This window comes from Mytilus californianus, unplaced genomic scaffold, assembly GCF_021869535.1.
Source record: "Mytilus californianus isolate M0D057914Y unplaced genomic scaffold, xbMytCali1.0.p SCAF_6, whole genome shotgun sequence".
In the NCBI taxonomy this organism is placed as follows: domain Eukaryota; kingdom Metazoa; phylum Mollusca; class Bivalvia; order Mytilida; family Mytilidae; genus Mytilus; species Mytilus californianus.
In genome coordinates this window covers 30,721,327-30,793,415 of record NW_026262712.1, presented here as the reverse complement: position 1 = coordinate 30,793,415, position 72,089 = coordinate 30,721,327, and the positions used below count along the sequence as shown (strand labels likewise).

Below are 72,089 nucleotides of genomic sequence, written 5' to 3'. Positions count from 1 at the left end.
ATATATTGACCAACGTCAATGTACGATAATCATAACACAATGGAGAGATAACAGAACCGTTTATTTATACAACTATTAATAAACTAATCATTATTGCATTTTCTCGATGGCCTGAGACTATTATAATACTAATTTATATTTAGTATTATAGTTACAATTAGGGATAGATAGATTTGATTTCTAATGCATGATTATTGTAATCCTTTTCTCACCATAAACATTCATTTTCTATGGCGATTCTGCAAGCATATATACATTTGTTTGATTATCATGCCTTATAATGAACATTTAGCCTTAAGAAGATTTAGTTTAAACGGTCATAGGAAACAGTACACCCCTAGGTAGATTGGATTACTTATAAAGATGACCATCCTGTTGTGCAAGAAAATCACATATCAAATGTGCGTCCTTCAATTTTTAAGACCATAAACTCTAATTTTAAGTTTAAACACTATAATTTTCATAATTCATATACAAAAAAACGTATAGAGAGCTTAAAACTCAATTTGCGGTTTAACCTTCATTTCTATCTATTTGGCAGTTAGAGTATTTTTTTTAATGCAAAGCAAAATTATAATTATTTTTGTTCCAATAAAGTAGGAATTCAAGTGTTTACAGATTCAAATAAATAACAGGTTGTCCTCTGTAAGAAATCGTTTTCCAACCAGCCACCAAACTCCTTTTAATTGCATGAGTTCAATTATGATATGCGATTATGCATTTTTTTTTTCTTTGACAAAACCGGGTTCTGCCTTGTGAAATCTAGGACAAAACCGGGTTGTACACATTGACAAAACCGGGTGCTTCCATTTTGACATGACCCATTTCTTTCGTTCCATACGTAGAAATACAAATATTGAGGTGCTCAAAATGACTAGTTTTGCAATCTCCATGTCAATATCTTTCTTTCCGTACCATGTGAACAGTTTAAGGAGAAATTAAACAAATTCGAGGCAAGGTTCACTCAATTTGTCATTTTGACGTGCATTATTACTTATTTCTCTGTTAATCAATGTTTTAGGCGGTGGCATGAACTAGAAATGTACAATCCGCATTTTTTGTTTGGATTTATGGATTGCTAAAAAGATATTGTTTTTGTTTAAGAATATTATGCTTCTTTTTGTAATTTTATTGGGGCGTTGACCGAAGCACATTTTGTATGAAGCGTGCAATATAGTCACGTTGTCAGGGGAAGCACGTGCAGTCATGACTGCTGAGTTCTATTGAGAAATTTAAACCATTTTATTTTGGAATGCTTGCGATTGCATTCAGCCAATCAAAATCACGGATTCTCATGAAACATATGAAACATATACATGTGATTTGATGTAATTATCTCAATTTATATATACTACGATTTTGATAGAACTGTGCTTTCGATAAAGCAATTTAAATAAACTGAGCTTTTTGACAACAGCACTGTAGGCAAAAAGCCTTTAGCAAGCAATATTGGATGTCTTCACAGGGCCGGTAACTTCTGATTGTTTTACCTTTTTTACAGAGAATACGTCAGTAGTTGGTATAGTACCATACAGTTATCGTTTGAAAGAAGCATCTTTTGACGAATATTGTTTTATAGTAATTACAAGAACTCCATTTGTAATTTTTTTAGAATAATATGTTTGGGTACCGAATACTATACTTGGATCCTTGAAGTCCACTGACATGGCAAACCAAGAAAAAACAGGTAGAACTTGTAAATGTAGTACATGTACGTGAGGCTGTTTTTGAGAAATTTATGGGTATAAGGATCAGTGACTGTCATTTATGATCTTTACACCACCTGACCAAATAATTAAAAAAAAATTAATATATACACATATATTTGTATATATGTCTCTGGTTACATGTTATGTCCAATCATTACTATGTCACATCGTCATTCCCGGACTCTCGTAAATCATGGTAAAATGTGTTAATTTTCTTTTTCTTTCTTTTTTGACAAAATTTGAAATTTCCGGTATGAATTCGTGTCACTTAAAATGCACAAAGTTATACTTGAGAGTCCCCTTCTCTTCAATTTTTTATGAATGACTTTCCAGGATACCTTGATGAGAAATGTGATCCAGTAGATATAGGGAATACAACTTTAAATTGTTTAATGTATGCAGATGACATAATATTAATGTCTCAACAAAGAAGGGCTACAAAACTGTTTATCCTGATTGAAACTTTATTGTCAAAAATGGCAATTATCACTGAATATGGAAAAAACTTAAATAATAGTGTTTAATAAATCAGGTAAAATATTGAAAGACTGTAATTTTTATTTTGGTCAAAATCTCATCAAAAGTGTTCAAGAGTATAAATACTTAGGTATTGTAATGAGAGCATCAGGTTCTTTCAGTACTACAGTTGAAGATCTTAGTAAGAAAGCTCTTAAAGTAATTTTCATGATTATAAACGTAAATTTCATTGTACACATAATAATACACATTTGCTCTTAAAACTTTTTGACTTCTGTGTTAAACCTGTACTTCTATATGGAAGTGAATTGTGGGATCCGTACATTCTTAACCTGGACAAAAGATTAACACCAGGTTTAAATGATGATTTAGAAAAGACTTTTTTAAATTTTGCACCTGAAAAGGTTCACATTCGATATTGTAAATTTGTACTTAATTGGTGCCACTAAATATGCTTCTAATATTGCCAGTATGGCAGAACTTAGTCGTTACCCAATTTCTATATTTGTTACTTTGCAGTCTCTTAAATACTGGCTTTATTTGTAAAAAGACCCTCTTTTGAATTTTTCAAAATTAGCATATAAAATCATATAAGTCAATCGAAGATGTTGACTGTACCTTTCCATGTACCTTTAACAAACACATTTTTCAGTTTCTAAAATTCAATGGTTTTGACCATGTCTGGAATAATAACGGAACACTGTTTGAAGGAAAACTCATATCTGTAGTGAAAAAAAGATTACATGAAAGATATGAAAAATATTTTTCTCATGTTTATCAGGTGAAGACCAAAACAAATTACGTACATATTACAAGCTAAAAAGGAATATAAACCTGAGACTTATACAAAGTTGAATCTCTCGAAACAATATATTAGACAGTTCTGTAAATTAAGAATTTCTAACCATAATTTACACATCGAAAAAGGCAGATATAATAATACACTTTGGGTCAAATAATATGTAAACATTGTATTGATCGATAACCAAATTTAAGACGACTTTCAGTTTATATGTGAATGCGCAACCTCTATCAAGACGATAGGAAAAAGTTTTATGATGACCTAGTTAATATTATACCATGTTTTTGTGACTTAGATAATTTTGATAAATTTAGATATTTAATGAACTGTTCGGAGACTGATGGTCTCAACAGATTTCTTTTATATATAGACAAATGTATCATGATCAGAAATTCATCGAGGTAATAATTGCATAATATTGATGTGTGTGTTTTGTCTTTTGTTTGTTATACGTCACAAAATTGCTGTCTCTTTTTTGCTTTATTTTTCTGTGTTTTCTTGTATTTCAGCGATGATCCTTTTGTACTGGATTTTATACTGAATAAAATTAGTTAGTTAGTTAGTTAGTTAGTTGGTTAGTTAACGTTACTTTCGATTAAATCGTCATTCCCAGTGATTTTATGCTGCGACTACTATATATATACAACATAATAGTCTCAGTTTTATGTACAGAAAAAAAAAGAAGAGATAGGCCGAAACAGAAAGAAATTCACATATATCTCTTAATCCGGTTATTCAAATACAAATTCAAATTCAAAGTTCTATTCAAACTGTCAATATTCAATAAACTATTAGATTGTGGTGCACATTAATCGTCTATACTTTATATTTTTGTATATGTTGTTGTTTGCAATTTGATGGCAGTGATAGTATCAATAAAAACGTAAATAGCTGTTTGTTTCAACAACATTTATTTCCATGATGAACCAAAGTGAGCATATAAATAACTTTAAACATTAAGCCAGTATAAATTAGTGTTCATGGTTTTAGTAAGTATCATCCAACCAGGTAAGTTTTCGCTAAAATAGGCTATAGAAAATACAGGTGAACGGATTAATCCTGCGCTAAAATGGGCTCTAATATCTGCGCTAAAATGTCCCCTAGTAGTTTTAAATTTTTCGCTAAAATGTCCTGCGCCCATAAACACAAGCTCTAGTGACTTTTTTAAATCGACTGATTAGGGTAAAGAAAAAAACTTGTTTCTTGTTTTTAATTATACTGTATAGCTGTTGTGTGTCTTATACATATATATAGATTATAACATGGCATTTTTCATATCAGACCCCTTATCAGCCCTAGGTCATGATATAAGCCCGAGAGCCGACAGGCTAGAGGGATGATTTTGACCATGGGCTGATAAGGGGTCTGATATGAAAAATTACATGTTATGTTCTTTTTATCATATACTTCAGCAGAAGACATACAGACAAAAACTATTTTTTAAACTTTGAAAAAATGCATTTGTTGTAATATTTGTTTTGTATTTTCTAATAATATATTGTCTTGATTCCTAGTATTTTTTTTATCCAACTTTGTTCAGTGTTTTACACAAAAAAGTACCATTGATGTGTATTTTCCGGATTTAGCCGAATGACGTCGAAATGTCAGGCGATAGCAAATGGAAGCAGTTGATATAAAACGGAAGCAGTTGATATAAATCGGAAGCAGTTGATAACAAAAGTCATAGCACACTGCTAAAACCGGAAGCAGTTGATAACAAAAGTCATATCACACGGCTAAAGCAATTCTTGAAATATAATAAATAAAAATATGTACAAATAAGTTTTATCATGGGATACAATTATACCATTATTTTCTATAAGTATATGATAAATATCTATATCTATGTCCTTGGACTGGTATACTTATAATTAGTACATAGTCCCCGGCAGCTATGCCATATGACCATGGAGCTTGTGTGCTGGGCACCTCCTTGTTCCTCTGCTAAAACATTGTTTGGTAATTTTTCCACATGCCATGTTACTATTGTGTGTTGTGAGAGAATAACAATGCTGCCTTTACTTGAACGTATTTTTAGTTTCAATTTTACTGAAGCATTTAAGGGCCGAAAAGATTGGGACGAATTCACATTTAAGTTATCTCCCCTTAATTATGTTGCCACAAAAATGGCGATTGTCAGTAAAACAAAAACATTACAAATGAAAACTCTTGTCCTCCGACCATAGAAAGCACCAAAGGTTAAAACGAAATACTTAGCTCATTATTCAACCATTCGGAAAACATTTTATTGTTATAATGCATCACCTGAGGTAGATTTGAGACTGTATATCCCGTTTCCTGACACATTTACGTGCTGAAAGACAGTATAGCAGTATATAATAGGGCTTTAAAGACGCAAAGCCAAAGAAGCCCTCCAACATTTGGACTAAGTCCTACTACTCTACTTCCAGTGCAATGAAAACCACTAACGGTTCCTGCACGGTGTAATAATACATATACATTTTTTTCTCCTATGACTATGTGTCAGTTTACACACACCATCACAGGAGCCTTGGAATCTTCTATCCTTTTCGAGATTCTGTGTCTGGAGTAATTTTCTGATTTTGCTGCCAGCTGAATTTTTTATCATAGCCCAGGCCATTCATGAGGAGGTGGTACCTGGTACCCTTCTGTGTTACTGAATTTTTAATGATGTAAACCATCTTATTTTCGCGACTTGCGAGTAGAAAAATAACGCGAATATGTAAAACTTGGATCTTTCCTTATTAAATTTCATCAAGTAAATTAGAAAATTGTGAAATTTAATAGCCGTAAAGTCAGTCAGGGGTACTACTTGTACAAGTAATCTTTATTTACTTGAAGAAGTAAATAAAATATACTTATATAAGTTAATTATAATGTTTGAATAATCTCCCCTTAATTTTCTCAAAAATTTACTTGTATAAGTAAATTTTTTTTACAATCCACAAAAATTCTCAAGTTTTGAGATGTAAAATCATGTCTTTAACAATTTTTCTCAGGTTAGCTCATAATTTTTGATAAGAGTTCAATGTTTCATCTCATTAATTCAACAAAGAAACTGATTGAGCAAAGATCTTAAGTATTTGCACAAGGCCTTCAAAAATTGCTCCTTAGGGGCTTGTAAATGAGCAGTGTTCGGAAGATAACAGACAAATGAGATTTTCATTGTCCATGAAATTACACTTAAATGATTAGTAAAGACATCTGCAAAGGACAGACAATTGAAAATTGTGTTAGAGCAAAGAAGTTCTAAGAATTCAAGAAAAGAAGATAGGATGACTTTTTTACTTGTATAAGTAAAAAAATCTGAATGTCTAACAGTCAGGGGTACTACTTAAACAAGTGATTTCATTATCACCTATTTCAGTGATTTGATAAATTCAGTTATCACCTATTTAAGTGATTTTGGTGTTTTCTTTGATCTTCAAATGCTAATTTCATTGATTTTCCATATTTTGACAAACTTTTCTATAATTTTCCTACATAGAACTAATTATCCCTTTCTTTTGTATATCAATTTCACCAGTGCGCTTGGACAGTAAGTTAGTGCGCTAAAGCTTTTAAAAGTACCCTTGGGAATTTTTCTATAATCAAATATTCATTAACTACTCTTACTATCAGACAAAGGTCAACAATATTAGGTAACCTGATTGGTTTTCTTTAGAGTTATAATGACCTATTTCAAGGTTATGTCCTGATCTACAAATTATTCCAGTTTTTGCATTTTTAAATAAACTGTAAAAACTGACAGGCTTATCAAGCAAAAGACAATTTCTGCATGTACATAGTTGTTTTTTCAATGGAATTCTTGTCTTTTTACCAATAAAAAAGGCAAGCTTGTGGGAAAAATATCAAGAAAATGTTATAAACACTTGTTGAAGTGATTACATTTTAACTTCTCAAACTACTTGTTTCAGTGATTTTAAAAAGTCTGTGTCTATTTTTATGAAAATTTTTAATATTTCACAGCCAAAATCACTTGAAGAAGTGATTCTGAAATCACTTGTTTAAGTAGTACCCCTGACTGTCTAAGGGACATAATTAGGCCAAAAAATAATTTACCTATACAAGTAAATAAAATACACTTGTATAAGTATCCTACAAATTTACTTATATAAGTATATTAATATTTACTTCTTCAAGTAAATAAAAATTACTTGTACAAGTAGTACCCCTGACTGAAAGTGGACTAGCAGTCAGGGGTACTACATGTACAAGTAATTTTTATTTACTTGAAGAAGTAAATATGATCCTTTACGGAATTCCTGTAGTTGGTGATCGCAATACTGGTAAAAATTTTGTACCAGTATTGTATTCCAGTATTGTACCAGTATTGTGTTTTTTTTAAATAAACAATACATATTAGGTAATTAACCTTTTATCATGTTTATTAAAGGTGTCACATAATGAAATTAACAGATAACACATGACAATTTTATAAGGCATTTGAATGATTTCATTTTTCTTTATATTTTCTGTGTATATAGATTCTGTGGTCTTGTTGTGGAACATATGTATCTTGTAGTATATTTTGTAGTTGCTGTTGTGTCTGATAACTATGATGCTACTCTGTCTAAAACAGACATTTGCTTAGGAAAGTCTGGGAATAGAAGTGAAATTCCAGCCATATCATAGTTAATGAAGATAGGCATGGCATGAATATTAGGTTATTTTATATTGTACTCTGATCTGTTTTAAAACTTGAATTTTTATTGGTTGATAAGAATTCCTTTAAAAATACACCCAAGCTCTAATTAATTGGAAACTTAGGATTACAAAAAAAGAACCATTTCTATCTGCAACATCACAAACAACATAATAAAAAAGTTGCTGAAAAATACACTTAAAAACAACTTGGACATAGCATACACCTTAAAGTATAGTCGACAATCAATACAACTACAATACTGGTATATCAGTAATTTACCAGTATTGTTGTTTTTAAAAAAAAAATTACAATACTGGTACAAAACTTTTATACCAGTATTGTGCACAATACTGGTATACCAGTATTGCGATCACCAACTACAGGAGATCAAATATTAATACTTATATAAGTAAATTTGTAGGATACTTATACAAGTGTATTTTATTTACTTGTATAGGTAAATATTTTTTTGGCTTAGTTATGTCCCTTAGACTCAGATTTTTTTTACTTATACATGTAAAAAAGTCATCCTATCTTCTTTTCTTGAATTCTTAGGACTTCTTTGCTCTAATAGAATTTTTAACTGTCTGTCCTTTGCAGATGTCTTTACTAATCATTTAAGTGTAATTTCATGGACAATGAAAATCTCATTTGTCTGTTATCTTCAGAACATTGTTCATTTACAAGCCCCAAAGGGGCAATTTTTGAAGGCCTTGCGCAAATACTTAAGATCTTTGCGCAATCAGTTTCTTTGTTGAATTAATGAGATGAAACATTGAACTCTAATTAAAAGTTATGAGCTAACCTGAGAAAAATTGTTAAAGGCATGTTTTTACATCTCAAAACTTGAGAATTTTTGTGGTATTGTAAAAAAAAATTACTTATACAAGTAAATTTTTGAGAAAATTAAGGGGAGATTATGCAAACATTATAATTAACTTATATAAGTATATTATTATTTACTTCTTCAAGTAAATAAAGATTACTTGTACAAGTAGTACCCCTGACTGACTAGAATGGGGTTAAATGCGAAATAAAGTATCAGCATGATCAGCAAAATAAGTTTGTTTACAGTATTGAAAAGTACAAAAATGTATCATGCATGTTTTGTTTGTAATACGACGATGTACAAGATAAATAGAGCTTATGTTTTCTGTATACTAACATTATGGGGAAAAAAGATTTTGAGGACTCGTGAGTTGAGCTAGGGAAGTACTTCTTTAGCTCATTTGGTTATAGCAGTGACTTGTATCACAGAGTTCCCTAGTCCATGTAGTCCAAATAATTATGACGCATTGAAAGGCTATTTTATTCTTTTGCTGTGATGCCTTTCAAGATAGGTGCCCTATCTCTTTAAACAGTGTTAAGGCCATGCAAAAATGATTGTTTGTTCCCCTAAACCCTGCTGGGTTTGTTTTTACCCTCTTGGTCAATTTTTTATGACCCTGCCGTAGCAGTGGGGGCATTAAGTTTTACCCTTGTCCGTCTGTACGTACGTCTGTCCGTACGTCCCAGAATTGGTTTCCGTTCTCTAACTTAAGTTTGCCTCAACCAAATGTTATGAAACTTATACACAATGCTTATTACCACAAAACACAGATCAAGTTTTAATTTTGGTGGCGTCACTTTAACCATTCTAGAGTTATGCCCCTGTATAAATGGAAAAATTGCAAAATTTTTAGTTTCCGTTATCTAACTTAAGTTTGCCTCAACCAAATGTTATGAAACTTATACACAGTGCTTATTACCACAAAACACAGATCAAGTTTTAATTTTGGTGGCATCACTTTAACCGTTCTAGAGTTATGCCCCTGTATAAATGGAAAAATTGCAAAATTTTTAGTTTCTGTTATCTAACTCAAGTTTGCCTCAACCAAATGTTATGAAACTTATACACAATGCTTATTACCACAAAACACAGATCAAGTTTGAATTTTGGTGGCATCACTTAAACCGTTCTAGAGTTATGCCCCTGTATAAATGGAAAAATTGCAAAATTTTTATTTTCTTCTAAATATCAAGTAATTTTTAAGATTGGAGTAAATTCCTTTGTCCGTGATTATAATTGAATCAACTACAATCAATGCTTTATACAATGCAATGTTTAATTTTGACTTCCACTGATAAAACACAGATCAAGTTGAATTTGGGCAGTGTCACTTTAACAAGGGTCCGGAAACAGTCATATTTGCCAGTCATGACCTAAACTGGAAGCTATTTGTCCTAAATGACAGATTGGGATTTAGGACAAATTTTATTTTTTTACAGAAATAATTTCGGTCATTTCATTGAGATCGGGTTTACTAATCGCCATTTTACACTTGTTATACGCCCGTTTACGGGACGTATTATGGTTTTTGTTTGTAATCCCTTTCCTGTAATAAAACTGCCACTCCAGTATAGTATGATAATCCTGAGGGCCCTCCTAATAACTATATTAATGCCTGCAGGAAATATTGGCTTATGATCGCTAATCACTTTTTACCTGTGTTTTAAATTCACACCTGACATTGACCACAAGCTCACAACTAATTTAATCATAAAGAAATTAAAATTCCATGACAAATGCCTTCATTATTTAATTACTTTTCAGCAAAGACATTTGTCAATTCTGATTTCAATATTAACACTTAATTTAATTTATGTAGAAAAAAGTAATTCTTCATGAGTTACACATGTGCTTTATTTACTGTGTAATACGCATGCGTGCATATTGTCTTCAGTAGATGAGACACTTAATCGTAAAATGTTAAATGATTTCATGGTAAATTATATGAATGCAGCTATTATCCGTAATATTCAAACACTTTTAAAGGTAATAAAATTAAAAAAAAGTCGGTGATTTCCTGTCAATTTGATAAACAAAACGAATCCCGGAAATGAATCCGGAATTACTCGTACTTTAAGTATTCTCTCAAAACTTCCGGTTTTAATTTCGTCTTCAAAATCGAAAGAAACGTTAGAGATGTCTGAGAAATTTACCGTTTTGAGTCATTAAAATCATTTCAATTTTAAACTGGTGCACTACTATTTTTTTCATGGTCAAAATATAGGATTGTGCGGCATATTTTCAACATTTATACGCCTTGAACTTTTAAGAGTTTAAACTTATACTAAAATTCTTTACTACCCTTCCCTTCATTTTGGGTCTTCCTCAGAATTAAATTTAGCCGCTCTCCATGTGTATTTATACTGGTAACATTCGCAAGTTAGGTCTCTACGAGATGAAACATGGAGATCATATCTGTGAACCAGTAGGTAAACAAAACAAAATATCTATGAAAATTATATTTCTCTCCAATAGAGGTGTGGTTTGTGAAACAGATGTATTTACAAAGTGCAACCTTTATACATTGTACGTGTAGCTTACTAGAGAAGGATCATTATTATTCATGAGATACCAAATTTGATGGGTAAAGGTGTACCATGAATTTAAATGATCAATAAAGTACAAGTTTTATATTCATTGATATTGGTGTCACGTTGTATGCAGACTTTGACAAAACCACAATATCAAATATCCAAGAGATACAATGTTTTTATCCCTCAATCTACAAAAATTGGTACCAACATTGAACAAAAATAAATGAATATGCAGCATATGGTATGTTTTTTGCTCATTCTTGATGGCTGTATTGTTACTTATTACATTGTATTAATTTGCTTGTACATCCACATCATTTGGTCTCTGGTGGATAGCTGTCTCTTTGGTAGTCTTACCACAAATCTTTTTATTTTCTATATATGCTAAAAACTAAACTGTTGACAGACTAAAAACTTGACAGACTTTGACAAAACTACAAAATCATATATCCAAGAAATACAATGTTTTTTATCCCTCAATCTACAAAAATTGGCACCAACATTGAACAAAAATAAATGAATATGCAGCATATGGTGTGTTTTTTGCTCATTGTTGATGGCTGTATTGTTGCTTATTACTTTGCTTACATCCACACCATTTGGTCTCTGCTAGATAGCTGTCTCATTGGTAGTCATACCACAAATCTTTATTTTTTATATGCTAAAAAGGAAACTCTTTGTTTTCAGATGAAGCCGAGTTCATCAGAATATATAGGCCATTATGTCAGAGCAGTTTATGACTTTGAGACACAACACCCAAGGGAGATAAACCTAAAGAAAGGGGACATAATCAAAGTCACGAAAATCATCGACGGAAACTGGTTACATGGAATGAATAGAAATGTAGAGGGGAATTTTCCCAGTAGTTTTGTAGAGAAGATTACCATGCCTGTTGTAACTCCAGGACAAATGGTGTTTGGTGCTATTGAGAATTTCCCAGCTCAACAAGATGGCGATTTGGAATTCAGAAAAGGTAAATGTATATAAGTGTGACGTCCGTTTTCACTGAACTAGTACACATTTTTGTTTAGGAGCCAGTTGAAGCCCGCCTCATGGTGCGGGATTTTCTTGCTGTGTTGAAGACCCATTGGTGGTTTTCGGCTTTTTTCTGCTCTTTGGTCGGGTTGTTGTCTCTTTGACACATTCCCCATTTCCATTCTCAATTTTATAGTTCATGCTTTAACAAGGTTTCTCTAAGTTTTTTGGAGATTTATACTTTTCTCAAACAGTTGATTATTTTTTTATTTATGTAAATTAAAGATCACCTGATCTATGTGCTTCAATTGTCAAAATTTAATTATGATGTCAAATGTTCTTGCTTACCAGTCAGGGTATTATTTAAGTAGGGTTTTCTATACGATTTGGATTTTGAATGAAACAGCATAATCGACTGTGGAAAAAATAAATGTTACATTCTTTCACATGTAACATTATGATCAAATTTTTGATCTACCTGAAGAAAAAGGATATTTTTCAAGTTACATTGTAAATGTCATATGCTTTTACATGTAACGTTATGGTTTAATTTTTGATGTAAAATTGGTTTAGGTAAATAATTATCATTTAATACATTGTTTTCTCTAGGATTATGGAATAAAACGATTACTCTCTTAATGTTTTTTTGGTAAATATGGTTTAATTGACTTTTGAAAAACTGATATTCACTATTCAGTAAATATCAGTTTTTTAAAAGTCATTAATACCACATATTTACCTCATCAAAAGACAGTAATTGTATAATATCATGTTACAGTATAAAATCTATTATAAACAATGTCTAGCTTTTAAAGATGGATAATGGATCATCAAAACTAATCCAGATCTTTTGTTTTAGGAATGGTGATTGAGGGTACAGAAAGAATTGATGATAACTGGTGGAGAGGTAGAATTGGAACACAATCTGGCATTTTTCCAACAACCCATGTCATAGAACTTGAAGTTCCACAAGCTTTACGAGAAAGAGCTGCCAGTGTACACTCTTCAGAGCCTATGTTTGCCCAAGCTCTGTGTGACTCGGCAGCTCAGTTAGATGAAGAATTGGGCTTTCAAACAGGGGATATTGTCACGGTTACTGAAATTATTGATGATGACTGGTATTATGGCGAGCTTGGTGATAAGAAGGGCATTTTTTTATCATCATGTGTTGAACTTATGCAAGATACATTTGCATTGGCTGAACATGCTAAGCACAACCAATCAAAAGAAACTTTACAAAATACTATAGACAATTCAAAAGTATTAACAAGACAAACTGCTGTTGACCAGCCAGTTTCTTTAAGTTACCATGACAATGTAACAAAGGGAGTTAATTTTGCTGATGTAAATGCAAACATTAGTAACCAAACTGAAAGTTATTCTGACTTTTCTTCAGGACTTAGTGAATCTTCTGAATATAACACACAATTTTCTTATACAAATGAGAATACAAGGAGTCTGGAATCTTCTATCTCTCCATATGGAATGACACTTTTTTCGTTTGTCGGAGAGTCACCAAATGAATTATCCTTTAATGAAAATGAAATCGTTTATCTAATACAACATGTAGATGCGCAGTGGATCGAAGGACAAATTGATGATAAAATAGGAATATTTCCTGCAAATTTTGTATCAATTGTTGTGGATTGCCCATATGCATATGACATTGATCAGGATATTAATGAAGTAGAAGAAATTGAGAGTATTGCAATGGGTAATGTTGATGAAAGCTCTCCTCAAAATTCGGTTACAATTGGTGATGGTTTTGCCCAAAGACTTGAAACTGAAATGGAGTTGTCTTCCCTTGAACAATATGGTTTAGTTTTATATGACTTCACAGCAGAAGTTGATGGTGATTTATCAGTGTTTGCTGGAGAAACATTAGAAATTGTGAAAAATGTTGATAGTAATTGGGTTCAAGCTAAAAATGACCATGGGAAAATTGGCATGATCCCAAAACAATTTTTAGACATTGTTGACGAGCCTCAAAATCTACCACCATGTGATACAAAAATTATTTCTAGTAGTGATAGTGATTTTAGTTCAAAGAAATGTGATTCAAATATCTGTGATAAATCGGAACCAAAAAGTGTTGAAATTAACGCACAATTAAGTAAACCTAAAGACCTTGATTTAGGTCCAAAAAAAGAACCTTTACCCTCAGAGACTTATAAAATACCCACTTACACGCCATGCTCAAAAACTGGATCTTTTAAAAAGCCTTCTCTTCCCACGAAACCGAAACCAAGTCTTGCCCCAAAGCCTATTCTTAAGCCGAAACCATTGAGTCCAAAACCCGCAAGTGTTCTAAAAAATAAATCTGATCCAGTTAAAACAGTTAATAGTGCAATTACGATTACAACAACAGCAAAGGATGACCAGGGTCTAAATAAGTCTTCAGTAGAAAGATTCCTAACGGAAGATGAAGCTGCTAGTCAAATTCCAAAATCTAAGTCATCAACCGATATATCCACTTTAAAAAATGGGACAAAAAATGAGGAAAATCATATTCCTAAGGACTGTTCAGCAGCTTTCGGTGAAATTGATTCAATGGTGAAAACAGAAATGAAAAAAGAGATTAAAAAATCTGAATCTTCTGACGTTGATTTCTATGATTCGGGAGAGAATAGAATTGCAGAAATAAAAAATAAAAGAACTGTGTCCTTCAGCAAACCAAACCATATTGAAAATAAAAAGAGGCATTCTGTTAATTTTCCGTTATCTAATTTTCGTACCATGGATTGTGGTATGAATAAAAGAAGTAATAGACAATCATTGGCTATTCCAGTCAAGCCGCAAACTGAACAAAAAAGTACCAAAGTTGGCTATTCAACATTTTTCACAGATTTTTCTTCAGAAGGAATTGCACCAGTGAAAGCTGTTCCAATGAGAAAACCACCCCCACCTCCACAAAAAACAGAATCATTTGATTTCACTAGGAAACCTTCATTGCGTAAACCACCACCTCCACGACCTTCAGTCCCGAAAGATAGACCTTTGTCACCACCAAGACCAGAAGAAGGGCCTGTTACAACACACAAGTCCAAAAAGGCAGAGAAAACAAAGAAAAATCATCTAAAGAGACCAAGACCACATATAACACCAACAAGGCCAGCACCACAGCGACCTGTGCCTGGACAACCTGCCCGACGACCACCACCCAAACCACCTGTGCAGCAGTCTGATAATTTGATGTCGTTTAGTCCTACAAAAGAAGAACCTGGTGAGTTGCATTTGTTTTTTTTTGTTTTTTTTTTAATAAGACAGCAATTAAAACAATGACACAAAAGAAAACAACAAATAGAAAATGTAGGCATATTTTAATGTATATTTTGTGTACATGTATCATGTGTATACATGTAGAATAATTGTAAGGTATACATGTACATGTCTGCCTTAAAGAATTCATCTGGCCTTTGAACAAATCTCATTTATAACATTTTCATGGTTCATTAATATATACTAAGTTAAACAACTATCGGGTATATATACATTGCACATGAACAGTACACATAAGGAGATTAACTTCAGCATTTCTCAAGTGCTTTCAATATGCATGACATCCAGTCTTCTAATAGCATGAATAGGTAATGAAGTTTTGTGCTGGTCTGCTACATGTGTTTTAATTTTTGATCTGAGAGATATTTTTGATTTCACATATTAAACCATGAACTAGAATAAAAGGAGATGTTGAGCATATCCATCAATGAGACAGCAATATAAAATTAAATGGATGTGGTGTTATTTACCGGTATTGTGGAAAGATAGAAGGTTGAACTTCTATGGACATTATGCATCATGTACACTTATCATGCTTATCATCATCTGATCATGATCATATGCCCACAGAAGAATGTTATAAATGGTAAATTGTGAATTTTCATGGTTTTACAAAGAAGTTACTTCTGTAAGGACAGTTTTACTGAAGAATAAAGCTCAAAGGGAGATAATTTCTAAAAACTAATTACTTCTGAACATGCGGAAAGTAAAAACTCTTTTTGGTATATAAAAGTTAGGCCTACTGGCCATGCTGACTGTCTGCAGGGTTGGCAAAGTATTACCTGGGCGGGAAAACCCGTGTCCCCGGGCTGGGCAATACTCCCAGAAACGGGTAATACTGGGCAATACTGGGTAATATGATTTTTCAAGCTTATTTTTACACAAAATAGTAAAGACTTGTTGTAGTTTAATAGTATTATAGCTAAATATATACATTTATATAGGTAACCATTGAGAGGTATTCCTGGAGATTGAAAATTCTTCCTTTTCTCCACTAATTCTATGTAGGCATGCGCAGAATACAAGTTTTGCATATTTCAGGATACCTTCAACTAACCTTGTTAATTTCCTAGCTTTGTTTCAATAATCCAATTTGAACCTTTGAAAAAATACATTTTATTGCAGTGTTTAAGTGAATTGTAAATTTTAATTGTTATACATGTACAATCATATTGCTAAATAAACACCCTAAGGGGACAGGCCATGAACACTTATAGAAATCAAAAGGCTGATTAATGTTATATAAACAAATCTATGTTATAATCTGAATAATTACTTATTATTTAGTGATATACATTAACATATATGCTTAAACTTAAGTAAACATTTTTAGTAATGAATAAAAAATGTTTAAAAGTAATTTTCCTTACACATGTTACATATAATTGTTAATTCTTAATATAAGCTGAGACTTCTATAACACTTATAGTAGTCTCAGATATAAGTTATGATTATTAGAAAACCAAATTGAATTCTTCAACTTTAAGTCATCAACGCTTTGACCAATCTAGACAGAATTGCGATTAGATAGATTTTTAGGAGGATTATTAAGAAAAGCTTTTCATACTTGTCTAATGTGTCTTCATGTACACTTATTCTTAGAGTTACTGGACAATTAAAATTTCCTCAGATTTATAAGTCTCAAACAAGTGAACTTATAAATTAAAATACTATATATCTTATTTTTATAAAAATCTTTAATTTATTGCATTTGTCATTGTTTGTGATTAATCCTCTTTAAAATTCAGCCAGTATTTCATATTACCCAGTATTGCCCAGTATTACCCGGTAAAGCCCAGTAAAACCCAGGTTTTCCCAGTATTTCCCACTGGGCTGGGCAATACTCATAAAACCCAGGTTTTTGCCAACCCTGACTGAGTTGTTGTTTATGAGGACAGATACAATGTCCATCATGATGATCAATATGCACATTCAACATTGTTCTAAATGTCTCTCTAAAAGTTGCCAAATGTGACATATGGTATATATATATATCATGTATATTAACGGGGGACTAACTCTGGTTATTTTTTTTTAAATATATACTGTAACAGTAAACACTGATAAACATGTTAAAGTGATATACCTTTAACATGAAAGAATGAAATGTTTATGTTTCAAACTAAACTTTCTTATGCATTAATGATTAAATTATAATATAGGGGAACAAAAATGAAGTACAATTAAGATGTACACGTGTAAATGCATCTGTTAATTGAGACAATGTTGATTAATACACAAACATGACAAAGATGAAGTGAGCAATGTACATGAATCTATATTATATCCAAGCTGGTTTCTTTAGAGAGGTTTGATTCCCAATTTTTTTTAGTAAGATAGTATCAGATAGGATGGAATAGGGATACGGGGTAGATGTACATGTTAAAGAGACTAAAACTTCATGAAATAGTTCAAATACAAATAAAAAGTAAAATATCATTAACAAAAAAAAAAACTCAAAGGAATATTCAAAACAGAAAGTCCTTTATCAAATGGCAAAATCAAAAGCTCAAACACATCAAATGAATGGAAATCGGCATTTCTTTATGTGGAAAATGGTGGATTAAACCTGGTTTTACAGCTACATGTAGCTAAACCTCTCACTTGTATGACAGTCGCATACAATTCCATTATATTGACAACAATGTGTGAACAAAACAAACAGACATACAATGTAATAGGTAAAAATGTCAAAAATTGGGGTACAGCAGTCAACATCGTGTTATCATGGTTATGATCCTAATCACTATATCATGTATATCTACTGATATCAAATATGCAACTGTAGATACAGGCATACATTTGACATATAAATGTAGTAAAATCTGTCTTGACCTTAAATCATGTAATCATAGTTAATCTGAGGATCAACAACATCAGTCATGTTGACCTGTCAATTGTCACATTTTGTCATCATCATGATCATGGTCAATTTTTAATCTTGTGTCAGCAGCTTACCTTATCTAAAAAAGGGAACTGGGGAACCACAGTTTCTGACATATTTTTCATTGTTGAAATGTTGTTGATTTTATTCTCCTTTATTTATTTATTTTTTTGCCATGGAAGAGGGTGGGGTGGGGGGGGGGGCAAATTATTAATAATCAGGTGAACATTGGTGTCCAAATGTATACTTCTGATTGATTGATTGTGACCAGTTAGTTGTTTGATTGATGTCCAGTGGGAAATATTTCATGTGTATTCAGGACAGGGTTTTGCTTGTGTCCTTCAATATATATTTATTGTCCCTCAGTATATTTATTGAACTTTGTTGTATGTTTCTTCAAAGTAAAGACCTGATAAATCATAAATTCAGCCTGAGGTAACATTTAAAAGTTTGTATATTTAGCCCAAATATATATAAGTACATGTATAAAGTATTTATACCTTTAAACCAATTTACAATGTAGGTGTATTTTGCAATGACACATCTATGTTTGTAAATATATTTATACATGTTATAAGTAAAATCAAATTTTATTCTGTCGTTTATCAAAGGGATTTATTGATCAAGGTAAAAGAAAATAAAGATATTAAAATTACTATCAAATGTTTTATACAGATGAACTATTTGTATACATTGTACATTTAATCTATTTCTTTTTAATTCTGAACTAAATATTTTTAAATTTAATTTATGCTGAAATGAGGGTTTTAAATATTTAAACTATTTTAATTGCACATTCATACATTATGCACTTGCATATATGTACATGTACAAATAATAGTATTAACTATGACAATGAATGAGATAAATGTTTGCTAATTTTATCTTTTATTTGATTAAATCATGTTAAAACATAGATTCAGATGTATTTACATGTATGTGTGTAAACATTGGTGAATTCTTCCTGCTTCAGCTTCAAATAAATAACAATACTTGGAAGTTTTTAATTATTCTTTAAAGAGTTCAATGAGGTACTCCAAATTTCACAATAGAAATTCCTCATTGCATTGACCTAGTTAGTTGACTTGAGGGTTAAAAGTCTATAATTTACTGTCAAAGATACACTTTCAGTTGGATGTGCACATATAGTTGGACTTGTACATATGTATATATCTATCATGTCTATATAGATAATAAAAGAAGGATTTAATGTTCTCTCAGCTTATGTGGTAGGTTTTATTAAATATTTAATAAAATAGGTGTTATGAAGTATCTTTAAATAATTAGTCCTTTTGGTATTTCTAGTTTTGCTTTTGACATTTTTAAATTATGTAAGTTTGAGTATGTTCCTGATCTTTGATAATCTTTCCTGTCTATCAAAAGAGTAAGTTTGATAAGGGCCCTATTTGGCACAGACTATTAAGTCCAATGTATAAAGATAAAAAGTGTTTTAGGTGATCTGTTGATTGATGAATATTTTATTATAAAGAATAGATATTTACATTTTTCAGAAAATGTCCATACCAAGTCAGGAATATGACAGTCGTTTTCATTTGTCTAGACGGTTGTCACATAGTCTAATGTTTGATTTTGTTAGGTTTTATTTTTGAATTTACCTTGGAGTTCGGTGTTTTTGTAAATACTTTTTAAAAATGCCAACAATTAGAGATTTGGGAGAAAATTAGCAAAAAGTCTGGATTACTATTGATTAATTGATTGATTGATTGTTGTTTAACACCACTTTCAACACTATTGTGCTATTTTGTGGCAGTCAGTTTTTATTGGTGGAGGAAGCCAGAGAGAACCACCGACCTTCAGTAGGAAAACTGACAATTAAGATTGGAGTAGAGTGCACCTTCCCTCTGCAGGATTCGAACTCACAACCTCAGTGTTGACAGGCTAGTGATTGTATCTTAATTGACTATAATTGTCTGTTTTCCTACCGAAGATCAGTGGTTCTCTCAGGGCACTCCGGCTTCTTCCACCAATAAAAACTGACTGCCATGAAATAGCCAATAGTGCATGGAGTGCTTAAAGTGTCTTTAAACACTGATCAATAAATCAAACCTTGAAAAGAACATTTAAAACTGACAAATTTACTTAACAGTACATGTATACAAGCAAATATTACTTACATCTTCAAGTAAATAAAAATGACTTGTATAAGTATTACCCCTGACTGAATTATTGTGCTTAACAAATTTGCTTTAACTTAATTTTTCACTCTGTTTAAAAAAAATATTCAATTTTAAAATATATATAAATTACATTACCCGAAATGTGATTCAGCAATAAATAATGTATGGCGATGTTAAGTGAATCACTGTAAAACATATAACTGACAGGGTATGCTGTTGATTGGGGTTATAGCAATATGATATACAACCCTGTCATATATATATTACATGTACATGTATCTATGGAATGTACAGAGAGATATTTCAGAGTAAATTTCTTACTTATTCAAAAATGTTATACAGTCAGATTAACTGACACCGCCATACATGATTTATAACTGAATCATGTTTTGTGTACTGTTACTACTGGCACTATTATGCATGTTATATACATTTTGTATTTTGAAATTGAATATTTTGCTTCCAAATTAAACCAAGTAAAAAATTAAGTTAAAAAATTTCAAATGACTTTTTCCAGCACAAGTCAGTCGGGGTTTATTCTTATACAAGTGTCTTTTATATATACTTGAAGATGTAAGTAATATTTGCTTTTCCTCTAATTCTTAGCCAGCCAATTTTCCTTTTCCATGGTTTTCCTGACCTGCTGTTTATTTTCAATCAACGTGTGGTTTAATTGTTTGATCTCAGTACTTCATCATGGTCAAAATTCAATTATGACGTCAATTTTCTTGCTTTCCTCTGAATTTCCTATTGTGAGGTCTCGAAAAAGTTACCATGTCTAATGACGTCAACAATAGAGAACACATCTTTATGCAGATCATTGGAAAAGAAGGACTAAGTGTGTCCACATATCGTCTAAAAGTTATAAGAGAGAAACTGATTCCACTGTCAAATCTCTTGCAATGCCATATTTCCCCACTCTTGACAGTTAAATTTTCTTGTCATACAATCCAAGACTATTTCATCTTGCAATAGTATTAAAACATTTGACTTTTCTACACTTTACAGAAGTATTCCCCATTCCAAACAAAAGACAAATTGAAAGAGTTGGTCCTGCTTTGTTTCATCATAAAGAATGGCCAACATACATGTAGATACAAGTATCGTGTCTTAGGGAGGGACAAATACAATACTTTGTAAAAAATCACTCTGATTCTAACAAAAAATTCTCTGAAACAGATGATTCTAACAAAAGATTCTCTGAAATGGACATTATCAAGATACTTGATTTCTTGATTGACAACATATTTGTTATGTTTGGAGGACATGTTTTTGAACAAACAATCCCCATCCCTAACTGTGCCCCGCTTCTGGCTGACTTGTTCCTTTATTCATATGAGGCTGACTAATCATACAGGAACTTCTTAGGAAGATAGAAAAGAAGTTAGCAGTGTCCTTCAACTTTACTTTTCACTATATAGACGATGTTCACTCACTGAATAATTCAAAATTTGGTGACTATGTTGAACGCATCTATCCCATCGAACTTGAGATTAAGGATACAACATATACAGTTAAGTCTACCTCATATCTTGACTTACATCTAGATATTGACAATGAGGGTGGGTTGAAAACAAAACTTTACGACAAAAGAGATGATTTCAGCTTCCCAATTGTGAACTTTCCATTTCTATGTAGCAACATTCCAGCAGCGCCTACATATGGAGTATATATCTCACAGTTGATACGATATTCCAGGGCTTGTATTTCCTATCAGGATTTCCTTGATAGAGGGTTGCTGCTCACAAGGAAGCTATTAAAACAAGAGTTCCATCACGAGTTGGTTGACCGTTATGGAATATCCGTTTCACAGATGATAGCGGATATGTTCCAAATATCGTAATTACAATCCCGCCCCCTTTTCACTTAATGTGACCTATGTATACCGAATTAGACTTATTATGGGGTTATTACTAACATGAGCAACACGACGGGTGCCACATGTGGAACAGGATCTGCTTACCCTTCCGGAGCATTTGAGATCACCCCCAGTTTTTGGTGGGGTTTGTGTTGCTCAGTCTTTAGTTTTCTATGTTGTGTTTTGTGTACTGTTGTTTGTCTGTTGGTCTTTTTCTTTTTTAGCCATGGCGTATGTCAGTTTATTTTCGACTTATGAGTTTGAAAGTCCCTTTGGTATCTTTCACCTCTCTTGAATATCATAATACAGTATTTTGCATTTTCAAACAAGCCATGTCCAGGAATAAATTAAGAATACTTCAAAATTTTATTGTAGATTGATTTTTACAACCATGGCAACTGGTCATGCTGATATATTTCGTGCAGCAATTAGACACTAGATTTGATATTTGTATTATCATGATTATTATGCAAATGCATTTTCATTTTTAATCTTTTTTATTGTTTCAGATGATACAAACTTTGAAATCATAGAAGATTTGAAACAAAGAATAAAAGAAGTGGAAACAGACTTAGAGGTAGACTTAAGATAATTACCGCTCTTTGAGAGGTAGACTTAACAGTCAATGCTCAGACATAAATAAGTCTTAATCTGCTTTTGACTCATATTGGTTTAAATTTGTAGGTTTCTAGATTTGTCTCCCTTTAAATTAAGACAAATTATGACTTCAATAAGTCAATTAGTGTTAAGCAAGAAATATTTGACCTGAATTTAAAAGTTGCAAACATTGACTCCTACAAGTCGATAAGTTACCAAAATTGGTCAACTTCAAGACCCAAGCACATTTATAAAAAGGTCAAGTATCTACATGAAATTATGACAACATTGAAAGACAATGCTTTGTCTTCTAAAGAAAAATATGCATGAGAGCCTAAAAAAACGGAGATAATGTTTATTTACTTTACAATGCAACCATCTATAACCAAACAAATTGAGGAAAATAATCTTATGTTAAGTTAAAATGTTCAATTAGATAATTAAATATAGATAGCTCAGGTCCTTGTGAACTCTCAGACAGGTTTATGATGTCATAGGTGGTGCACATTGATCGTCAATTAAAGTTACCATAAATAGACCTAAACAAGTCTGTCATTTTCTGACTTAATTAAGTCTGAAAATGAAAACACATTTTTATAATAAATACATTTTTTGACTTCTGTTAAGTCCAAAAAAAAACAAACCGTTCATGCTGTTTATGTCTGAGCTCTGACTGTTTAGATGATTACCTCCCTTTGAATATATAATTAATAATTTTTTGTAATGATTTAAAAAAAGCAAACAAGTGGCTCTTAGAATCTCTTGTTTTTATTTTTATATCTGAATTTTAATAAATATGTGTTTGTCATGTTATTCTATGATTTAAAATACAAAATGTGTATTGCTGAATTTTCAGATATTCATGGACAAAAAAAGAAAAATTGTGAATCAAAATGTTACTGTGTCTGTGGTGAGGGATTTGAAACACACATGAACTGTAGCATGTTCTAAAATATGTTATTAATAGCATGTTTTAAAGATAATCATTTTCTTTGATACTCTGTTCTTAATTTTATGATTTTTGGCTTGTGTGCACCAAAAGTCATGGTAGAAAGATATATGCATATGTTTAATATTTTTGGTTGGGATCAAAGCATTTCCAGTTGCAGCTTTAACAATTGGCAAATAACATCAATATGTTATCCCCAATAACAAAAGTATGTATGGATTGGAGGTCATGATTAGATGTAGGCAACTGGTCATTGTCACTTGATCTCAACTCCATTTTCAAGCTCCATTCACCATGTGCACTGCTCAATATAAATTAGAAATATTTGGTATGATTGCCAATGAGATCAAAGGACAACTTCATGTCATTTAAGGCTTTCAACAATGAGGAGCATATATTCAGTATTGTAAGTTAAAAAAGGGATAGGATGACCAAATGTGAAACAATTTGAAGAGAAAACCAACAACATGCCATACCCAAAAACATTCAAGTTTAATTTTCAGGATGACATATGTTCCGTTCTAAAGTTTTTGGATTGATTGACAGGATGGAAATTCCCATATATGGACTTGAACTGATTCTTTAGCTCTCGTGCTCTTACTAAATAATACTAATCGGGAGTTGTAGTCAGAAAACTTTCGCGCACGATTATCCTACTCAAATTCAACCAATCAGAATACTGCATTTGGCGTTTCAAGCACAAATGTTGTACTCTGAGATACTGAGTAAAGTTTTATAACTGATACCCTATAATAAACTTTCAGGATGATATTGGATCATTAGTTAATATATTTTACTTGATTTTAAGCAATTAGTGCTTTTGTTTTTCCTCATTTATTAATAAAATCTTCATTGTAAAAAAAAATGTATAAGTTGTGAAAAATGGTATGAATAGGAATTCTATGGAAAGATCTCTTTATCAATTTTTCGAAGACCTTTTTTTATTAAATTAGTGATTTAGTTTTGGAGAAGGCATGGAACTCTTATGCAAAAAGCTGGAATAACTGCAATACAAGGTCCTAAGGCCAGTAATAAAATTTAGATTGTTTGATGTTGCCTATACCTACCCAACTAAAAAGCGGCCTACCGGAAAAAATTTATGACACAAATCGTTTCAAATTTTTTTTTTAAAGATTTTTTCCTGCTCTAATGTCATTTTCTTGTCTTAAACATGTAACTTATGTTGTTGGCCAAAAAAAGATAAAAAACCCTACCTACCTACTCAACCCTACAAGGCATGGGTAGGCAACATCAAACATATAATTTCTTAAAGTTGGCCTAACATCATGCAGAAAAGTATATTAGCATGGAACTCTCTCAATCTCTTTTATTTATTTATTTATTTGTTCTATCGATTTGTTCTTTTCCTTGCAGATTTGGAAAATATATTTCATTTCTTAAATTTGAAGTTGGACTTTGGATGTGTATTTTATATATATTTTTTGTAAAGCAATTTAATGTTTAAGCTTTGCCTTGTTTTTTTCAAAATTAAGTCTTCAGGTTTTGTTGAAGAAGACTCATTTCTAATGAGAATTATCTAAATTTCAAATTTATTTAGAATCCCCCACATACTTTCTAATAAATATTCCTTTCTTAATTTTGTTTTTTATTATAAATTTAAAAGACTAGATTTTTAGGGCAAAAACTTAACAGAAGTAACTATATATATTAAGGATGATTATTACTGCAAGGTTCTAAGGTAAACATTGTGGTATGCATATATGTATAAAAAAATGTGAGGCCATAAAAGATATTTTAACTGATGTGCATTAGGTTAGTGTTTAAATAATGTGTTTTATCCATATTTGTGTAGTCAGGAAGATCTCCACCAATAAGTGTAACTTCCCCTTTAACTGGTCTAGATGTTACATGTATATCTTTTTCTGTTTCATGTAGCGATACAAGAAGAATAAAGAAGAGTTAGAAATTCAGCACACAGAAGATGGAAAGAGTTCAGAAGTTCATGACAATATTGAATTTTACATTGCTAATATAGAGGGACTTACACATGAGTTAGACAGTCTTAAAGGTACTAAAAAACAACATACCTACAGGTAGAAATTTTCCAAAACAGTTTCTATTTTTCTAGCTGAAAATTAATAGCAAAAAGGAAAAGGTATGATAAAGTCCACTTTTGTTACCCCTTGAATATTTCAAATCAAATAGTAAAATAAACCTACTGTTGAATCAAAAACAACTTTGGGATAATTTTAACTTTTTCAAAAGACTTCTCTGAATTCAAAGGATTAATTTCAACCAAACTTTTGAAGAAAAAAAAAATGTCCTGCATGAAAATAGAGCATACAGGCAAAAAGCAAGAATATCTTGAAAATCATAATGGAATGAAAAAATCTGATGGTAAAAATGCCCTCAATGTCTAGGTCTATATAGATATTTCATTTCTAGCAAATTATAAGATAACTTTTAGGAGTGATTGTCCCTAAATGGAGATTTGAGCATTTTCCACTTTTATCTAGATAACTATACTAGGTTCAACAGAAAGGGTAAACATAAAAAATAGTCAGCAATACATTAATTTTTTTTTCTTAAATCATGAACATTTTTTTAGTATTCATCTGTTTCAACAGAAAATCTTCACAAAGTTTTACCAAGCTCAGAGCTAGATGAAGTAGCCAAAAAGATGGCTGAGGAGGAAAGGAAGAAGGAAGAAGAACAGAGACAAGAGGAAGACAGAAAGAAAGCAGAGGAACAAAGGATAAAGAGAAGAGAAAAAAGAGAGAAAGTTATAGATGAGCTGATCCAGACAGAAAGAGACTTCCTCCATGGACTACATCTGTGTATTGAGACTTTTGTTAGTCCAACAGCAGACAAGGTAAATTATACCTCCACTCTTAAAGTTGTGACTGTATGGCATTCACCTGGTCCATCCGTCTGTATGTCTGTTCGTCCAACAAATTTATTAGTCACACTTTCCTCAGGTACTACTGCACGAAAGAAGGACTTCATATCAGCATTTATACTGATTTTTTGTACACCTTCTTCCTGTTTGTTTATACTTTTTTCTCAATATGTTAAATGAAGTTAATATTTTTTAGTGACATTTTTATACGACCGCAAAAAATTTTTGCGGTCGTATATTGGTATGACATTGGCGTCGTCGTCGTCGTCCGAAGACACATTGGTTTTCGCACTCTAACTTTAGTTTAAGTGAATGGATCTCTATGAAATTTTACCATAAGGACCAATACCACAAAAGGAAGGTTGGGATTGATTTTGGGGGTTATGGTATCAACAGTTAAGGAATTAAGGGCCAAAAAGGGGCCAAAAATAAGCATTTTTGTAACTTCCAGACATAACTTGTGTGTTAGTGTATGGATCTCTCTGACATTGTACCACAAGGTTCCATATCACACAGGGAATGCTGGGATTGATTTTGGGGGTAATTGCCTCAAAATATTAGGAATTAGGGGCCAAAAAAGGGGCAAAAAATAAGCATTTTTCTAGTTTCATGACAATAACTTGTGTGTAAGTGTATGGATCTTTCTGAAATTGTACTACAAGGTTCCATATCACAAAGGGAAAGCTGGAATTGAGTTTGGGGTAATTGCCCAAAACTTTTAGGAATAAAGGGCCAAAAATAAGCATTTATCTAGTTTCCAGACAATAACTTGTGTTCAAGTGTATGGATCTCTGCGGTCGTATCAAGCTGCGCCCAGCGGAGCATTTTATTTTTTCATGTACTGCTGAACAAAACCACTTCATATATTAATTAGTCATCCGCTTATAATTAATAGTTGTAATGTGTGAGTATTACCTGAATTTGTCAGACACCTATCTACTTTTTGTTATCCAATGCTTTGAATTACAAGGGGCATGCTTTACCACACAAGGAGATTCAGGTGCTCTCTTAAATTTTATGCCCACTACAATAGTAGGAGGGTATTATGTTTGCAATCTATGTCTGTTTGTCTGTCCCAAAATTAGGTTAAGATTTGGTTTAAGGTAGTATTATGCCACATCAACTTCAAACATAGTACACATGTTTCGTATAATGTAAAATCATTTAGAAAAATGCTTAAATAAGGTCTGATTAAATAATTAGATTTACTGTACATTTTATTCTGATTAAAAATAGTTAAATATTATCAAAGATGCGAAGCTTGTAATTTTGTATTTTAGGTCTGAGTTTTACTCTCATAAGACTCATCAGTGGCGCCAAAATCAAAACGGATTGAACTGTTGTTAAAATTGCATAAACTGGAAAGAGAGAAAAAGGCGGAAGATACGAAGGGAACATTCAAAATTTATTTGTCAAAAAAAACTGTCAACGCCATGGCAAAAAAAAAGGGAAGAAAGAAAAACAAATCCACAAAATAGAAGATAAATAACTAAAAACTAAGCAGCGTGAACTCCACCATAGATTGGAGTGAACTCAGGTGCTCTGGCAGGGCAAGCAGTTCCTGTTGTTGGTGGCATCATGTTGCTCATGCTGGTACAAATCTAGTGATAAGTTGTATTGGATGATGTCACAACCATTAGATGAGCTGCGTCGGATAGAAATCAACCTTATGCAATGGATAACAACACATCTGTTAACCTATTGCGGGTTGAAAAAATCTCGATACAGTCTGTAACTGTTTGAAAATTGAGTTGATATAAGAACCCTACAAAACAGACTAAAATTCATCATTTTGTATTTGAATGTTTCCAAAATCAATTAAACTCTTATACATGTACATGTATACGTGCACTTGCATAAGGTAGATGTCTATCTGACAGAGCTCATATTATATATGACAATGTTGACAGTATTGAACAGATGATGATTTAACATGTTTAAGGAAATACCTTGTTGCTGGAGGCAACTAAAAAGATTGTAAAATAACCTCATGTGCTAGTATTGTTATATTTCAGTGCCCAGATGTAGATGTTGAAGCAGTATTTGGTAATATAGAAGATGTGGCTGATGTTTCCCAAAGACTCCTGACTTTGTTAGAGGATGCTGTCAATGGGAAGGATTTTGAAGATCAGTTGTTAGGTATGCTACACGTAAGATTTCATGGGAATGTTAAGTAGATGTAAATTACTCCAAATACTGGTACCAACTGTTCAGATGCAATATTGATTCCTCTTTATTTTAAAATGGAACCAGTTTCACTCATTGCATGTTTGTGTTATTTAAAGTAAAATGGTGTCACTGTATGTGTAATGCCAGGCCTGTTTTGTGGAATTGTATACTGTAAATTCAGAAATTATTGCGTGCATTTGTTATTGCGATTTTGTCATTTTAGACTAAAATGCGGTTTTAATTTTTGCAATATTGAGAAAAATCCTGTTTAATTCATTTAAAAAATTTCAAAATGCGAGTTTAAATTATTGCAATTATAACCCTGTCGCATTTTTCGGAATAATAAAAACATGCAATAATTTCTGTTTTTACAGTATGTGTTGATATAGGAAGCATTTTGAAAAAGAGAGGTGGAAAATACAAATGGGTCACCCAAAATCAAACTTGAAAACAAACTGACAGTAACATGGCAACAAAAAAATGACCAAAAAAAATAAGTCTACAAAACACAAAATGTAAAACTAAAGTCCAAGCAACATGAACCTCACCTAAAACCAGAGGTGATCTCAGGAGCTCTAGAAAGATAAGCAGATCTTGCTCCACATGCAACAGCCATTGTGTTACTCCTATAAAATACTTTGACAAGTTATACATGTATAAAGAGTTTACATGGTTTAGGCATCACATTATAGCATAATATTGAAGTTGGTGATTGTTATAAGATTTGTTTTCCTAACCATGTGTTTGTAAAATAATTGTGCATCAAGCTTTTCTAGTGTTCAACATTTCCTCAATATTTATGACCTTATTTGGTAAATAAGATTTCGGTACATAATTTGAATACTGACAAAGATGTTCAAACTGTCATGCATGAATTTGGCTATAATAAGCCATGGAAAATTCTTATGCCACACTACCAGGATTTAAGTACTACTGTATCAATAGCCCATCAACTCTGAGGTAGTGAGTTCAATGCCGCACAGGGGAGGTGCATTCAACTCCCATCTTAATTGACTAGGATTGAGAACTTCCCCAACATATTTTGCTACAATGCAAGATTTAACAATGAGAGTAAAATGGTTTTTTTTCAGGCCCTTGTTTTATCAAACTTTCTGAAGACATGAAGAATGCTTATGCACCTTACTGTAGAAACCATGATGAAGTTATATCTATTCTTGAAAAGGTATGTTAAAAAATCATTTGTGAGCATCAATTGCAGTTGTTAAAATCTGTGAAATTTTATTTTTTGTCTTTTTTTCATTTGTTTTGCCAATTTTATTTTGTTTGTCTTTATTTCATTTGTTTTACCAATTTTATCTTTTACATTATAAAAATAAGATGTTGTATGACTTCCAATGAGATAACATGATTAATTCATTAGATCATTATATTACCGCGACATGGGGATGGAACCCAAAACATTCCCAACACAATACTAGAATATCATCTCAAGACCACTGAGGCAGGTTAAAAAGATGATTGAAGAGAAAAAACATACTAAATAGTCTAAGAAATAACATGAACTTGTACAATGCTAAAATTTTCATTATTCATCATGTTCAGGTTCTAAATTGTAAGTAATAAATCAATTTTTATACAAATAGACTATATTCTTATCGTGTTTATTACAGTACAGAGAAGACCCGTCCATCAAGCAGTATTTTAATGGAAAGTTGAATGAATTACGAGAACAGATTGTTGTATTTGACCTTGAGGCTTTACTTATCAAACCTGTTCAGAGAATTCTCAAATATCCTCTGTTGCTGAATGAGTTGATTAAGGTATTTATAAATTAAGAGAGAATGTTGGGATAGTTAACAGAAACAAGTTATCTCCCTTACACCACATTTAGATATACCATTGAAAATTCATGTGTGTATTTTTGTATTGCATGAAATAAGTTCCAATTGATGTCAGTTTATTAACAAGATTTGAATTGAAATTGATTTCACAATAATTAAATTACATGTATATTTCATTATGATACGTTATTTTGATTGGCTAACAGCAATCTCGCGTCATTCTGAAATTAACCTTCACATTCATGATGACATGAGATTCCACAATAAAGTGCACAGGTAAACAAAAGAAATCGTGTTTTCATGATCCTAGCAAAAAAATGTATAAGTATTGATTGCTTCTTTTAGTAATTTTATAGGGTTGTTAAAGTGTTGACCGTGCACACATTTTCAGAATGAAGCGCTTCCACGCTTCATACAAAATGTACTTCAGTCAACGCTTTTGCACCCCAATAAATTTACAAAAAGAAGCATTCAATTTGTAATTAAACTTTATTAAAAAAACTGAAGGAGCAATATTTGGGAAACTGTTTGATAGATTGTCCATCTCTTAACATCACTTCAGGGCAAACAAGTAATTATAAATCATAAAAGAAGTTATTTTGAAAACTATTTTTCTTATTACTAATTACTTATTGGGTCTTTCCACTTTTCTGTGGAAGCCTAATTTTGTTCTTGCGATAAATATTTGTTTCGCAATATGTCGCTTAGATATTTGGTATATGATATCGAACAGTTTATGTGCCTTTGAAATTTACCCTGCGTAACCAAATAATTTTCTTTGTAGGAGTTATCTCCCCAAACACTGTTTTCCTTGTGCAAGCATCTCCTCAGTAACCGTAAAAGAAAGCGATAAATTTATTTTATAAAATTGCTCGTTACATCCTTCGATTGATTTGTCCTATTTTGACCGAAGCAATATGAACGCTCCATATGAGAGTTATTTCCCCTTATGCATTTGATATAAGTGATATGCATTTCTATCTTGTAAACCATAAATGATAGAGACCTAGGATCTTTTGATTTGAGGTCCTTGGTCCAAAAAAATGAAAATTAGGTCAAGGTCAAAGGTCAAGGTCATATTCTAAATTTATGTAAATTTGTTTTTTTTTTCACTTATTTCAAAAAAACGTATAAGATATCGACAAATTATTTTTACTTAATTGTTATTTGCGACATGTCGTAACACGTAAATTTTGATTGCAAGGGTACGTTGAACGTAAAAGGGAGTTTTCTCCCCTCTTGTATTTAAAAATACGCGTATGGTGATATAACTCATTAACTAAATATAATCAAGACCTATGGTCTTTTGATTTGAGGTTCTTGGTTTATGACCTTGAAATTGATCTCAAGGTCATAGCATAATTTGACGTTCTAGATTTTGACCTTTGCTTTTACCTCATATGTATACATGATAAAGCCATGAGACTTTTGGCAATAGGTATCAAACCATTTAACCTTGAAAAAACAACCGGAAGTGACCTTGTGTAAACCGGAAGTAGCTATATTTTGTAAATTCTTAATATAAAAGTATATAAAACCAGATATTTTTGGAATCAGTGTCAAGTAAATATTCAGATAGTATCGGAAGTATCATTTTTCAAACCGGTAGTAACAAATTATCTCCCTTATTTAAAAAAATATTGTATAGAAACCATAAATTTTTGGAATCAGCGTACAATAAGCTATCATTTGACCATTGAAATGACATTTTTAACCTAATTTTACTACTTTCATATTAAAATTCATGGTTTTTGGTGGAAAGACCTTCAATTGTTCTCTGAACAATTGGTTTTTAATTATTCTTGAAGTTATTTATAATCATTTATGAAAATCAATAAATAAAAAAAAACATAATTTCTGACTCTCCATATTTAATAGAAGAAGCCAAGAAGGATGATAATTTAAAACTTTATTTCATTTGATCTAAATAATGTCTTTATAGTGTACAGAAAACAGCCATGAAGACAGTTTGGAGGCATTGAACGGTATAAATGCCATGACAGATGTGGCAGCTGCTATTAATGAATACAAGCGTAGAAAAGATCTGGGTAAAACATTTTGGAATTAAATAATTGTCCCATATATAAAAATAAGAAGATGTGGTATGAATGTCATTAAGATAACTACTGTGGTTTCATTTATTTTTCACAGGTACCAAATTTCGCTGATTGAAATAAAACTTACATTTTCATGGATATTTGATTTCTTGGTTTTGCAAAAGTCATATAACCTTATAGAAAATTTGTAATACGTTCTATAGGTTGCACTTTGTAAATACAGCTGTTTCACAAGCCACTCCTCTTTTGAGGAGATATATAATATTCATAGATATTTTAATTTGTTTACATACTGGTTCCCAGATATGATCTCTATGTTTCATCTCATAGAGAAATAACTTGGGAATGTTACCAGTATAAAAACAGAAGGTACCGGTGAAAAATGAATTCTGAAGCAGACCAAAAGTAAAGGTAGGGGTAGTACAGAATTTTAGTATAAGTGTAAACTCTTAGAAGTTTGGGGCATATAAATGTTGAAAATTGCCGCACAGCCCTATGTTTTGACCTTTGAATAAAAAAGTGGTGCATATCAACTTTCCATTCTAGGATATGATTTTTTATGAAACTTCATAGTAAAAGTTGCACAGCTTTAGCCACAAAGGGAGTTGCTATAGGAAACTGCATTGTCTATATTTATAGAAGTGCAACCTATAAACATTTAATTTTGTGGTTCACCTGTACCCACAATTTCAAAACAAAAATTGGTATCTCATGGATGATAATGAATTCAGTGTCCACCAGAGACCAAATGAAGAAGATGTAAGCAACTATATGTCACTGTATTGCCTTTAAAAATTAGCAAAACCCCATACCATATAATAAGCTATAAAAGACCTTGACATGACAAAATAAAAAATAATTCAAATGAGAAAATCAAAGGCATGATTTATGAAAACACAATAAGCAAAAAAGAAATATGATAGACAGCAAAAATCAACAACCCAAATCTCCTTAGGGCTATTCCATTAAAATGTATGTGGGAGGGTAGGAAGGGCAGTTTAATTATTGAATGTGGGGTCATCCGTCTTTTTTCAGAATGAGTCTATTACCATTATGCAAAATTATCTAAAAAATGGTTCTTGGTTGTAGGGATATTTTGAAAGTCCTTTCCTACTATACCCTCCCACATACATTTTAATGGAATAGCCCTTATTTAGGAAAGGCACATACACAAATTTTGGTAATTCCTTTTCTCCTTTGATGTATTTGTGAATTTCAAACTTGTCTGCATTTAACACATTAAAAGTTTGCTGGTAAAATTTCTCCATTAAAAGTAAAACGAACGAGATTTGTAATTGCTAGCAATAACGGATGGCACCCTCGTTCCTCCATTGTCAGGGTAACGGCAGCCATTTTGAAAATTCCAAAGTCAAAGAGGGCATCTACACATGCCAATTAACATTATTGTAAAGTTTCATTGAGTTTGGAGCATATTGATTTTTTGGACATTTTTGCTGTTTCCATGGTAACAGCGGCCATCTTGAAAATTCCATAACCCGATTGCAAATCTGCACATGCTGGTTAACATTATTGTATAGTTTCATTAACATTGGTTCATAAAATTCCAAGATATAAGCTGGACAAAAAAAGTGAAAGAAAAATAAAAATTATAAGAAAAAAACGTAAAATAACAATATGTCACCCCAACTCCGTTGAGGGTGCCATAATTCACAGATCTGACAGGTTTTTTTTTTTAAACTTGATATCAGTCTTAGCAAAGTTAGTTTGTTATTAAGGTGCTTAATATGGAATTTGTATAATAATCTACTTTTGTTTTTGTTTCTATATTTAGTTTTCAAATATAAGAGGGAAACAGACCAATCACTTGGAGACATGCTGGGCAAGCTTACTTTACACACTTTGAAAAAGAAAGGAAGTCGGTTTAAAGGGAGACTATCAACTAATCTTGGAATTTCTCCACAGGTCAGTTGTTTTTTCATAACAAATCTGGAAAGTATATGTTTGATAATATGCCATACATTGTTTGTATTGAATATATGGTATAATTATATAAAAGGAGGAAAGTAGAGAAGGAAGAATCAATATCCAAAAGTCAGAAAGAAAAAAAAAGAAAGACTGACAAAATCATAGAAAAGTAGGAAAAAAAGATGACAAGATAAACAACAGTCAAAAACACTACAAAATCATGGAAAAAAAGAAGGAAAGAATGATGACAAGACAAACAATAGTCAAAAACACTACATATCAAATATATAAAATTGCATAAATGTTTTCTTGACTTGAAATAAGTCTCATAAATTTTGACTAAATAGAAAATTACTTTACTTCTGTTTTCGATGATGTTGACTGAAACACTGATATCTTTAACCCTTAGACTGCTACGCGCGACTCTTGTCGTTCCGATAAAGCAGTCCGCTACTGCTACGCGCGACTATTGTCGTTTCCGTATCTCATTTGTTTACACAGTTACCATGGAATGGGCGGAGTCGATATTCATGAGATTGCGACAGTTTAGACTTGTATGGATTCTGATTGGTTAAAATTCGGCTTACTTTCGAGTTTCTCTTGACTTTAAATCAGGTATAAGCGATGAAACCGAAAGTGAAAAATTTAGATGAAAAAAGTAACAAAATGGCGGAAATTGTTTGGAGTGATGGCCAACACGTTCAGAAGTATTTCAATGATAACGATGTAACAGCGGCGGCCAATTTAAATGATTTGGACGAGAACAGAAGATATAATAGATGGAAATAGAAACATTCTAGCAAAACTGCAAACAGAAGACTTTTAAAGAGGGAACCACAGGGATTCCCCAGACGATGTTCGAAATGGATGACATGAAACAGGATTTGCGATGTTTATCATTGCGCCTTTCAACTGTGAATCAATATTGATCACTGACATGGATAGATTCAAACATTATGTTTGTCAAGATTATTTATTGACGAAAGTTATATCAATGAACTTGTTGTTAAAACATATTTGTACATGGAAGTAAAAGTCGAAAGTCAGAGGGAAAATACCGGAAAATAGATGCATAAATAAAACCGTTGGTTCGAGAAGAAACTTTTTTCTTTTTAATCGCAATGGAACTAGTTCTTAAAAGAGATTTTTAACAATATTGGTTCAATTCTGAAGTCATGGATACCTTTGAAAAGTTTTTACATTGATGGATTCGCTTTAATAAAACATGAAAAAAAAAGAAATTTACCTTTGTTTACCTATTTGCACCTGTACAGGTAATAAATGACCAGAGACTCACACAAAAATAAAATAAATAAAAAATACAGAATATAACAATACTTTTTTATATAACTTTTATTGATGAATATTCAATATTTACAAAGATATTGCAATATTAATTGTAAGTAAACATGTTTATTTCATCAGTGATTAAAATTTTATTCAGCAATACACAAAAGTACAATAGAAATGAATGCAGCAGTCTAAGGGTTAAAATGTCATGAACACAATGAAGTTTTTGTCATATTCTCTGGAATTTAGGGTATGCATTTTGCGACAGATCAAGTATATTCCTTGTCTTATTTATATTTTGTTCAACTTTTAGACCAAAGATGAAGAATTTGACAAGGAGGAAATAAAGTTTAGGGAAATGGAAAAAACTGTCAAAATTTTCACAAAGGATGTACAGACTTACATCGATAATTTACAGGTATTACAAGTCTTAAGCTGCATGGAAATGTTAATTTTACAGAAAAAAAATTACGCAATGCAGACCAACAAAATATCTCAAAGAAAGAACAATGCAATATTTTTACACTGTTTTAACAAATTGAAGTATTCATGTTGATCTAGATATGAATATTAAAATAAGACGGTGTGGTATGATTGCCAATGAGACCACTCTCCACGAGAGACTAAATGACATAGAAATTTATAACTATAGGTCACAATATGGCCTTCAACAATGAGCAAAACCCATACTGCATAGTCAGCGTTAAAAGGCCCCAAAATGACAAATGTAAAACAATTCAAACAAACAAAAATAACGGCATGATTTATGTACAATATAATGAACGAAAAACAAATATTGTATACAGCAACAAACGACAATCAGATTAGGCTTGAATAAAGATTTTCTTAAAAACTGAAATTCAGTTATCTATGAAAATACAATAATATATGATTATTCCATGAAAAAAAATTAATTGGATCTATTAAAGCAAATGAGTTTTTATTTACTTCTTTGAAAACATTTCAATCATAATCTTATTTTGATGCACATTTATATTCTTTAAGGTTATTTTTTTTAATTTTAATTCTCATGACAAAACTTTTATTTAAGAAACTTAAAGGTGTAATACCACCATTGATTTTCCCCTATTAGTCTTTGTTAAATTTGCACTTTTCATAAAATTGTGCAGAATTTATCTTTGTTTCAAATAAAGAAATACTTGGCATGAGTAAACTTTTATCCTGTCCAGTACTATAGAAAAAATTTCACATAACATTTCATTGCATATAAGAAAATAACCATCACCGGAAGTTAACCAATCAAATTTTCCCCCTTTTTTAACCTGTGTACAAGCTTTAGTAACTATATGTAACCTCAAGTTTCCAAAATATTCTATAGAAACCCCAAATAAAAAAATAATGGTGCTTTGAAATACCCAAGATATATGTTTATGACCCAGATATGTTTTACTGCAATGAAATGTAGGATCAATTTACCTACAACTGTCAAATTCAAGGGAATATTTTTTTCGACCTTTTTTCGTATGCAACCGGATGTGACTTACTATGATTTGGTGGTATTACACCTAAAGAAGACTTTTTGTTAAATAAACTGAATGTGACTTTTTTCCTTTGTTATACTGGTTATTTCAAGCATTCCTGTCAAGTTTTGTCATAATCAGTTCAATAGTTTGAGAAAAATCTAGTATAATGTAAGACGACATCTATAGTGTTTCAAGCAAAATTTCTTTGAAAAATCCAAACCAAGCCGCATCATGATAGAATATAGTGTGGACCAATAAATGATCAAATATTTATCTCATCTGCCTACAAACAGTTGAATATGATACAAAAGATGACTTTAGGATGATAAATACTACTAATGGACTTCTTTGTCTTCCTTATAAGGTCTCTTTTGGTCCATTTATACCTCTCATTTCCTCAAAATTTCTACTTTTTAGGCCAATAAATAAAATTTTTGGGGTAACTTTCGCTCATTTATGATAGAAATGTTATAATAAATGATTAATTGAAGTATTCAAGTCGAATGAACTATCCGTATAAAAGTTTACTGTCTCCAAGGAGGTTTCAATAACTCCTTACGTAAAACTTAAATTTACGCCGCGTTCCAGAGAGGGACATAAAAAGCTTCTCTTTTGGTGAATAATTTGTTGTTACAGCTTTAAAAATAATTTCATTTACTTAAAACTATATAGTTTTTAAAGTATTTCTTAAGAAAAATTTTCTAGTATAGCAGAATATAAGAAATAAAGAGAAAAAGCTCCCCAAAACTCTAAGTTTGGCTTGTTCTGTCAACTAATATTCAGGGTAAAGTCCTATTTAAGGACATTTTCTCATAAAATGTGTTTTGGAGACTCAATCCACTCAGAATATTTCATTATTTGTAATATTTCACTTAAATAGCAAGAAATTTTAACACATGAGAGTACTCACAAGGTCAAAGGTGCATGTACAGCTTCCCATATTAGGTGTAATACCACCATTGATTTTACCCTATTAGTCTTTGTTAAATTTGCACTTTTCATAAAATTGTGCAGAATTTATCTTTGTTTCAAATAAAGAAATACTTTGCATGAGTAAAGTTTTTTCCTGTCCAGTACTATAGAAAAAATTTCACATAACATTTCATTGCATATAAGAAAATAACCATCACTGGAAGTTAACCAATCAAATTTTCCCCCTTTTTTAACCTGTGTACAAGCTTTTGTAACCATGTAACCTCAAGTTTCCAAAATATTCTATAGAAACCCCAAATAAAAAAATAATGGTGCTTTGAAATACCCAAGATATATGTTTATGACCCAGAAATGTTTTACTGCAATGAAATGTAGGATCAATTACCTTCAACTGTCAAATTCAAGGGGATATTTTTTTTCGACCTATATTCGTATGCAACCGGATGTGACGTACTATGATTTGGTGGTATTACACATAAACATTCTCCATTTGTTTTGAAAATTTCTTGTGTACACAAACTTTGGGTCAATACCATCACAATAAAGTTTAAGAATTGGACTTATTAATTTCATTCATTGAATGATTTGAAAATTTATGCATTTCAGGAATCATATAGTTGTCATGAAGGCTTAGTGATAGATCTAGTAGATTTCTATGACGAGAAACCTTGTCCTGATGTGAAGAAATACCAAAGACTCTTCCAAATTATTCAGGATAAATACCTTCCTGAGTTTGTAAGTAAATTCTTCCTATCATGAGGGTCTGAATGGGGTTACAGAAAAGAGAACAATGGGTAAAAAGCGCAGAATAAAGGGTTAAAAATATATTGAATAGATAAAAATAGGCCAAAAATATACAGAAGAGAGAAGAATGGTGTGCTGAAATAAAAAGAGAGAGTAAAGGTCAAAATGAATATAAAGTAGAGAAAAATGGACTTCAAAGTTAAAAAATAAAGAAATGAAGGACCTTCCATCCAGACCCTCATGAATATGACAAAAGAATCTTTTAAGTTGGTCAGGTAGCAAATATTTTATAACCTTTGAAGAATAATTATTTATTGATATTTGTATATAAATACGGAGCATGTTACATATTGAAAAGGACTGTTTGATCCTAAAATGTTTGTCATTTCTTTACAATTCTACAGGTTTTGACACTCCTGCTTTTCTGTTTGCCCGTTCCAAGTATGTAGCACTTGTTTCAATGTTTAAATACTTATATCCCAAATTCTATATATTTTTTTGGCAATCAAAATAAGGATAAATGTCTTTTACCTTTCAGAAAAATTTCTACATGATTGAATTATTATTATTTTAAAATCTTATTAATTTTATATATCAGTTTATAACTTTTTTTAGATAACATGCAAAATAGTTGGTTAACCCATTTATGCATTAGGGCTATTCCATTAAAATGTATGTGGGAGGGTAGGAAGGGAAGTTTAATTATTGAATGTGGGTCATGGGTCTTTTTTCAGTATGCGTCTATTACCATTATGCAAAATTATCTAAAAAATGGTTTTTGGCTGTAGGGATATTTTGAAAGTCCCTTCCTACCCTCATACATACATTTTAATGGAATAGCCATTATGCTGTAACCATGGTAACATGCTAATATTTGAGAAAAATATTTCAGACTTCCACAGTGGCAGATATTGTTGTAGTTCCACTCAGCAAACTAATGGTATTCTTTAATGGTCCAAATAAAGTGATACAGAAAAGATTTGATAAACTTTTAGATTACGATTCCATGCAAAGGAAAGAGGAAAAGGTTGGTATATGTATAGATTAGTAAAAGCAGCATAAATATATCACAGATAGTTCATCTTCTGATTAAAGATCACTGATTATGAAACATTTAACTATGTTGAAATTTATACTACACTTATTTAGTTTCAGTACATAATCTTTTAATAACTTGTAAAAAAGTTTCATTGAAAGTTTACTTATTGCATTAAGAAAAGAAAGAATTCAAAAGTACAAAAGATCTTGTCCATAATTGATTGACAGGTACTCAATGTTTGTTTTGTTCTTTGGTGTTAAATGCCACTTTAAGAGCCCTTGACTGTATCATGCATGGCAGTCAGTTTTTATTGGTTGAGGAAGTCTGAGTATGGAGAAAAATCCACAACATTTCAGGAAAAAATGAAATTTTGTATGCATCTAGAACTGGGAAGTAAATTTTTTGTGCACACATCAATTAGTCTCAATATGTAGTGTGAATAAAAGGTCAGAACTATAAAATAATTGCAATGTGGTGACAGCATTGATTACATTGCAAATTAATATTTTTCATGTTTTTTTCATACATCACTCATACTTAAATTACTTAGCAAAAACAAATGAGGTGATCCACTAATATTTTCCTATTGTTAAAAGTATTTATACTTCATTTTGAGTAGGTTCGTCACAGATTTTTTTTATAGTCAATATTTTGTCTCATTATTAAATTTCTTTGCAGGGATCAGAGAAATCTCTTCAGGCAGCTAAGAGTACCTACGAAGCTTTGAATGCACAGCTCCTGGATGAACTGCCAAAGATGTACAGTCTGTCATTCAAACTGCTGAAGGATTGTATAAGTACTTTTATCAGGGCTCAAAGACAGTTTAATACCAGTATAATGGACAGTATGACAGAAATTATAGATGTAAGTTTCTGTAAATGGATTTCAAATAGATTAACCTGGGAAAATTTGGAGCATGACACATTAATTGTATAGGCACTTGTCTTTCATTGAAGATTGTGTTGGTCCTTTTATTCAGAACAACATTAGGATTATAAATGTTGGGTGATGAAATAACAGAATAATTCTGCATATGAATGAAATGAGAAATTGGTTAGACTTTACTGCGAAAGTAACTTAAAGACACATAAAACAAAAAAGAACCGTCTCTGTAAATTTTCACAGATTACCAAAATTTTCAAAACAGCTTGATATACTGGTAATGCCTTTAATATTATGATATAGCTATATCAGACTATTTTCGTTTCTTGGATTTATTAGAAGATTTGACCTTAGAAGGAGCATTTAGATATTTGCAGTGTTCATTATATAATAGAAAAAACAAAGGATATGGGGTATCCATCCATGACACAAAAGCATGTCATAGCCTTGATCAATGCATTCAAATGAACAGTAAAATGTTCACTCTGACAGGAAAAATAATTTCATTGTAAAATATCAAAGACCAAAAGTCGCGATATAGGGTAATGTTTTGTTTCAGTCAATTTCTAAAAATGACACCTGACCATAGAATAGCAGTTCTGATTGGTTGATTATGAGCACATGACCACTCAACAATACATTTAATTAGTTGAAATTTGAAATTTATGTCATTCAGTTATCCTGATTTTATCAAAGTTATAATATAATTCATTTATATTTATTTGATTTTCATTTTAGTATAATGCAAAGGTAAAACCTAGAGCTAGATCTACTAAATTTCTTTCTTGAGCACTCTCTACATCTTCATTGATCTTCATAATTCACTGTCGTAAATACATACGTTGTTGTCAGTTTCATATCTTCATTATATTTTCATATGCAGCTACATTTTCTGTTCCTTTCAGCCATTACCAGTTTTTTGTATTGCATATGTCATTCAACTATTTCATTTGAAAATTAATCACAAATTTCCACCCATAAATCCTTGATTACTACATTATATTATTGCCTTTTGAAAAATAAGAAGACATATTGATTACACTTAGAAATATATTTTTGGAGTTTCTCAGGGAAATTTTTAATGTCATTTGCTAATTTTGTAACTGAAATTCATTTATGGCTTGCAAGTTTACTTGTATATACATTCTTCAAATTGGTTTCAAATATGAAAAGGTATAGTAGCTGCAAGCTGTCAGTCATGAGCTTTTAAGTAGCAAAAGAATGAGGAAATAATATTAGATAAATTTATCTGAGGTCACATATGCCTCATTTTGGTAATACAGATAAAAGTAAACGACTTTGGAATTGGGACTACCAGAATATTATTATAATTAACTCTAGGAGTGAAGGCTATATTGTATTCATCTTGTCACCTGTCCTTCCAACAAAGTCCAAGAAACATTTTTGTTACACTTTCCTCAGGTACTTTTGACATGACTGAACAGAATGACTTCATATTTGGTCAACTGTATGACAGTGATACGTTTAATGAATTAGGGTTCAGTCGGATAGCTACTTCCTTTTTGTCGATATTTTGAATTTTTCAATGTGTTGAATGAATTTAAAATTTGTGGTCACAATTTTATCAAGTACTACTGAACAAAATGACTCTATATCTGGTTAGCAGCTTGACAGTGATGGCTTGTAAGATATGAGCACTTTTCAGATCAATCAGACAACTTCCTTTTGTTTGCCAAAACTTAGAACTTTTCTATCAGTTGAATGACCTTTGAATTTTTCGTCAGATTTTTCTCAAATACTATTGAAAAGAATGACTTAATATTTAGTTAGAAGCTTGATAGTAATGAGTTGCTTTTCAGATCTGTCAGACATGTAATTCCTGTGTTCCAATACATGGAATTCTGGGAGTGGGTATGCCTAGCATGACAAGGCATACATATTCTAGTTAAATATTACTTAATACTATTTCATTGTGAACATGTGGTTTTTGTATCAGCTTATTAGAACATTAACTTGTTTTTCAGTTGTAACCTTGTCTAGATGATGTTTTAATTTGGAAGATCTTTAGATAGCTTTAAGTTTGTCACTTAGGAAAAATGAAGAAGGAGAGATTTATTACAGCCTAGTCTTTACTGCTGTACTGGAAGTCTGTGCACGGTCAAACTCTGAACTTAAGAATGCTATGTATTGATTTTTATCCAGTCTCAGAGTATCAAATTATCTTTGGGTAAATTTCCCCTTAAAGATCAGAAGTTTCAATTTGTTTACACCCCTTACAAACAAACAGACGCCACACTCACCAAGGCTAGTTTAAACGGCTTTGTTACATGCACAGGGATAATATGACTAATTTGCACTATTTTATTATTTTAGATGCCACTGCTACTACAAACAGAAGGTACTGTCGTTGACAGCTTTAACATCCACCACGTGGCCATGATCGACAAAATGTCTTTACTACGCATAATACCGAAGGGCTTTAACCCGAAGATGGAAACATTGGGAAAACCAGTGGTAGGAAAAGCAACAGACAAGAAATCTAAACGGATGTCAATGGACACTACTTCTTTACTGCCTTCACCTGTAAGCTCGCAAGTAATCACAAATCTCTGAAACTGAGGCTTGTCATTTCTCATCAAATTTACAAGGCTCGTGTTCAACAGCTATTAGTTTGCATTGTACAATTATCATTTTCTTCCATTATTTTTATTACAATTGAATCTGTTTCAGAGATTGTGTAATCTTTCACTCATTATGTAATGATTTAGTAACATGATTGGCCATCTTATTTCTCTAAAATAGGTTCAATAGCTTAAGGGTTAAAAAAGGTGCATGATTACTTTGAATGGAATTTTCAAAAATATGTACAGTCTTGTAAATACTAAACGAAAATACAGTGATATTCAGAGTTCTATCAAATTTTATCATGTTTATTAGAATTAATAAACTTCTCTGTTCATTAGAAAATATATCTGGATGCAATGACAAAAATATTCTTGAGTCTAAAAATAATTGAAAATAATATATATCATTATTATTAGTACTTTTTCATTAGCGATTTGATGTATCTACTTTTCACATTGCTAGATTAGGATTGATACCAGAGTATATAGTATTAGTATTATTGTCACATGCATGTAAGGTATAAAAGACTTGGTTAGAGGTGTCAAAAATACGCTGAACAAGGAAGTAATCCAAAAGAAGACTTATATCAAGCCATTTAAGTCAAAGTCAATATGATTGTTGTTAAGATGCTTGTTTAATATTCTAATGACAAAATGTGCAAGGAGCATTGTTTCAATGGATTATATATTTTTTGGTCACATCAGTATTCACCATGGTTGATTAAAAGAAACAAAAGTGGGAAAAAAAATGGAAAACAATTCATTTGAAATTACCTAATTTGTGCATGGCAAAAGAATTTGTCTGTTCCTTAAAAAAAAGTTGAAGTTCAACTACAAATACAGACAAGAAAAGATAACTTCAAATCAAATATTTTTCTAAATGTGCTATATTGCAACTCAATGTTTAATTTTAATTTTAAGTTCACAAGTATTTTGATTAGATATTCTGAAAAATTTTCAAGGTTTCATGTACTGCACAAAGTGATAGTCAGCGAGTGTTTGTACAACAGAAATACCCAGCAGACAAACTGTACCATGTGACCACCACATACACGGCCACTGATCTAATGGACCTTTCTGTAGCCGAGGGAGACTGTGTTGGGATGGTAATGGATAAAGATCCAATGGGCAATAAAGATCGATGGTTTATTGATAATGGTGGTCTGTATTTTCTGTAATATATGAATGACTATGTATTTTTTATTTTAAAAAGCCCATTAAGAAATTTCAACATTTAAATACAAGATTAAGATAAAACATCGTACTGAGGATTCTTTATTTTTCATGGTCGCCAATTTTTGGGATTTCATGGGTAAAAATTACAACAAAATGTAATGTGCAATGAAGTGTAATTTTTCTATTGGATTCTATGCCTACCTTAGCAAACTCACAATATATAAATAACACATAGCTGAGAGGGTGATAGAGCAGATTGTCACCACGAGAAAACATTGACTACTGAGGCAAAGCCAAGGTTGACAATGTCTTTTCGAGGGATAACAATCTGCTCTTTCACCCTCTCAGATATGTGTTATTTAATTTATTATACTGAATGTTCTGTTATTACTGTCAATATATTTCAAATTCAAAGCAATAAACTATGACGTCTTGTACATAGAAATCATCCGTATTTATTAAAGTGCACACCTGAGCAAGCGTCTCCGTGAAGGGTAATAGAGTATATGCCATGGGATAGAGTAAATTGTCTCCCTCGTATCAACCAATCAAAATCTGGCATTTTGACATGAAGTATAATAAAATCAAGTATCCACTAAAGTACCATTTTCTTCAATCCACAAAAATTGTACCCATTTTCACATTATGGACATGACTTTTACACTAGTAGAACAGAGATGTTAGAGTATGTGATATTGAGGCAGTAACCTGAAGACATGAAAAAAAGAACTGAAAACATCTAAAGGTCAAACTACTGCCAATATACTGTTGTCTTCATAGTGTGTCAAGCTTTAAATTGACAGAAATGAAGACAAGTTATGAAAAAAATTAATACAGTTAACTCTCGTTGTCTTAAACTCGGTTGACTAAAAATTTCAGATGAGTCGAAGTTTTCTCGTGGTCGTGGTTGAGTCGAACTAAATTTATGATCCCAAGGTTAACAAAAGCATTCCAAATTCATTATTTATCTCGAACTTATACACATATGTCAAAACATGACCTCCGGGATTTAAATGGATTGAAGAGTTAATCTGACAATACACGTGTATTTAGATTTCCGGTCACTGACTACTGATTTATGACATGCCATTTCCACGAGTGTTTACCTAAGATTATCGTTTATCACCTTGATAAATAATTAGTGATACATTGTTAAAGTTAAATTATCTTAAATGTTTACAAAAACAATTAATCGTGATTGACACTGATGAGCTTAGATGTGTATAAAGTGGGGATTAAGACTTCCGTTGGTAATCACCTAAAAACTACTCAATCGGCTTCTTTAATCTTTTTGTATTTTCTTTTGAAAGGAAAGATTGAGATAAAAGAAAACGAAAAGAAATCAAAATTTTCTTACATCTCTTGTATCCGAGAATAAACAACTTTGTCAACTTTAGATGACTTAAATAACGCTTAGATCAATTGGAAATTACTCTCGGTTAAAAGCAATAGGGAAAAATTGTAAATGTTCAAAAAAATAATTAAATAAGTGAAAACAATGTTATTATAATAATGAAAGACATGCGAATACATCGATCTGAGACCAGAGTATCGATCCCTTTCCCATATTCATCATGATTAATTTTAGCCTTACCAAGCTAAGCAAGAGTTGTGTCCCTTGGTCTGTCAAACTTCGGTTTTCGTTTGAGTCGAACTACATGTATCTCGAATTATTGTTCTGGTCCGGCTGACTTAGAGATAACGAGAGTCGACTGTAGAAGGTTATGCAAACTTTGTCATCAACAGTAAATAACTTGAAGGACAAAAAGCATTAAACAACTGTAGACAACCATTGACAAGGTGCTTGACTGGGACATTTTGGGACAGGCACGTGAATGAGGGCCATGGTGGGGTTTTCAAGAATAGAATTAATAAACAAAAATGCAGAAGAGAAGGCAAAAAATATAGATAAATAGGCAAAAAATATAGATAAATAGGCAAAAAAATAAACAATAGAGAATAATGAGCCAAAAAAAAAGGATAAGAGAAAATATCCAAAGAATTAAGGATCAAAGAATGACGGACCTCTTATCCAGACCCTCATTAATTCAGGGCAGTGAAAACTTTATTGAATGAGTGCTCACACTTTCCAATTCAGTCTTTATCAGTGGAATGATAAAGGTATATAAAACAATAGGAACTGGCTCAGAAATGTTTAGATTTTCCTTTTATTTTGGTTAAAAAGAGAAGAAGGATTATGAACGACATTGTAAAAAAATACATATATCTTCCTTTGTTCCTTTGATTACAAAATTTGTGTTATTTTATTTTTGAGCTAAATTTGTATTATTTTATTTTCAGCTGCAAAAGGTTTTGTTCCAAAAACATTATTAAAACTTCATAGCCAGGTAACCACACCTTCATCTCAGAGTGTATACCCATCCATGGATCAGACTCCTGTTTTAGCAACAGATGAAACAAGTGATGTGATTGGTCAGAAACCTCAACTGTCATCTCCACAAATATCTGTATCAGACTATTCCATTGAACAAAATTTATCCAATCAAATTGAAGAGGAGGATGAGTTAGATTTTGCTTTAGATGAAGATATGAGTCCAAACATATCATCAGAAGAGGTATTAATAGTGTAGCTTTATGACATTGAGTTATGTGAAATAGGTTTTAAATGAACAAAATGGTGTCTTAACTGTTAGAATCTAGCCCAAAAAAATGATTGATGGATGTTTAACCTCCAATGGCAAATTAAATGCACTTTTAGGATGACTAGACCAACAAGGTGTTAAAAAAAACACAAAATATTTTTAAATTACAATCACATATCAATATAAAGTTTTGAAGTTTGAAACAAGACTTAAAGTCATTGAATTAATCAAAACTATTTCAAACCCTTATTTTGACTTTTCCTGTGTATATAAGATTAAGAAACTAAAAATAGAAAGCAAAAACCTTAATCCATGTGTTTCAATTTAAAATTTTCGGTTCACCAATTAGGTCACTCTCATTAAAAAATAAAACATAAAATAAATAAAGAATTGGAGAAAAAGCATGAATTGACAATTTGAAAGAACTTGCTGTTCATGACTGGTTTCCATTTTCAGTTTTACTATGCAGCTTTCCCATTTGAAGCTAGAAACAGCAATGAAATATCTATGTTTGAAGGCCAGGTGGTAACAGTATTGATTAAACATGACCAGGAGAACAATACTGAATGGTGGTATGTGGATGCTGATGGAGTCAAAGGTTATGCACCTGCCAATTATCTTCATCCAATGAAATGAAAGAACGGGTCATTTAGCAGCCAGTAATCTCAAGTCAATGAAATGATTGAAGATTATTCCAATGAAATTACAGATGATTTAAGATTTAACCAATGAAATTACAGAAGATTTAAGATTTAGCCAATGAAATGACAGAAGAAATAAGATTTAGCCAATGAACGTCAATCAAAATGAAGAAGAGTAGCATTATCTCATTTGATGTCATTAAAACATGCTCCAAATGCTTACATATGTACATTGCAACTAAATAAATGTGATATCTATGTTGTTGTCATGTGTCAGAGAAAAAAAAGAGTAAAGTTGCAAAAACCATTTGTGTTCACTGTTAAAATGGGAAAAGTAATGTTTGTTATGTATTTGTGTCTTCCAAAAATATGTATTGATAACTGGCTGTGATTGTATGATTTTTTAGTGTATATTTACAAGAATAACTCTGACTAGCTTAAAACAACAATACAGAATAACTAGTGCTTAAAGGTCAATTAATGTTTGCAAATTCTAATAATAATTGTTCTATCTGGTACATTTATTTTTGTTTGCATATTTTTAAATTTGCATTTAGATATTTTCTTTGATACTGGTATAAAATTGATTGATGAAATGGCTTGTTTGTTAGACATTGATGTCTCATGACAAATTTGAAAAAGTCCCAATTTTGTTATTTATTGTAGCATATTGTTTGTAGCTTTTATGCTTTTGCTTGGAAAATATGTGCAGGGGTTTGTAATGACTTATTTCAAACCCAATAATGCAAACCAAAAAAATCAGAAGGACTTTTTTGTTTCTCAAGCTATTTAGATTTACTACTGTCAATTCAGAAATTATTGCGAGGTTTTTATTAATGCGAATAATGTGACACCTTGAGTATCGCAATAATGAAAACTTGCATTCTGATATCTGTTATGTATGTCTGTACAAAGCTTTTCCTAAAATCACAATAATTAAACTCGCATTTTTGTTCATTCTTGAAAAATAGCAATACTAAATGCACGCAATAATTTCTGAATTTACAGTATTCACCTTCATCTGGGGTACCCATTCCCACCCTCTTTTTAGCAAAACATGATTTCAAGCATCAACACCAAGCTTAAGAGTCTTATAAAAGAAAACAGCCACATTTCAAATAATCAAAATTGCCTTTAGGGATCTGCATCTTCAGATAATTAATCTAAACATACTTTTATTCAATAACTGATCTGGATGCAAGCAACTTTTTCAATTTATCACATATATAGTTACACCCATTATACCTGAACTGAATGAGTGTGTACACAATACAATAAATAATACTCAAAACTGACAACAACACTTCAAATGGTCTGCAATTTGCATTTTGAGTATTATTTAAATGTTGCATTCATTTGCATAATTTGACAACCCTGCATACCAAGGTATCCACTTCAGGGACTCTATCGAAATGATTCACTCAGGCGTTAATTCACCAAACGGAGTTTAATTTACAATACAATAAAGGTTTACTTTGCTTGTCTTTTATACACACGTAAGAAAAGTAGCTGTAACAGCATACAATTTGCTGTTCTAAATAGGCACTCAAAAAAATTAGCTGTAAGACCTTAAAAAAAATACATTCTAACCTTGTCATATTATTTCCTTTATATATGTGATGCTGCTTTTGTTTGCTCTCCATGACAGTTTGCCTTTTAATGAGATTACTTTTAAACTGTGATTTTAGTGAAATTTGCAACTTATTATTACAACTCCCATTGTGCCATACATCACATAAGGCGTGAAGTGTAGTTTAGTATGTTATTTTTCTACGTAGGGTTTTGTTTTGCATAATATTTGAAGTGGATTTTTGTTCACTGGTATATTATTGTGTCCAAATATAAGATTTAAATAATTTGTTGATCGAGTATTAACCAATAAATAATAACAATATGTATTATTTATGGATGGATAAGGATTATATATATATCAGACCTTCATACCTGGAATTTAGATGTATGTGCCCATTTTATACACTCACCATGCATTGTTTCATATATTTTATGGGTTGAGCCTAAATTTAACTGATGTGAAATAATGTAAGATGTTTGTCAAAGATATGCATTAAGTTGTTTTTTTCATATTTTTATGTAAATTATTGTTAAAATTTGAAAATTTTGTGCGTATTATTGTGAGGCTTATGTCAAAGCTTTAGTGACCTTGCCAGACCCTCATGGGTAGTCAAGGTCATTAAGACTCCATAGTAGTGACACATTTTTGTCTTCTTGCATCACCATCTTCCTTGTCAGTGCTCAACTGCAACCCTTTTAAAAGGCTTGACAGAATCTTCCCAATCTTGCCCAAATTCTTTTACAGGGCATTAAGTTTAGTACCCATATTTTTATTTTTGGTCAGAGTGTATTTTTGTGGGTTTCCCTATACCAAAACATGGGAATTTGCCCATTCTGCTTATATATTATTAGCAGCTGTTAGGTGACACACAATGTGACATTTTCCTTGAAGAATTGCTATTTTTGAATTAATAATGTCAGATTAATCAATGCAATTCCCGCACATGTTAGAAATAGAACATCTTTTCGCAAATTATTGTTATCGTAGTTTTCATACTTTCATAATTTGTAACAGTAATAGATATAGTGCATTTATTTATCTATTTGTATCTGTAGTATTTTCCACATGTACTTTTTTCTAGATTATATCATTCCATTCCCTATTGTTTTATTATATTTTTTCTTATAAACATTCCAAAGAGCATTTAAGTTTTCTTGATTTTTTTTCAAAATAATGTGAAACCATGTTATGTGTATTCATGTCACAGAAAAAAATGCAAAACTATTCTTTGTCCAATTTCCCATTGGCAATTTCTTCAAAGGGAGAGGTCTCACATCATAATTTTGCAGATTAACACCTATGTCCTATATTACTTTTTCCCAAGGACAAGTTATTGAACATATAAAATGAAAATGAAAAAGACACTGACTTACTTCTAGACTATTTGTTTATAGAAAAGTTTTTTATGCCCCCACCTACGATAGTAGAGAGGCATTTTGTTTTTTTGGTCTGTTCTTTCTTTCGTTCTTTTGTTCGTCCGTCTGTCCTGCTTCAGGTTAAAGTTTTTGGTCAATGTAGTTTTTGATGAAGTTGAAGTCCAATCAATTTGAAACTTAGTACACATGTTCCCTATGATATGATCTTTCTAATTTTAGTGCCAAATTAGAATTTTGACCCCAATTTCATGGTCCATTGAACATTGAAAATGATAGCGTGAGTGGGCATCCATGTACTATGGACACATTCTTTTTTTTTTCACTTTCAGAAGTTTTTAGTACTCCTTATTTTCACTCTACAACAGTACTACACCATTGTTGTGTGTGTGCTGTTCGGTTGCAGTCTTATTTACTTTACTTTACATTTTTTTTTATTCATTTTGAAGAAGCTTTAGCATCAATCTTGATAGCACTGATGGGGAAATTGAAATTGATATATTGATTGTTAGTATCTGAACATTACAGTGTTAATAGCATAGATAGGTCCTGTAATAGGGATCAACATGGACAAAGGGTGGGAAATTTGGACTGCCACTCGAAAATGGGGTAATTTGGATAGGGACAGAAATTTAATGAATCAAAAATGTCTACTGTCCGAATGAATTATGTAACAACTATTGATACATACCTAAGCCTATCATTTTATCACTAAGTTTAACATGGTGAGTTAATATACATTATTAGAGGAAAAGTGCAATATCCATGTTTCATGTAGCTTTGTTTTTGTATAGTTGATGTCATTGTTTTTGTTTGTTATATTATTGCACTTAATTAAATATTTTTACGATTTATATTTGGTGTTATGAGCATATACTGTGTTTTTAAGAAAACACCCTCACTAGAATTACATTGAAAGTGTCGATAAGTATAGGTTTTTCTTTTTCTCCCTCTGTAAATATTTCTTTTTTTTAAGATCAGTATAATATAAAGTCATTTGGACTCTGTTGAATAAAGTCTCATCGTCAATCATACCACATATTTATTTCTATTGAAACCTGTGTTAACTTGGCCCACTGAGGACTTAATATTTTGTTTGGATTAGACAGGTGTTTGTTTAAGACAGGTAAACTTATTAATGAATATTCCCTATTTCAAGAATTCAATTATAGTTAAGTGGGGAGCAGTTTTATTTTTTACGGCTTTCGATAAAATTGTGGAAATATCTCCTCATGTAAATTTGATCTAAACTAAGATCAGAATAAAGAACTTAGAAAAAACATGAAAATTAATCCTATTGAATGGGTTTGGTCCTATAAAAATAAACCAATTTACAGTAAAGCATTTTTTCACTTTACACAGGTTTTACATAAATCTCCATGTGATTAAATTAACATGTACATTTGCTCTCTTCATAATGAAGTTCTTCATAAACTGTAGTGTTTAATCACTATATAGAACTATGTTTACTGTGCCAAAATTCTCCTTTTTTTCAGGATTAACTGACATGTTATACCTTATGGCAGACATTTAGGTTTGGGGTTTTTATTTTATTTATTTGCGAATTTATATTAAAAATGTCCCATGGCGAAATTTATCTACAAGATTGGACTTTGGGACAAGAAAAAAAATTATGATAATAGAATGAAACCACATTTATAAATGGCTTTTTCTTATAGTAATCAGTCAATTTTATCTCTGCTGAAATAGACCATTTAAGAAACTGTTTAGCTGTTTATCAGCAAGATGAGCACAAGCTGGAAAAAAACCCACTAATTTCTGTAAAATTTGAGTTGAAAACTTTACATTTAAACTAGAAAGGTGTTGTATTGTCTTTTACAAACATTTCATGGTAATATTTTTAAATATTTACTGTTGAAGCACCTCTACAGGGAAGGAGAAGGTATGATCAAGCCTTTTTTACCGCTTAAATTGGTAAGGCATATGACTATATTTAGTTTGACCAAAACAGACGTTAAGTGGCATTTGTTTTATCATTTTTGACATTTTGTTTTATATCACTGTGATGTCACACTTGTCCTTTTTTTACACTAAAATGAATCGACTAGATAATCATGCTTGTTTTTTTACTAAGGCTGAAAAATTTCTTTTTTTTTTTCAAGTTTCGAAAGTCTAAATAATGAATTTTATCATACCTTTTGCTGTGTGGAACAATAAAACACAAGACAGATTAGGCAAGCTCCATCTCAAATTAAGGTTGTTCATTATGAAATGTTTACCATCTTGACTGATTCAATATTATTGTGTAGTTATCCAGAAAATTATGAATAATTGTGTAACTTCCTAACTTATAAACATAAATATATGCCAACTTACCTCCCAAAACTATTTTTTATAAATGGCTTTACATATATCCAGATATATTATAAATTGATCGTATTTTTTTGCATTATGTATATTTTATCCATCTGCAATAGTTCACACTGTCTAAATATATGAGCTGCATTGGATATAAATCGACCTTAAGCAAATGAATATCAATACATCTGTTAACCTATTGTTGGTTGAAAAATCAGTATGCAAAGTCTGTAACTGTTTGAAGATTGAGTTGATATAAGAACCCTACAAAGCAGACCAAAATTTGTCTTTTGTTTTATATTTGAATGTTCCAAAATCAATCAAAGTCTTATACATGTACATGTATATGTGCACTCGAATAAGGTCGATTTTTTCCGATGCAACTCATATATTAGACATTTTCTGATGAAAGACATCTTCTTCTACGGCGGTATTTTAAGTAATTGATACATTCTTCAATTGATTTGACGAAACATTACGTACATGTACTTTAAAGTTATTGTTTATAAGAAAAATTATCTAGAGCTTTATTGGACTAATGTTGAGAAATATTGTTCCAAGCATATTAACATTATATTGCAAGTGTAATATGATATACTGCAAGGAACAAAATTGTTTAATATTTGTGTAATAATCTATTTATAGTATACATATAGTACCAAATATTTTAATACAGTGCTTTACACTTTCAATACTTTTTTTTAGAAATAATAAGTGCCAAATCTACATAAAATGGACCTTTTATAGCCAACTATAGGGTATGGGTTTTTCTCATTGTTAAAGGCTGAATAGTGGCTTATAATTGCATACTACCACTCTATTTTAACTCTGGTGGATAGTTATCTTATTGTCAATCATACCAAATCTCCTCATTCTTATACTAAAGAATAAAGAATAATGGGCAAAAAATATAAATAATAGTGAAAAATTACCATAAAATAAAAAAAATCTTCATATGAGTTTTTTAGGGTATATTATAAATAACATTAATACGTTAAACTCTTTAATATGTTTGTTAAATTTGCTGCTGTATGGCAAGTGGCCCTCAATGAATTGATGTAAATGTAGCATCAAAATGCTAGTTTCACTGCCTTTGTGAGTATTGTAACAGGGTTGCCATATACGTTAAATTTATTTTCAAAATGTATTATCAATATTATCATAGGAATTATCAACTTATTGCATTAATAAAACAGAAATCCCAAAAAGCAGGTCTTAAACAAAAATATGCAGTATTGTATGAAGTATTTCCATTGATATATTACATTAAAGGAGCAAATCATTTCTGATTTAACATTGAAACTCTATAAATGTTATTTGTGTGCACAAAGATGTGATGTCATCAATTTGTGCTGTCTTGTGATCTTCATGGTAATAGTTTATTTATATGATGTTTTATGTAAAGACTTTCTTTAATTTGCTTTTAGAATTCGATTTATTTCTTATTTTTTAGCCATGTTTGCTGAAAGTGGTGTTAACACCAACTATTAATCAATCAATTATTTTGCTTGGTGAAAGAGAAATAAATAAAACATTTTATTTTGCCTTTGTATTGGTCAGACCTATGAAAAATAATGTTTCAATCACTTTTGAAGAAAGCCAAGGAATCTGTAAAAAGATTAAAACAGGATGAATGTCTGGTACTTCTAACTTTGAAAATCTGTCAGTAATTTCCATTTACAATGATCATTTATTAATTTTCAAATGTTATTAGAAAATCAATTATATTCTTTCACACACCAGTTTTACTGAAGTAAAAAATCATTTGAAATACCAATAGAATTGGAAATGGGGAATGTGTCAAAGAGACAACAACCCGACCAAAGAGCAGAAAATAGCCGAAGGCCACCAATGGGTCTTCAACACAACGAGAAAATCCCGCACCCGGAGGGGGGCCTCAGCTGGCTCCTAAATAAAAATGTGTACTATTTTATTTAAAATGGACGTCACTCTAAACTCCAAAACATATAAATGAATTAAAATTAAAAAACATACAAGAGATAACAAAGGCCAGAGGCTCCTGACTTGGGATAGGTGCAAAAATGAGGCGGGGTTAAACATGTTTTGTGAGATCTCAATCCTCCTATACCTCTAGCCAATGTAGAATAAACAAACACACAGCAATTTTTTAATACTGTAAACTTAGAAATTGTTTAGAAGCTTTTTTATTGGGATGGGATAGGTTTTGCAAATATAAAAACTTGCATTTTAAATTTTGATAGCATTGATTACTATGAAATCATAATAATTAAACATTAAACATGAAAACAGTGTAAAAAAGTGTAATCGATTTAAGGGAATAGTACATCAAACATTCTAAATTACAGTGGATTCATTATTATTCGTGCGATACCAATTTTCGTAGATTTCATGGGTAAAGATAAACCTTGAATCTAAATGTTCAAAGAAGTACAATTTTTGCGTAGAGTGATATGCTAGCTTTGGCAAAAGAATGAATATAAATATCCTAGAAAATACAAATATTTCTCAATCCACGAAAATTGGTTCTCACAAATATAAAATAAATTCACAGTATCTTTTATAGCGGCAGAATTCTTTATTAACTCCTATTAGGGCTCAGTCCATATCTTTAGTAATTGTTAGGGAAATTGTGTTATGACTAATTACTAACTAACACAATATACAAATCAGCTTGACAAATACTTATATACAGTCAACCCCTCTCAAGTAAATTAAGATTTACAGGAATATTATACACAAATGTCACATTCACCACTCCATGCAGGTAAATGGTAAATTGGTCAGTATTTTAAAAATCTTCAATAAGCCTTAATGTTAGGAATTACCATAAAGTAGCTTTTTCAAATTTTGCATGCTTACATTAGGTTGTAAACACCATTTAGATGTCAAACAAATTATACATTACATATATGCATGAATGTAGATGTCACTCCACACTAATTATATTTAATATTTCTGTTATTTAATAAGAATCATGTTATTATTTGAAACATATTAAAAATGCTCAAATTAAAGTATTTTACTTAACTATAGTGTTGTTATTTATAAAGATTCAATATTTCACAGTATTTGCAGTATAGTATTCTTGTTCCATTAGCTCACCTGGCCTAAAGAGCCATGTGAGCTTTTCACATCACTTGGCATCTGTCATCGTCTGTTAACTGTTTCAAAAATTTTCTCCACCGAAACCACTGACCAAATGGAACCAAACTTAATCACAATCATACTAGGGGTATCTAGTTTTTGTCGAGCCTGCGACAAAAGCTCGACATAGGGATAGTGATCAGGCGGCGGCGGCGTTAGCTAACTTCTTAAAAGCTTTATATTTTAGAAGCTAGAAGACCTGGATGCTTCATACTTTGTATATAGATGCCTTATGTTACGAAGTTTCCGTCTGTCATATGTCCATTGTCCTTGACCTCATTTTCATGGTTCAGTTACTACTTGAAAAAAAAGTCAACATTTTTTGTAATGATAATTTCTTTCTTATTATGAGTAATAGGATAACTATATTTAGGATGTGCGAACCTTGCAAGGTCCTCATGCCCATCTCATTTATTCAACCTCATTTCATGGTTCAGTGAACAAGGTTAAGTTTTCGTGGTCAGGTCCATATATCAGATACTATAAGCAGTAGGTCCACTATATTTGGTATATAGAATGATTGTAAGGTGTACATGTTCAACTGGTAGGTGTCATCTGACCTTGACCTCATTTTCATGGTTCAGTGGTCAAAGTTAAGTTTTTGTGTTTTGGTCTTTTTTTCTAATACTATATGCAATAGGTCAACTATATTTAGTGCATGGAAATATTTTATGATGTACATGTCAGTTTCACAGGTTTTATTTGACCTTGACCTCATTTTCACAGTTCATTTCTCAGTGTATAGTTTTTGTCGAGCCTGCGACTTTTGTCGCAGAAAGCTCGACATAGGGATAGTGATCCGGCGGCGGCGTTAGCTAACTTCTTAAAAGCTTTATATTTTAGAAGGTGGAAGGTCTGGATGCTTCATACTTTGTATATGGATGCCTCATGTTACGAAGTTTCCGTCAATCACATGTCCAATGTCCTTGACCTCATTTTCATGGTTCAGTGACAACTTGAAAAAAAAGTTAAGATTTTTTGTAATGTTAAATTCTCTCTTATTATAAGTAATAGGATAACTATATTTGGTATGTGCGTACCTTGCAAGGTCCTCATGCCCGTCAGACAGTTTTCACTTGACCTCGACCTCATTTCATGGATCAGTGAACAAGGTTAAGTTTTGGTGGTCAAGTCCATATCTCAGATACTATAAGCAATAGGTCTAGTATATTCGGTTTATGGAAGGACTGTAAGGTGTACATGTCCAACTGGCAGGTGTCATCTGACCTTGACCTCATTTTCATGGTTCAGTGGTTATAGTTAAGTTTTTGTGTTTTGGTCTGTTTTTGTCGAGCCTTCGACTTTAGTCGAAAAAGCGAGACATAGCGATCCTACATTCCGTCGGCGTCGTCGGCGTCGTCGTCGTCGTCGTCGTCGTTGTTGTCGGCGGCGTCCACAAATATTCACTCTGTGGTTAAAGTTTTTGAAATTTTAATAACTTTCTTAAACTATCCTGGATTTCTACCAAACTTGGACAGAAGCTTGTTTATGATCATAAGATAGTACCCAGAAGTAAATTTTGTAAAAATAAAATTCCATTTTTTCCGTATTTTACTTATAAATGGACTTAGTTTTTCTGCCGAGAAATATTACATTCACTCTGTGGTTAAAGTTTTTAAAATTTTAATAACTTTCTTAAACTATCCTGGGTTTCTACCAAACTTGGACAGAAGCTTGTTTATGATCATAAGATAGTATCCAGAAGTAAATTTTGTAAAAAAAAAAAATTCCATTTTTTCCTTATTTTACTTTTAAATGGACTTAGATTTTCTGCCAGGAAACAACACATTCACTCTGTGGTTAAAGTTTTTAAAATTTTAATAACTTTCTTATACTATTTTGGATTTGTACCAAACTTGGACAGAAGCTTGTTTATGATCAAAAGCTAGTATCTAGAAGGAAATTTTGTAAAAAAATAAATCCATTTTTTCCGTATTTTACTTTTAAATGGACTTAGATTTTCTGCCAGGAAACAACACATTCACTCTGTGGTTAAAGTTTTTAAAATTTTAATAACTTTCTTATACTATTTTGGATTTGTACCAAACTTGGACAGAAGCTTGTTTATGATCAAATGCTAGTATCTAGAAGGAAATTTTGTTTTCTTCCAGTCAACATTACATTCAGTCTGCAGTTAAAGTTTTTAAACATTTATTAGATTCATAAACTATCCTGGATTTTTACCAAACTTGGACAGAAGCTTCTTACAATCAAAAGATAGTATCAAGAGGAATATTTTTATTGATTTACTTCCTCATTTTTGTTGAGCCTGTGATTAACAGAAAAAGTAGGCGAGGCACTGGGTTCCGCAGAACCCTTACGAATTTTTCTTATACTGTATGCAATAGGTCTACTATATTTGGTGTATGGAAGGACTGTAAGGTGTACATGTCCAACTGGCAGGTGTCATCTGACCTTGACCTCATTTTCATGGTTCAGTGGTTATAGTTAAGTTTTTGTGTTTTGGTCTGTTTTTCTTATACTGTATGCAATAGGTCTACGATATTTGGTGTATGAAAGGACTGTAAGGTGTACATGTCTAGCTGGCAGGTGTCATCTGACCTTGACCTCATTTTCATGGTTCAGTGGTCAAAGTTAAGTTTTTGAGTTTTGGGTCTTTTTTTTCTAATACTATATGCAATAGTTCAACTATATTTGGTGTATGGAAATATTTTATGATCTATATGTCAGTCACACAGGTTTTATTTGACCTTGACCTCATTTTCAAGGTTCATTGCTCAGTGTTAAGTTTTTGTGTTTTGGTCTGTTTTTCTTAAACTATAAGCAATAGGTCAACTATATTTGTTGTATGGAAGAATTGTTAGCTGTAATGCCTGCCTAGCATGGTTCATCTGACCTTGACCTCATTTTCATGGTTCATTGGTCAATGTTTAGTTTACTTGCTTAATGTTAAGTTTATGTGACAGTTGTAATAAAGCTTTATATTTAGGACTATTAACATAATATCAATGATTAGTAAAGAAGGCGAGACATTTCAGCGTGTGCACTCTTGTTGTGTTTTGGTCTGTTTTTCTTCAACTATAAGCAATAGATCAACTATATTTGTTGTATGGAAGGATTGTAAGGTGTATATGTCTGTCTGGCAGGTATCATCTGACCTTGACCTCATTTTCATGGTTCTTTGGTCAATGTTAAGTTTTCATGGTTAAGTTTGTTTCTTAGATACTATAAGCAATAGGTCAACTTTATTTAATACATAAATTGATTGTAAGGTGTACATGTCTGTCTGGCGTGGTTGATCTGACCTTGACCTCATTTTCATGGTTCATTGGTCAATGTTAAGTTTTCTTGGTTAAGACTGTTTCTTAGAAACTATAAGCAATAGGTCAACTATGTTTGGTTTATTGAATGATTGTAAGGTGTACATGTATTTCTCTTTTGGTGTATCTGACCTTGACCTCATTTTCTTGGATCATGTTAAGTTTATGTGTTACTTGTAGTAAAGCTTTATATTTAGGACTATCAACATAAAATCAATGGTTAATAAAGAAGGCGTTTACCATTATGGATAGAGAAAATCTGACAGTTGCAGAAATGTTCTAAAAGAGAGGCGAAAGATAAAATAGGGACATTCAAACTCATAAGTCGAAAATAAACTGACAATGCCATGGCTGAAAAAGAAAGACAAACAGATAAACAACAGTATTTTGACCCAAAATGACCAGACATATTCTTATATAACAATTTTGGCTATTATCTTATACACAGCTACTTTTGCATAGGTACTATTTATGTACCAAAAATCTATAGTACTGGAAATCTACTTTTAATATTCAGTACCATTTTGTTACTTTAAAATTATTGTAATATTTAGGTACCTGTATTTTACAGTACATGATATGTACTTGAAATTTAAGTACTTCAAAATTTTGGTTACACCGTTACATTTTCAGCATTTTGAAAGTTTGTCTATTTCAAATATCTTAAAGTTATGATTTTCAAACATGGAATATTGTTATCATTGTTGGTATTACTTCTGCACCAAACATTTCAAGTACAAATCAAGTACTGTAAAATACAGGTACCTAAATATTACAAGAATTTTAAAGTAAAGAAATAGTACTTAATATTAAAAGTAAATTTCCAGTACTACAGATTTTTAGTACAGAAATAGTACCTAATGATCAGCATAAAAAGATCTACAAATAAGTCTCATCACAAAAGTCATAAGTTGACTCCTTTTAGGAATGATAGCCTTCCAAATTTTTTAATGATGATATTTACCCATTAAATTCTATTTTTGAGACACTATCAGAATATTCTGATAACAGAGCCATATCATATTCTTAAAGATAATATGGCCACTACATTAAGTTGCCAATCTCTTGTATTGTATGTCTCTGATTTGTGGGGGGATTTAAAACTTGAAATAATTACACTATTTTATGGAAGACTGTATGTGATCTCTATATGTCTATTGTTATTTGTGTTGATGACGAAAATAGTTCTAGGATTTCATAGTATGAGACTCAAAATAGAAAATTATAATCTTTTATCCTTTAAAACTGAATTCAATATAAATTAATTTTTCATATCCTAGTTGAAGCTTTAACTTATTATATTATTCTCAAAATTTATCGTTATATAAACACAATTTCGTATGTAATGACATTAATCCTAGGATATGCTTGTTGGCAGTGACGTTCAAAATTGTATAGACCAAGGTCTAAGTTGAGCTTTAAAAGGGGGATGTTCATTATAAAGTTTTGTCTTGAGGGTAGGATCCCCTTCCCAATTCTTCTTTAAAAAATGAACAGAATAAATGAACTCCAATCTCCAGATTATGTTTTGCCTAAGGGACTTATCATTTTTTATCTGGGAAGGGGGGCTGGTCAAAATGCAGGGGGATCAAGTTTTTTTCTGATTGTGGTAAAGGGGGGTTCAAATTTTTTATAAATTCAAAGTGGGGGGATCAATATTTTTTGCACATGGAAATTAGTAGTTCATATACTTCAAGAGACAAAATATCAAGAAGAACGTTATAAAACAGTCAAATCGAAAATATATCTTTAACACCATTCATATACAATTAAGTAAGACATCACAAGACTTTGGTGATGTAGGAAGCGGCCATTTTGTGTCATTTTGTCCCATATAAAATGCATAGGTGCTTCATAATTGAATTATTCAGTCGTTATATTTCACTCACTTCGATCACTAAATTGACAAGCATTACTGTCAAGTTTTGTTATAATCAGCTTAATAGTTTGAGAGAAATTAAGTATAAATTAAAACGAAATCTGCATGCAGCGATTTGTGTAAAATTTTGTCCAAAAATACAAATCACGCCGCATCATGAAAGAATATAGTGTAGAGCAATTCTTCTGCAATAAATGATTAAATATTGCATACAGTTGAATATTGATACAAAAGATGATTCTGAGATGATGAACAACCCTTATGTATCTTTTTGTTTTCAAAACAAGATCCCTTTGACTCCATTTATACCTCACACTCCCTCAAAATTTGTACTTTTTAGGCTAATAAATCTAAATTTTGAGGTTACTATCACACATTTATGAATGAAATGTGACAATAAATGAGTAATTGAATTGTTCAAGCTGAAATGAACTATCCATATAAAAGTTTAGCGACTCAACGGAGGTTTCAATAAGGCCTTAAGTTTAAGCAGCGTTCAAGAGAGGGACCCCTCTTAGTAAATAATGTGTTGTTACTGTTTCGAAAAGTTAACTGTTTAATGTAAATTTTTACAGAGTTACTTAGGATCAAGTTTTCTTTAATAGCCCAATATAGGAAATTAGAAAAAAAGTCAGAATAAGCTACTCAAAACACTGGCTTGCTCAACTTCTAATATTCATGGAAGAGCCCTATTTCAAGGCAATTTTCCCTCAAATATGTTTTTGGACTCAATCCACTGAGAATAATTTCATTTTCAATATGTTCGTGAAATAAAATGATAAGTGTTTTGCATGTTAAAATTTTGGCATGTTTAATAGAGGGGGGATCACATTTTTTAAATGTTTCACAGGGGGGATCAAATAAAAATAGTGAAATATTATGGGGGGATCAAGAAATTTTGTATTTTTTATTTCAAAATGACCATGCAACCGGACGTTTTCAGGCTTCTTGTACACATAAGAATATAATAAAATTAAAAAATTTAAAAAATTTGGTTGAAAAATGTGAGTTTTTTGTCGAGCCTTCGACTTTTGTCGAAAAAGCGAGACATAGCGATCCTACATTCCGTCGGCGTCGTCGTCGTCGTCGGCGGCGTCCACAAATATTCACTCTGTGGTTAAAGTTTTTGAAATTTTAATAACTTTCTTAAACTATCCTGGATTTCTACCAAACTTGGACAGAAGCTTGTTTATGATCATAAGATAGTATCCAGAAGTAAATGTAAAAAAAAATAATCCTGTTTTTCCGTATTTTACTTATAAATGGACTTAGTTTTTCTGCCAGGAAACATTACATTCACTCTGTGGTTAAAGTTTTTAAAATTTTAATAACTTTCTCAAACTATCCTGGATTTCTACCAAACTTGGACAGAAGCTTGTTTATGATCATAAGATAGTATCCAGAAGTAAATTAAAAAATAAATTTCCTGTTTATCCGTATTTTACTTATAAATGGACTTAGTTTTTCTGCCAGGAAACATTACATTCACTATTTCGTTAAAGTTTTCAAAATTTTTATAACTTTCTTAATTTATCCTGGATTTGTACCAAACTTGGACAGAAGTTTGTTTATGATCAAAAGCTAGTATCTAGAAGGAAATTTTTATTAAAACTTTGTATTTGTTTATCCATATTTTACTTATAAATGGACTTAGCTTTTCTTCCATTTAACATTAGATACAGTCTGCAGTTAAATTTTTTAAAACATTTATTAGATTCATAAACTATCCTGGATTTTTACCAAACTTGGACAGAAGCTTCTTACAATAAAAAAATTGTATCGAGAGGAATATTTTTATTAAATGTCTTCCTCATCTCATTTTTGTTGAGCCTGCGATTAACAACAAAAGTAGGCGAGACACTGGGTTCCGAGGAACCCTTACGAATTTTTTTATTTATTATTGAATTATATAATATAATTATATTGGAGTAAATCGGAACAGCCAAAACAGTATCGTGTGTATAGGGCTTTCACAAACTCCGAAACAGTGGTAACGTTCTCCTTGCTACGCTACGTTGACTTTGATATAGCGAAGTGCTTGCTCAACGTAACCACAGTTTTGGACTTTCACGGTAGGCGACATTACCGTATATGTCCTATAAGAATCGAAATAATACATGACAGTCATAGATTTATTTTCATTTAACCATGGTTTGAGCATTTAAATCGATTATTTTATCCCGAGTGATAACGATTATTTCTTGAATGTCAAAATGTATCGGTATATTTTGGGGCCTCGGTGGCCGAGTGGTCTAAGTAGTTACTACTGTAATCACTAGCCAGTCAACACTGAGGTTATGAGTTCGAACCCCGCTCGTGCGGGTGCACTTGACTCCAATCTTAATTGACTAGGATTGTCAGTTTTCCTATCGAAGGTCGGTGGTTTTCTCCGGGTACTCCGGCTTCCTCCACCAATACAAACTGGCCGCCACGAAATATCCCAAAAGCGGTGCTTAAAAGTGGCGTTAAAATACCAAAAATCAAATCAAATCAAAATGTATCAATGATTTATCAAAAAGTAAAATAACAAAAATATCGAACTCCAAGGAAAATTCAAAACTGAAAGTCTCTTATCAAATGGCAAAATCAAAAGCATAAACACATCAAACGAATGGAAAACAACTGTTATATTCCTGACGTGGTACAGGCATTTACTTATGTAGAAAATGGTGGATTAAACCTGGTTTAAGAAAGAACAGCCGAAGCATTTCAAAGGCATCTGAACGAAATTGCGCTATTTCTTAGATGTCTTAGGATATGATAAATTATGTCTTTACATATTACATGTATTAGTACAACTGAATTATTCAACATTGTTTCCGAAATTATATTTTTTTTATTGTATCCTGGTAAAAGTGCTCTAAGCGGATTAAGGTTTAACAAACACGAGAAAAGAAGATTTAAATTATGACACTATATAAAGAAGTTTACTATGCTATTGTGTGAATTACTGATTTGTTTCACCTAGGAATAGATATAATTGTCTGCTCTGGCGAAGTAAAACACGTAAAAAAGTATGTATTCATAAAAAAAAATAGTTTATAAAAAATGATTAATTGTAGTGTTTGAAAATATCGTTTCCTCAAATCAAAACAACAAAATAATCAATATGATAATGAATAGATTAATAAGATAACTATTTGATAAAATGAACAATAACGATATTAAAAAAAGATATAATAAAGGACAAAATAGTAACATCAATCGTCTCAACTCGGCCGATCCCGTTCCTCCGAGGTTAGCGAATTCATCCGAAGATTACCGATTACCGTTTCATATCTGCCGTTAAAAGATAGTACCTGATATAAAAAGAACAAAAAGAGATGTAAAGTGAGGATGATACATCAATGATATAGCAACCGACAGTCACAAAAAGCAAGTCTGAAGAGAACAAGCTAGCTTCTTCAATAATGGACAAGGGTTTATACAAAATCGGCCGTAGTCTAAAAGTTATTAAATTAACGATGCCAGATGTGCATTTCGACAATTAATGCGTGTTGAGTGATAATCAAGGCCACAATATTTAAAAATCCGAATCGTAATTCAAACATTGAAGAGCTGATTCATCCAATAGTATTAATAGTTACTGTATGTTACTTTATTGCATTCTATATAATGTAGCGCAAACTTCAAACCTTTTTTATGGGGGAGCTTGTGGCTGCATGGGATGTACTAGTACAAAGCCACATCCGGTTTGATTTGGGGCGTTAATTTAAATGCATTCATTGTAGTATGTTATATCTTCTAGAGAAAGAAGATCCCATACAACCGCTCTTGGTGAGAACCATCTGTTTGGTTCTGCGCCTCCCCGTTGAATCTTATACATAATGTTTTTTAATGTATCTTTTTAGCTATTATCACATGACAACATGACAACGTTTCTTATCAAAGTGTCTTCTATGGACCAGTTTATTCACCCAAAAGGGGGAAAAGCAAATCCTTCTAACAACACACAATTAGTACGACATCAAGATATACACGAAAGGATGCATTGGAAATTTCAACGCGTCGACGGTGAGTGGGGATACATAATACATTCAACAAGCAATATGTGTATCCACCCACAAGGTGGAAGTGAAAACCCTGCGAAAAGAACACTTTTGGTACTTAATCATGACCGACGTAATGCAGCGCTTTTCAAATTTGACCTCCACAATAACGAAATTGTACACAAGGGTGGAAAAATAGCTACAACTGCTATAGATCCCGTTGGTGATTTCATTGATCTCACCACGAAGCCGCCATTTCCGTATGAACTTATAAAGTTTGAGTGTGTTTCACCCGACAACATAAGGAAAACAATTAACCCATACGAGTAAAACTTTTTATATGGTAATTTCAACATACATGAAGTTGATATTGACCAGTATAAATAAACTACTAGTAACACAAACAGAAAGTTAACCTTTAATTTCGTTTAAAGTTCTAGTAACCATTTCATGAACTTCATTTAAAAATGTATGCAGGTCTCATATAATGCACCGGATGTTGATTTTCTTCCATGTTGTCAAATATATTGATATCAGACCCAAGAGTGAACGAGTTAGAGATTGTTTCTCGAACTCCTGCTCAGATGACTGCAGTTAACTCCTAACTATCCTACTGCCTGTCGATACATTTATTTTTGGCATTGCACAAGTCATGTCTTCTTTGACTGTCCATGACGTTAAAATATTAAATCCTTGGGATGTGTTTTAGTTGATTTTAGTCTCTGATGCATGATTTTTTATTATTAATTGTTTTTGGCTTTTAACTAGCTGTCAGTAACTGCGAGTACTCTCAAATCGTACTTTCTTGTTTATTTGACCTGTTGATACTAATTGTAATGCTTTTTTGTTATTTAATGTTATTCAGGTTTATATCTGGTCTATATACGAGATTTGATAAGTGTTTGGTATTACTATAATTTTTCACTTCTTCGTACTATGAACATCAAAATTATTTATTTTGTAAAAATATTTCCTTTCTCCATTTGAACTGTACACGTATACCTAACAATAAAATTATTTTCATTTACCTGTGTTTAAAGTAATTGCAAATGGCTGATATTTTTGTTCAAGCATATTGTTTTTCTTAAATTGTTTAACATTTCACAGCGGTAAAACATGTTACTTTAATTATTCTTCCCCTAGTTTATTTATTTTGTATTTACATTGTATCATAGATCAAATTTAATTGTTCAGTGTATGTTCACTGGTGTTAATATGTCTTTTGATTGAGTTAAGCCATTTCAATTGATATTTTATTGTGTGTCTTTCTATGTTGTGATGTTACACTATTGTTTCAGATAAGGGTGAAGGTTTGGTACCATTAAAACGTTTAAACCCGCTGCAATTGTTTGCACCTGTCCTAAGTCAGGAATCTGATGTTCAGTAGTTGTCGTTTGTTGATGTGTTTCATAAGTGTTTCTCGTTTTTTATATAGATAAGACCGTTGGTTTTCCTGTTTGAATGGTTTTACACTATTAATTTTTGGGGCCCTTTATAGCTTGCTGTTCGGTGTGAGCCAAGGCTCCGTGTTGCAGACCGTACTTTGACCTATAATGGCTTACTTTTATAAATATTGACTTGGATGGAGAGTTGTCTCATTGGCACTCATACCACATCTTCTTATATCTATAACATAAACTAATGCCAAGTAAAAAAAAAGAATACATGCAGTTAGTAAAAATTAGTTTTTTTGATGTCTTTAATATTTTGAATATTTTATGTGTATCATTGAATAAAAAAGTACATTTAATTCAATTTGTTTATTTCTGAATTTGATTCAAATTTTAAGGATGTAAAATTACTTTGAAACCTATGTCTGAATTGATAATCAGTAAATGAACTTATTTTTACATCAAATAAATGTTCGATTAATTATATAATTTTGTTGCAGGCTGTTCGGGATTTAATTTTTTTAAAAAGTTGGATGTACTTAGATGAGTTTCTTAAGTTTTTCAATTAAATAAGTTTAGAATGTTAGAAATGTTTTTGAAATTGTCTCCTTTCTCAAACAAAAAACTTGCTAATGCTGATTGTGTAGGTCTTCTTTGAGAGAGTTAAGATTGCACAGGTAAAACTGGCAATGAGAAAACTATTTCAATATTCGATATTGTGTTCTACTCATGCTGTCAATTCCAATAGTTTATACATTTGAAGATCTTTTCCGTCATTATTCATTGGAATGAAACCACTACTAATCCTTTTCTCCTAAGAAAAAAAAATATCCATAGACAATTGGCGATCTTACTAATGATGCAAACGAATAATGAACAGCTATCAAAAAAGATGGAAGACACCAAAATGGGGCAAGCAAAGACCACAGGTCTTACAATAACAAACAACACCAAAGCCAAATTAAAAAACAACGAAAAGGACAAATAACAATAACAGAATAGTACACATAAAACTAAAGATTAAGGATGTTTGCTCCTGTTGTTTTTGAATTTTTGCCAGATATTCGGAATCCTCTGGTTTTATCCATGTAGTGTCATTAAACAATTTCCCCCGCTAACCCCTACTTTTCTTATCACAATTTTATTACTAATAGTTTAAAAAGCTATATTTGAAAATCCTATAAAATCCTATTTATTTTTTCATAATTTTTGAAAGAAAAAGGGTGCCAATGTTAAATGTAAGAAAAGTCTAGAGAGAATTATTTCCCGCCAAATTTTCAATGGCTTATATCTCTAAAACAAGCACACGGACCCTACATTTTTTTCTACTTTTTCAGTTCCTTTATTTATATACTATCAATTTATAATAGTCTTTTAAAAAGCTTGTTATTTTGAAACAGAGTAGCGAACATACTAATAGATAGAACGAAAAAATAAGGAGATGTAGTATGATTGTCAATGATATGAACAATGTGCCGGTATAAAGATGTTCACCGCACGGCCTTTAACAAAGAGTAAATGCAAACCGCATAGTAAGAAAATAGAGGCCTCGAGAAGAGAAAATGAGAAACAATTCAAGATCAAGAACAACAATACAGCCTGGTGTGTAGTACAACAATGAACGAAAAAAAAATATGATAGATAGCAGCTACACACAACCACTGGACTACAGGTTCCTGACTGTGGAAAATTCACACAAATATTGTAGCTGGGTGAGAAAACATTTATGTTCTCGCTCACCCCCCTCCGGCCCTTTCATGGGACAGTGTTGTAAAACAAAATATGGGAACAACAAACTGTTACTATTAGATGGAATGAGCTTGCCTAATCAGATAGGTACTTACAGATAACAACAAAAAAATACTAAAGATACAAAGTACCGAAATAGAGAGATGTTAAGGACCAGAAATAAGTAATTATTTGAGACTTAACAGATTTATTGGTATTCTCAATTCTAAAACGAAATAAGCGTGCATATATATATATATAATCACAAAAATTCATTTAAGATACCAGGCTTATAATTCGTTACGCCAAATGCGCGTTTGGTCTAGATTAGATTCATTAGTGGCGCTCAAATCAAAACAGTTTGAAAGCCAATTCAAGTCAAATTCGAAACAGAAAAACACAGAAAACAAAACATAAGAAACGTTGTGCCAGTTACAGCCAAGTAACAATCTTACCCTGAGGCTGGAAAACCATTAGAGTTTCTATTAATTCAAAATTTATATAAAAGTTTACATAAAATGATAGTATCATACGGAAGCCCTGGAGTGCCATGCAAAACTGAAATTACAACTAGTGTGCACGAGTTACTAACTTGTGCACACGAGTTACACAACTTGTGTTCACAAGTTATATTACTTGTGCGCACGAGTTACTAACTTGTTTGCACGAGTTACTGACTTGTGCGCACGAGTAACATGTGTTCTATTTGACATTTGCACATTTTGCATAGAAGGCTAATAAGTTCCTGCAAGACTTTACTAGCCTTCTAAACAAAATATGCACATGTCAATTAGAACTTATTAGCATTCTGTGCAAAATGTGCACATGTCAATTAGAACACGACGTGTAACTCGTGCGTACAAACAAGTAACTCGTGCGCATAAGTTAGTTACTCGTATGCACAAGTTTGTAACTCGTGCGAACGAGTTGTTATTTTATTTTTGCATGGCACTCCAGTGCTTCCGTAGTATCATTTACCAATAAGGTAAAGAGCAAAATAAAAATTCAATTTATTTTTAAAATGCATACACTGTCCTCGTAGAGGTAAAACAATTGGTTCGATCATTGGAAATTTCCATAAAACGATTAGAATATAATTTCAAAAATCATTTCGTTTATACCATTCTGGAGATCTATTTAAATAAATCTGCTGGATTTATTTGATAACAGAATAATTCAAAAGCAAACAAATAAGAAATAAGTTTTCTCAACTGAATTGTTTCAAATTTTTATGTCGGGGCCTTTAATAGCCGACTATACGGTATGGTTTTTTTGTCATTGTTTAAGGCCGTACGGTTGCATATAATTGCTAACATCCACTTCCTTTGGAGCTCTGGTGGATAGTTTTCTCATTGGCAATCATACCACATCTATAAATAAAATTGTTTAGCGTACACTTCATGAAAAATGATAATACAAAGAATGCAGAGCAATTTTTCTCAGATAATGTTAACAAAGCAACCAGCAAAAGAATTGATGATTTGAAATGGATGTGATTTGGATAGTCTCCCTTTAATACCTTCAAATTGGTATTTTCTTAATTAAATGTTTATCTTATGTTTAATTGTGACTTAAACGTACGAAAGTACAAAGAAGCATTATTTATTTAGTACTCATATTTAAAATCATTTATATATTTGATGAATATTAATTTTTTCAACATTTCTTTAATATCATATCTATATTTGTATTTAGATATTGATAAGTTTTCCATGAACCTTTCTGACCGTGCGAGACCCTCGTGGGAAGTCAAGGTCGTTAGACACCCGCTAGTAGTCATCAAGGGTAAGTTTGGGGGCCCAGTGGCCGCCCGGAATGGTCTAGTGCGCAGGTGCGCTCGTCTCCAATCTTAATTGACTAGGATTGTCAGTTTTCCTACCGAAGGTCGGTTGTTCTCTCCTGGCACTTCGGCTTCCTCCACCAATAAAAACTTACCGCCACGAAATAGCACAATAGTGCTGAAAGTGGTGTTAAACACTAATCAATCAATCAATCATCAGGGGTTGCCCGGGGGAGAAGATCACTCACCACGTGTATGTATGAGCCGGCAGTGTACCACTGCTACCCTTCTCTAATATACTGCTCGCAGGAAAAACCACTGACTCCACTCGAGTTAATAACCAGCAACTACATTCAATTTGGCATTATTTTGATACGATTTACTTAATTCTAAAACACAATGCGAAGTTTATAAGTACAGTTTCTTTTATGTTTTGAATAAACTTGTAAATATTACTTATTTTATTTGATTTCATTTTACTTAAAATCATTTTCATTGAAGATTCGTTTGCGACTTTTTTCTATCTAATTACATTTCATTTTTAAACATAACTTTTGAAATACTATTCCTTTTTTTATTTCATTTGACTATGTTTTACTTGAATGTTTATGTACAATTTGTAAATAAATTGTTGAGTTCTAATTGATTTATGTTTCTGTTAAGCTAATATCTGATATCAGGTATCCCGATGATCGAATAGGGACGGAGTACTAGTCACTGCACGTCGCGGGAGGTGTCGTGCTGACCCCACCTGTTGCAGATGTAATTGTGTGGAATATATCAATAATTATTTTAAAATTCATCAAACATAATCTCGTAAATTAGGTGGATTAAAGAAGGACATTTCTTGTGACAGCTCGCGTACAGCAAGACATGCTCTTTTCATAAAGTTTACATTGACATAGAATCTTGATTGGAAATAGTTGTTCATTTGAAGAAAAAAAATTCCCTTAAAGTGCACGAGTTATGCCGCTTTCCATGTTTTCATTTTTTTTCTTTTGGGATTACTTCGTTGTTTTCATAGTATAATTTAGTACGAAAATGAAATGCTTTATCCATTTAAACAAATACAAAGAAAAACACAAGTTCAATCAATATATTATAAACTAATCCACCTTTTTGGTGATTTTGAGATTTTCTACGGGATTTAGGTAAACAGGAATGTAATCGCTGACAAATGTGAACTAACTTTGACGGAATTTGTTTCGATATCACATTAAATAGTTTTATTCTAAATCAAATTCAAAATACAAACCATATTCAAAAACTTATTTCACAAAGGTCACAGGTCAAAGGTCAAGTTCATGTCCCAGATAGCGAATTAAGCGTTTTTAACCTTATATAAAGGATTTTAGTGTGTTTTCAACCTTTTTTAAGGTTGACCTTGACCTTTGACCTTACAACTTTTTATTGGATATCTCAAAAACGGTTAATCTTACAGAAACAGTAAATAGTGAAAAATGTTTAGGTGACTGAGGCGCAACTTTTTTACATTTTGACCGAAGAGATTTGACATATTCTTAAGGGGCATAACCCCCGTTAATGGTTTCTGAAAAGACAAAAATAGCTTTAACTCTTGAACCAAAGGTCCTAGACCCATGGGGTCTTTTAAATTGACATTGTGGACCAATGACCTTCACAAAGATCCCAAGGTCAAAAGTCAAGGTCATGTCCTAAATAGTGAGTTTGTTGTTTTTTGTCATATTTTTACAGTTGTATGTGTGTTTGAGAGCTTTTCAATGCATTCTACGCCTATTGGAACATTTATTTTACATACGAAAAGGAAAGACCTCTCAAT

The 72,089-nt window shown here is 31.7% G+C and overlaps 1 protein-coding gene across 4 annotated transcripts; it reads left to right on the top strand.

Moving 5' to 3' along the window:
* The first annotated feature begins 11,816 nt into the window (after positions 1-11,816).
* LOC127706818 (dynamin-binding protein-like) lies at positions 11,817-56,126 on the top strand. Of its 4 annotated transcripts, none has more exons than XM_052211505.1 (18): positions 18,703-18,746; positions 22,625-22,692; positions 23,569-23,622; positions 25,558-25,690; positions 26,250-26,494; positions 28,537-28,660; positions 29,782-29,873; positions 30,322-30,471; positions 32,435-32,540; positions 34,342-34,472; positions 36,079-36,183; positions 38,789-38,917; positions 39,819-39,953; positions 40,644-40,829; positions 43,182-43,391; positions 44,395-44,593; positions 46,910-47,184; positions 47,668-56,126. In XM_052211505.1, the coding sequence occupies exons 3-18, from the start codon at positions 23,575-23,577 to the stop codon at positions 47,845-47,847; spliced, it is 2,448 nt and encodes an 815-aa protein (XP_052067465.1). In that variant the 5' UTR covers positions 18,703-18,746; positions 22,625-22,692; positions 23,569-23,574; the 3' UTR covers positions 47,848-56,126. The 4 variants fall into 4 exon arrangements, with proteins under 4 accessions (XP_052067462.1, XP_052067465.1, XP_052067463.1 ...); XM_052211503.1 differs by lacking the exon at positions 18,703-18,746 and adding an exon at positions 19,154-19,348; XM_052211504.1 differs by lacking the exons at positions 18,703-18,746; positions 23,569-23,622 and adding an exon at positions 19,154-19,348.
* The last annotated feature ends 15,963 nt before the right edge of the window (positions 56,127-72,089 follow it).

What these genes read in the sequence shown, in the direction of transcription:
- LOC127706818 (XM_052211502.1), top strand. Translation starts at nt 11,867, where the DNA reads ATGCCTGTTGTAACTCCAGGACAAATGGTGTTTGGTGCTATTGAGAAT. An exon ending in AAGTGGAAACAGACTTAGAG is followed by an intron (nt 22,693 to 23,568) that starts GTAGACTTAAGA and finishes CTGAATTTTCAG; the next exon opens with ATATTCATGGACAAAAAAAG. An exon ending in CAAGCGTAGAAAAGATCTGG is followed by an intron (nt 32,541 to 34,341) that starts GTAAAACATTTT and finishes TTCTATATTTAG; the next exon opens with TTTTCAAATATAAGAGGGAA.